Genomic DNA, 72,089 nt, shown 5'->3' with positions numbered 1-72,089 from the left:
AAATATTTTGATCGAAAGTGTCATTTTCAAACGAGTTATATATCCATCATAGAGTAAAACAGAAACTTTCCAATGATATCTTACTTTTTTTTGGGGGGGGGGTGGGATAACAAGGAACATTCTGAACTTTATGATTAAAAAGATCACTTGTTTTCTTTTGTCCTATTTTATTTTCACACTTTTAATCCCTAATTTCTTTACTTAACAACCATGTTTTATAGGTCAATTTAATAGACCAACAACGTGATAAATGGGAAAAAGAAAGTTCAAAACAATACTTTGACAAAAGGGCCTGTCTCTTTATTAAAGAAGAAGAGCTACAAATCTCTTTCAAGAGGTACAAGTTTATCAAATGCCAACATAGTCTATTTCATATACATTCGTCCATGATTGTGTTAAAAGTCGTAGAGACGTAACTTTTGTATTTTCTCTCGCAGTCCCTTGTCTCCTAGACCCGTGTACAGTGGTGATTTGCTCTTACTGAAGAGAAACGATAATTCTTCGGTTGTGATAACTTGATTTTGATGCTATTTCATCATTGAGATGACAATGTCGCTGAGTCCTAAGGTGCCAAGATGAAACAGACTATATATCATTAAAACTCTACCTCCATTTCCGATTTGAAGTCCGAAAGTAAGTTGATGCACGTCGGGATGGACGTAGATCAGTTCTGAGCTACTTTGGCTTATGATAGTTTTGCGTAAGAGTTCTCTTCCTTCAGACCAATAAAGGTACCTGCATTCATAGAAGAATATGAAAAGCGCGTGTGTGTCTGATTATTGTTATTCTCTGATCAGAAATCGGAACATTAAAGGGGTTGTTATTCCAAACGTTGTCTTCATTAGAAAAATATGAAATGCAGTTTGTCAGTTCGAAAAACAAGCGTACAAACATGACCTCGCAATAACGAAACTTTGGAATAACGAATATTCCTCTGCTTCGATTTCTTCTTCTTCTTTCTCTTTTTTTTTTCTTATTCAATGATTTATTCATTTGAATCTTTTGATTAACTATATTAAATGCTGTGTTAAGTGTTGTGAGTGGATGTAAATTTAACATTTTGACTAAGATAAGCGCGCTCCTTTATTACGTTAAAAGCTATTAACATGGTAAATAACGCAATTGCTGCTACGTCATATTTGTCAATTATGAATATCAATAAATTACCATCCAAATAAATAACGAAAGCAATTTACCCATCTCTATCATTTGCTTCCATGCACCGCACGTCAGATCCTACAGTGGCAAATTCTCCCAATGTTGTCATGGTGACAACATTTATTGAGGTGATACCCATCATGACGTCAGAAAAGCTAAACATGATTTGATTCTTCTCAGATAAGGCCAGGAAACGACTTCGCCCACCTGCCAGTGAAAAACGGAAAATACATGGATAGATGATAATAAATAAATAGACTGGCTTCGCTATGTACATTGAGACTTTATGCATGTTTTTTCACCACAGCTGCCCTTAACAACCACAAAGCTTGCTGGACCCTCCCTAGCAACAACCAAGTGAATATCTGCTTATGGAACTTTATGGTAGGGAACAGGTAGTTGCATTTTTTTTTTTTTTTAGGCAGTAGAAAAATGAATATTGAAACATTTCTGATACATTTCAGAAACGGTCTACGGATAGATAAGAACAGAAAAAAAAAGAGAGGGAACATTGAGAGATATCTTTACAAACGTATTCAACATCTTAGCCTTACGACGTATTATAATACACACAGATAACAAAGACACACAAACATGTATATGAAAAAGAAATGACAAAAATGACAAACGACTGTATTGAGTTTGTGACATGACAATGTAAAAAAATGAATAGTTGTTAACTTTTATCTGAAATCTGAAAAACAAAACTGGGAGAGAGTTGCAAATAAGGAAAAAATGTATTATAGTGAATAGCCAGTTTAAGTGAAAAAGTAATAATGGATAATATTTGAAGAAAGGCAATACACGACGTTAAATATTGATAATATTAATACTATTGATATTAATATTACTGTTAATATTGATATAAATATATTAATAATAAATATATATATGAAGGGTTTGTTTGCAAAAACCGATAAGTCCATATTTGCCAAATGGAGATATTTGCGATTAAAGGTCAAGAAAAATAAAGAGAATAATAAGAAAATTTTTGCTTCTTTTGACCATAACTTCAAAAATGTACCTTTATATGAAGTGAACAATATATCATTTAAAAGGTATTATTTTGTACTTTATGACAGAGACCGTACTTCAAAATCTTCAAAAATGGACTTATCGGTTTTTGCAAACAAACTCTTCATATATATATATATATATATATGAAGAGTTTGTTTGCAAAAAACGATAAGTCCATATTTGTCAAATGGAGATATTTGCGATTAAAGGTCAAGAAAAATAAAGGGAATAATAAGAAAATTTTTGCTTCTTTTGACCATAACTTTAGAAATATACCTTTATATGTAGTGACCAATATATCATTTAAAAGGTATTATTTTGTACTTTATGACAGAGACCGTACTTCAAAATCTTCAAAATGGACTTATCGGTTTTTGCAAACAAACTCTTCATATATATATATATATATTGATATATTAATATTAATAACAATACTGGTTACAGAGAGAAATAAGAAAGCTTACCATAAATTCCATTGGGTAAGAGAAGGCTTAACGGTGCACCACGTATGATTTATTATGTGATATGCACGCGCAAAAATATATCTCGTGGGTTGTTGGAACAAAGACATTTAGATAAAGCATGGGACTGACTCTTGACATAATAACATGCATAAGAATCGGTTGGGTAATCCCAGGCGCGGTGGAGCACCCCAATTATCTCGCAGAAATCCATCGGCAGCCGAGCCTCATTTGCATAAAGTAAACAACATGTACTCGCGTAGTTGAGCAAAAGTTAACAACTTCTCAAGCTAATAACAATTTCAGGAAACCTATTTTCGGATTAAAATTGAGTTAGTTTGAATTTGAAAACATGTCCGAATATGCACATATAACATATTAAAGGATTTGACAATGATAAAATGTGAAATTTTAGCGAAAACCTGGCGAGCAAAATTACCAAAAATATGCCTCGAAAATCATCCTAAAATTCACGAAGTGTGATTGCGGAACAAAAGCGCCATTCAAACAAAGTACACCGAAATTTATTTATCTGCTTGCATTTTAAATTTCATACCATAATATTCCCGGCCATGGTTGGGTCGGAAAAAACAGAAGGTGATGTCAAAAATGACACGAACGCAAAGCGTACAGGTCGGTCCCATGTATAATTAATCGCGTCACTGTGGCGTTGCATGTCACAGCACACACAACGCATTGCTGCATGCAGCGTGCGCGGCAGCAGCTCAGCAATCACCGCCGTGCGACACTCAGCAAAATTGACTGCGTCACATGCAAACCAACAATGAGCACGAAATCCTGAATCTCACGTACCACGCATGCCCAATATTACGGGAAAAGAAATGACGTCATTTTCAATTGTTTCGCCGACTACAATTTTCTATTCCAAACCCTGTAGAAACAAGTTGATTTCTCAAAAAGTACAGGTGGTACAAAGCGAAAACTTTCACCATATATGGATTGAGGCCTGATGAACGTATGTTGCCAGTTTCGGACACATTGGAGCCCGGCCATAGTCCAGTCGGAAAAAAACAGAGAGCATGTTTTGCGAGAGGTGATTTTCAAAACGCTTTAATATCTCAAGTTCTAGTGCAGCAAATTTCATAATTTTTTCATCAAAAGGAAGGTTTTTAAAAACTTAGATAGTGTGGGAAGTTTGAGTTTACTAGCGGCACGCATAGCGGCACAAGGAGAAGGTAAAGATTTGACTTTTTCATGCACACAGTTTCGGGCAGCCGTGGATGCCCGTTGGAAATTCAAATAGAACGGGGCGATAATGAGATGCAAATTGGGGTGCTCCACCGCGCCTGATCCATGTACCCCGAACGAAGCGACTATATTAGTATTGTTGTTGTTGATGATAATGGTTTTTTATTCATTTTTGTTGGTTCTGTTTCCATTTCGTGCAAACAAAATATCCTCCACCTTACGGTAGACAGTCTTGAAGACATTTTCGAAAATTCCAGCTTGAACAATCTCCAAATTCTCATTCGTCCAGTATAGCATGTGTTTTGTCTTGTCAACCACGATATCCCACACACGGGACGCGTAGTGGAGGAACCTTCTGAAGACGTATCCGTTTGTCGTACTCACAAGGAAGCTAGATTCACCGGCCACGATCAAAAGAGTATTGATCTCAGAATCTGTCACATATGAAAAGAAAGAGTTTTTTTTTTTTGTTTTTGTCTTTTTAGCTATTATCATATTTCATTTAGAGTACATTGACTGATATTTTCATTCTTTTTTATTACTCTTTATGATTTAATTCTACCATGATGTGCTACGGTGAAAGACCCGCTCACCAGTTACCGTGCATTACAAAACGAACAAAAAGTCGCACACATTGATTTTGTGTGAGGACTGAAAATAGGTGAAAAGGGCCAACCTAGCCAATCTTGACTTTTCAATATTTTCTGAAAGAGCAAGTCTTCTTCTACATTATGCTAAAATTTGGGATGATAAAACGGGCAGAAAATTGTGTTTTTAAGCAGTTTATCTCGACTATTTTTTTTTTCTGGTAGAATAGTGTGATTAGGTGCATGGGTCTTTGAAGTCTCCTTTTCATTTCTTAAAAACCTTGTACACACTCTTCACTTTCATTTCTAATAACTTTGAAAAAGATGATGCTACTGCTTTGAAAGTTGGCTTTAATTATGAAAAGAATATGTTTATGAGTCATGCTCAATTTCAATTTAATCTGATAATTCCTTCATTGTTGTTTCTCCGGTGGTTTACGATTTGTTTTTGTCCAAGTCATCGCACAGCCAGCACGGCTTGGTAAAGATATAGGCGCTTGAATAGACACTGCACTTCTGAGCCCTTTTCCTCAGTTCAATCTTTTCCTGAGTGTGTGCTTTCTTTCCAATATTTAGATTAGGTTGATTTAATTTAGGTTAGGATAATCCATTTGAATTGAGTTATACATCATTTTAAAGCTTAAAGTCTGCTCTTTCGGAATCGGCTCTTAACTAAAATTTCATACATGGCGACTTCCTGTCTGTTTTGTGATGCATGGTCACGATAGTCATCCGTAGCAGGTAATGCTGCACAAAACCGGTCTTTAGTTTCCCCAAGCCTTGTAGTCATATCGAATGCGTACCACACTCTGTAGGCCTATGATAACCTCCGCCATGAAGATTCTTTTTTTTTTTTTTGGTTAGTTCCTTTTTTTTTTTTTTTGGTATGCCTGTATTCAGTGTGCAAAATAACGCTACACGTTGTGAAAACTAACAGGAAATGGTGAAAACGACACAAAGAACATGTGATTTTGGTAGCGTTCTGGAAAACCAGAATGAATTGTATATATATATATATATATATATATATATATATATATAATTATATGAAGAGTTTGTTTGCAAAAACCGATAAGTCCATTTTTGAAGATTTTGAATTACGGTCTCTGTCATAAAGTACAAAATAATACCTTTTAAATGATATGAAGAGTTTGTTTGCAAAAACCGATAAGTCCATATTTGTCAAATGGAGATATTTGCGATTAAAGGTCGAGAAAAATAAAGAGAATAATAAGAAATTTTTTGCTTCTTTTGACCATAACTTCAAAAATGTACCTTTATATGTAGTGACCAATATATCATTTAAAAGGTATTATTTTGTACTTTGTGACAGAGACCGTACTTCAAAATCTTCAAAAATGGACTTATCGGTTTTTGCAAACAAACTCTTCATATATTGGTCACTACATATATAGGTATATTTTTGAAGTTATGGTCAAAAGAACCAAAGATTTTCTTATTATTCTTTTTATTTTTCTTGACCTTTAATCGCAAATATCTCCATTTGACAAATATGGACTTATCGGTTTTTGCAAACAAACTCTTCATATTATATTGTGACTCGCTACAACAGAATGGTCCTAAAGTCGCGCACGGTCGAAGCCGTGAAAATCGAGTTTGAAGTTAGAGCATCAAACTTGGTCAAAACTTACGATTTTCTGAATTTGACATATTATTAGAGTCTGATATGTCTTCTATCATCTGTCGAAATTTTGAAGCAAAATGATGAAAGGAAAGACCAAAAAATAGCGTTTTTCTGGGCCATGTTTTTTTGGCGTTTCAACGAAGCAGAAACTGGTTCGAACATTTGGATTGAGCGCCACACATAGGCTCCGCCCCTAACAACGACCAGAGTGATCTCATTGGTCAGTTTGCTGCTTGCCGCTAACCGAAGCGTGAAGCTCGCACACTGCCCAGTCGACTGGTGCGTGCGGGCGGGTTGCGCTATGCCTAGCCGCTTCTCCTGACATCCTGGTCACTGATTGGTCGGCGAGGAGACCGCCGTCGCTGTGTTTGAATGAGCATTACGGGGGTTGCTAGGGCTTAACTTCTATTGTCCGGAGGTGAATACTGACTTGCGTGTCTCTTGATTGTGATTGCGTCGCAAGGAGAAGTTTTAGGGCGCTTTTCTCGAAACAGTGATTTCCCAGACGTCTTCACATGCGCTCTTTTAAACATCGATATCTCCGCAGCCGATTATTTTTATAAGACATGTTATATGTCAATTTAAAGCAAAAAGATTAGGGAATTGTGTCATGCAATTTTCAAATAATCGACCTCGTCCGACTTTAGGATCATTTTGTTGTAGCGGGTCACATATATATATATATATATATATATATACATATATTTATCTGCATATAAGAATGACCTAAGTTCAAATTTGACTATCGCCTTAGGAAACCATTTATGAAGTCGTGCAAATACAGATACCCATCCAAGTGACTGTTTTATATTCAAATTTGTATGAATAACATCCCACTAACTGAAAACACTAAAAGCAGTAGGACGTTATTTATTCATTTCTATTTTTCCTAAGGAAGTTGATAAATTCTTTTAAGCCTCTCAGGAACATCATTTTACAATGCTACAAACACTCTGACAGGAATGACGCAGTAAATTACATCGGTAGGAATAATATAACAGAAACGAGGGAGGGGGGGGGGGGGGGGTAACGAGTGAATAAAGGCATGGCGAAATGAAGAGCGTAGACATCCAAGTCATTTACAATCTCCTGTATTTCCCATCCATGAACTGCAAAGATAACAACTACAGCAACAACAAAAACAACAACACAATCCTACATTGGATGAATTCATTAGCAGAAAACACGAGAGAGATCTAATTACCAGGTAAATTCCGGAAATATCCTTGTTCACAGTACACCAGGGAGCTACGGATGAAGCTAGGCATCTGCTTCTCAGCGAGCTCGAAGCTTCCATCGTCATCGCAAAGTATTGCCTGACACGATCGTGTACTCTTACTCGGATTAATCACGTCACCTGCCCTGGAATGTTCTACATGAGTTGTAACGGGATAAAACAAAGACTTAAGATCTTCACGTCAATGCCATCTCTCAGCTATTAAATTACCCGACCATACATTATGCCCAAGCCTACGTAAGTCAAGATATGATTATGAAATTTATATTACAACGGAAAAACGGATTTAACAAGTAAACCGAAATCTGTTTCCTACCTTAGCAATTGTGACCAAAGTTTAGGAGATATTTTATGAAAAATATTATGATTTATAACGTTCCCGATTGTATTATCCCCTACAACTTATCTGCATCGCATGCATTTGAATAACTCTAGAGAGACGGTCTTGAATGAGATTAATTCACAGTAACATAATTTAGATGATCAGAACATTTAACTTTCATGTATACAATAATTTCCTATGATTATTTCACTTGAGAGGTATTTACAAGTGACAAGGACGACTATGACAAAACCGCTATGCTATAACGCTCTTAATGCAACAAAACATGTGTAAGGTATAAAGTAGTTTTCGGTTATTAAATTTACACACTCACAGTTTACTACCCCCACATATTTACGCTCATGAACCCTTTACACTCACCTCACTGGCACGACACGCAGCAGGTATACCCCCAACGCCTTAAAATGTAACCAGTGTGTTTTATTATGGTTCTACCTATTTTTTTTTTTATGTATTTCGAATGATTTCACTGCAATCATTACCGCTGTTATTGCTTATTTAAACTATACTGGTACTATACTGTCCCATTATTTTCACTACCAATGTATGGTTTAAGTAAACATAGTGAACATTATACCGCAACGTCTGCGAGCAGTCATTCCTCCGTCACACCTATATATATATGAAGAGTTTGTTCGCAAAAAACGATACCTTTGAAGCACGGTCTCTGTCATAAAGTACGAAATAATACCTTTTAAATGATATATCGGTCACTACAAATAAAGGTACATTTTTAATGTAATGGTCAAAAGAAGCAAAATTTTTCTTATTATTCTCTTTATTTTTCTTGACCACTTATCCCAAATATCTCCATTTGGCAAATATGGACTTATCGGTTTTTGCAAACAAACTCTTCATATATATTTATATGAAGAGTTTGTTCGCAAAAAACCGATAAGTCCATTCTTGAAGATTTTGAAGTACGGTCTCTGTCATAAAGTACAAAATAATACCTTTTAAATGATATATTGGTCACTAGATAAAGGCGCATTTTTGAAGTCATGGTCCAAAGAAGCAAAAAAGAAAATCTTAATATCTCTTTATTTTTCTTGACCTTTAATCGCAAATATCTCCATTTGGCGACTATGGACTTATCGGTTTTTGCAAACAAACTCTTCATATATATATAATAACATGCAGTTGCTCATGTATATTTCATGATAGGCCGACACCCAAAAGCTCATTAAATTTACAATCACAATGCAGCGCCGTCCACGTACACGTACACGTAGCATGGATATAAAAAAAAAGTACCTGCTGCGAATACGATGATTACAAGATTCGCTATCGTCAACGTCATCATCCTGCAAATGGTGGTGCAATCTTTCGCTGAAGATGACTGGAATGAAATTGGAAGAACAAGAAAAGAGAATAAACGGCTAAGCACTCGGGTTTGTACGAGTTTTTACATACCTGTCTGCATAAAAAGTTTATATCCGATATTCCATAACATGTGCGTTTTCCTGGTCAATTTGATAATTTTGTCATCCAGGTTCATATTCAGAGCAATCATTTGCACGCATTTGACGCTTGCGGCAATGAATCAGCCATTCAAGACAAAGTTTGATCGTTCAAATTTACTGTCGAAGTGATCAATTTGTTCATTTGCGGCATTCAAATCTTAATATAAGACCATACATTCGAGCAATGTGCATCCACATACTATTTAAGCTGGAGACGAAGTCTCGTCGGTTTTGCAAAATTTAATTGATGTACGTGTCTAGTTTACTTAGGACAGTGTGGACATAATAACAATAATAATAATAATAATAATGATAATAATGATAATAACAATAATAATTTACTGTTCTTGATCTTCATTAACAACTTACCATACTGTATCAGGAAATCCAAAACCCATGCCTTTTCGCAGATGAATATGTATCATACAAGAGGATATCCTGTAAAGATGATGCTACACTACTACAGGGTGATCTGGATTCCTCACAAAAGTGGGACCGTCTCTGGCACATGTAATCCGGCAAAATGCCAGGTAATTATAGAGTCACCAAAAAGCGCAAACCCTTTTCCTTCCCATGCTACATCCATGAAACCCTCCTGAAGGAAGTTTCATCTGCCAGATACCTGTGCCTTTATGCTGACAACAAGCTCAGCTTCAACACACATGTTGCCATCACAAGCAAGAAAGCAAACTCCACCCGTGCTTTTCTCCAACGCAACTTCAATCATTGCTCCAGGAACATGAAGGAGACGACCTACATGACATATGTCAGGCCCATTGCAGAGTATATGCAGCTGCTTCATATTCAATAATACTTAACATTGATAATACTGCTTCAAATTCTTACATTGGTTGTTTTTCATCCCAAACTCACATTTTAGAACTATTTTGAAGGAGTAATTCTAGGTTTTTGTTTCATCTCCAAATCGTCAAATACGCCTTTAACACCTGGACAATGGTCCTGAACAATGGCCATGATTTGAATGCTTATTACATAGGCCCTATTTATAAGAAATTTTACCACCAGAGCTCTGTCTTTCTACATCATGAAATGTAGTGCATGGAAGCACATAGAAACATGTGCTTACTTTTTTCATGTGCATGCATTTTACCCTTTACAATGAATTCAGACCAGCAGTGCCCAGGGCAATCCATCGTGAATTACAAAGCATTCATGTGACTTGGAGCTAGAAACAAGGAGCCTGGTCAGCAGAGTTCTGAAAAGGTTGTATTCGTGATGGCATTCATGTCTGTTGTTCAGGGTCTTTGTAAGCACACACTCTCATACACATCATAGATTCACTGTGTAAAGTTTAATTATGTACAGAGAGTAAAAATTTGACCGAAATCTGGAATTTAACTGTTAATCAATGATTAATCAAAGATTTAATGAAACTAATTCATATTCAAATCACCTCCAACTAAATTGTACACTATTCAGTTATTATTCAAATCAATGACAATGTTATCTGATGTATAATTTTTAAACTACTAAGGATCAAAAGTGGGAATGGTTTTCTGTATAATATGATTCCAAGAACCGTGTACGACCCAAGTCCATCAAACAAAATCCTCCCTCCACAAGTGATGTAAACGTTAGTTGTGATAATGATATAGTTAATAATTGTTATTTACAATGCTGCATTGCAGTAATAGTTGAATGGAATATTAATTGACAAAATAATAATACTAATAATAATGATAATAATAATAATAATAATGATAATAATAATAATAATTATGATAATAAATCTAACTTTACTCGAAATGACACCTCCCCCCCCCCCCCCCCAACGGTCTTGGATCGTTTTTGTATTCAGATACTCAACGATATTATATACTTGCACTTACCAAATGTAGCAGCCGAAGCTTGTACTGTAAATTGCGACAAACAAGCCAATGCCTTATAGATGGTTTGGAATAAAGTAAAGTAAACCTACTTTTGTCAATTTGCTCCCAAACTGTACATGTCGTCGTCATGTAAACGACAATCAATAAAAACGGACAGGATTTGTTTGTTTTCTTGTTGTTCTTTTTTGTCCTTAAAAAAAAAAAAAAAACAAGGTCGTTTTTTATCTCTGGAAGGTTAGAATTTCTGTCGATTTCAATTTGCCCTTTTTTCCGTGTGAAAGACTGATAAGGCTTTATGCTCTTGGGGAGATGATAGTATTGTTTCTCTATATCAATTGAAAACAAACCACAAGAATAATGATTTCATTCTATTTTGTTTGATATCGGATTCAGAATATTTTTCCTCTCTGTTCCCCCTTTTTGATATTTTCGATCCCAAGTGTGGTTGAGACTTGGTTATTACTTCTTACTTGGTTCTTTTCTTTGAATGCCAAATCGCTTCGTCTCCCTATATAAGGTGGCCGCATTTACACAGGTTTAAGTATGTATTCTTATATAATTATTGAGTAGGTTGTCCACGTGTTGGCACGATAAGAAGATAACGACATAATAAGATGAAAACATTTTGAAGCGATTCGCTCTTTCTCAAGTGGTTATCATTTCTCAAGTGTTGATATCAACATTTGAGAAAGAGCAAATCGCTCGAAAAATTGTGTGCAGAAATAAACTGTTGGTGAAAACAGAATGAACTTTGTTCCAGTTCTGTTTTTTATCTTTTGGACCGGTTTGAATCATGTGATGTCAGTACTGAGTGTGTGGTGTGTGTGTGTGTGTGTGTGTGTGTGTGTGTGTGTTTAGGGGATACTATTTCTCGTATACCAATGGATACCATCTTAAGAAACACAAGGATGGTATTTCATCCATGATCGTTGTAGTTTTCGTTGAAAACCTGTGGAATCAAATTCATTTACCTGCCATTTTCTCAGGAATGATGAAATAAATCTACTCATCATTGCATTCAGTAATAACTATAAATATAGCGTGTTATATTTAAAACAATGGGTTGGCCCTTGATAAATCGACAATCTTACCCCCACCCCCACCCCCCAAAAAAATTATGTTTCATTAATTCTAATGTTATCTAAAGCAGATGAAATTCCGAGAGTAAATAATATTCATGTACAAATTTCATATCTAACTAATTCAATTTAAGGACGTTCCTCAGTTGAGTTTGTGGGCATCCTAGCTGCGCAGGTGTCAGTGACGTAACAAAGAGCGCAGAAGCGCACGCACGAGTGATGAGCTGAGCTAGCTGAGCTGAGCAGCTGCTAGTAGATCGAGCTAGAGTGTGGTACGTGCACGTATACGGATACCCGGCAGCTCCCCACCGCGGCCGCGCCGGGCAGCCGCGCTGGGCGGCCTCGCTCGGTTCGCGTGCCGACTGTACGCGTTACAATCTGTACATACTACGCAAAGTTCAGCGATCCGAGCCGCATAAAAATACATGGTCATTGTGGCACAACACCGATTGACGGAATCGCGAAGCTTGGAAGTGGAACAGAGCTGTTTCAATTTTCAGTCCATAGATCTGTTTTGTGACATGAAGTTCATTATGCGGTCATCAACATGGTAAAGTCGAGTGCTAAGGTACCAAGGGCCTATAGGCCCTAGTCGGGGTCTAAGGCTGACTACTCTATTGGACTAGGTGTTAAAAAACAACAACAACAACAATAACAGCAACAACAACAACAAAACAAGCATATGACACACATTTCATCTTTAGGTCTAGCAGCTAAAACAATCTGAGTATCTCTGTTAAAAATTAATCTAAATTAGATCTAAATTTGTCATTACTAGTAATACAAAATATTGTTGTTGTTTTTTTGGTTACAAAATACAAGGTCACGAAAGTGTTATCAAACAAGACTATTCATCACTTTCACCATTCGTATATTATTTTTTTTAATTACCAAATCTGGTGTAACAAAAGGAGAATCAAAGAATTATTATTATTGTCTTTTTTTTTTTTTGGGGGGGGGGGGGGGGCAAGGTACATCTCCATAGCTTACAACACGCACTTTACCAACCACTGCAACAACCAACACATGCAATCTACAATCAACGGCATTGTATTAAGATTTGTTTTTCCTTTGGAGGACCGTCAGACTAATGCCAAAAACTCCCATTTCCTTATATTTATTCTTCTTCCTCCATTATCACTTTCTGTTCATGGTTACAGCAAGTGGGTAAAACAAACAAGCGTGCATGTCAATAATATGGAGTTTTCCACGCTTGCATCCACATAATATCATTATGGCTGTGTAAGGGAAATATAACAAAAACGCACATGGTCCTTTCTTTCTGAATATTTTTTCACCATATCACTGCAATTGTGTGGTTTTTTGTTTTTTTTTTTGGTTTTTTTCTTTCTTTTTTTTTTTTAAGAAAATGGGGTTTCGAGTGAACCGCATGAGATTCATGCATCCTAGCAGGGTATATCCCTGCATTTGTTCCTGACCAGATTTGGGGGTCTTACGATGATTTCTGTCGCAAGGAGACTCTGCTAGCACTAAAACGAGCACATGAAACCCCATTTTTACAATTGTTCTGCATTAAGTAACCCTTCTTCTACAATTTGATAAAGTTTCGTAAAAATGACATGGGTTTTGAATGTACAGCATGACATTTACGAACCCCACCTATATCAGGACACCCACGAGAGGTTATAACCACATTCTGGGGTCCGATGAGGTGATTTCTATCATCTGGGGATGCTGCCAGCACAAAAATTAGGACATGTACCCCCACCTTTTATTGTTTTTCTGGAATTAGTAAGCCTTCTTCTATAATTTGGCAAAGTTTCGTGAAAATGACATGGGTTTTGAATGAACAGCTAGCATAAGTTTTATGAACCCACCTTTGTCAGGGTATCTTTGCATAGGTTCTTGACCAGATTTTGGGGACTTACGACGACATGTCGCATGGGGGCGCTGCTAGCACAAAAACGAGCACATGAACCCCAACTTTTAATTATTTTTCTGGAATTAGTAAGCCTTTTTCTATAATTTGGCTAAGTTTCGTGAAAATGACATGGGTTTTGAATGTACAGCATGAGATTTATGAACTCACCCTGTTAGGGCGACACTGGATAGGTTCCTAACCAGATTTTGGGGTCTTATTATACGATCGCGTGGGGTCGCTGCTAGCACAAAAACGAGCACATGAACCCTCACTTTTGATTGTTTTTCTGGTATTAGTAAGCCTTTTTCTACAATTTGGTCAATTTTCATGAATTTGACATGGGTTTTGAATGTACAGCATAAGTTTTATGAACCCACCCTGTCAGGGTATCTCTGCATAGGTTCCTGACCAGATTTTGGGGACTTACGATGATGTACATGTATGTCGCATAGGGGCGCTGCTAGCACAAAAACGAGCACATGAACCCCAACCTTTGATTGTTTTTTTTTTCTGGAATAAGTAAGCCTCTGTCTACAATTTGGTAAAGTTTCGTGAAATTGACATGGGTTTTGAATGTACAGCATAAGTTTTATGAACCTTGTCCTTTTGCTCACCCCTAACAGAAAACGTCGATGAGAAGGATTTGAGAGATATCGGTGTTTTCTGCCGCGTGAGGGCGCTGCTTGCTCAAGAATGAGAATGTAAGCCCTAACTTTAAAACCTTTTCCTCGTTTTGGGTACCCTTTCCTGCAATTATTGCAAATTTGGAGAAAATAACGTGAATTTTGAAAGAAATATGGGGATTTAAGTTTGTCATTGCAGATTTTGTTGCCAATCATGGTCTTGATCCTGTAACGCTATCATTTTGGTACAGGACGGCAGATAAGTCATATTCTTCAAAGTCCCGTAAAAGAAAAACAAGCACATGAACCTATGGTTTCATTTACATATTTGGGCTTCGGATGGGTCAAAGTTACGGTATGGAAAGTTTCAAGAAAATGACATGGATTTCACTTTAACTGAGGAACGTCCTTAATTCAATTCATTTTAATCATCCAATAAAAAAAAAAAAAAAACATTATAGGAAATTCAGTGCTGGATTTTTACATATGCATGACGAATCAAAACATACAGTTTATACATAGAGAGAGAACAACACGGAATAGTACATGATAGATAAATAACCGAACTACTGTGTGCAAAGTCACACTCAAAAGAACAATGACATAAAAGACGTGGCATAAAAACCGACTCCATTGGCATGATGTTAAAAACTCGAGAAACCTTCCCTGTTGCTACGTTCCCAGTCTCTATCCCCCCTCCTATGTCAGCCCGCGATAAAGTGAAACAACTCAAACCAACTCGCCCTAAAATACAACACATTAAACAGATTAAAACATACGAAAACAATATCAGTGATTATATCATCATATAAATTTCCTTCTAAATCCCACTAATATTACACATAATCACTTTACAAATTTGAGATATAATAATGATTACGAATATAATCACTGTAATTGTACGACAACATGCCAGAAAAAAAAAAAAATATATATATACATATAACGGGATGATTAGCGGTAAAGAGAAGAAAGAAAAAAGAAAGAAAGAAAGGAAAGGGAAGCAGAGGTATATGACAGCTTATGAATAACATATATCAAACATCATGAGCTATGACATCGTAAATCCAAAAACTGTAAAATCCCAAGATGAGGTGATGAGGATAATGACCAGTCAATGTCAATGACTATAAAAAAAGACAATGATTATGATGGTAAAGCTGATAATGAAGGAGGCGATAATGTTGTCGTGGAGATGACAATGATGATGATGATGATGATGAAGGTGATAATGATGATGGTAATGAAGGTGATCATAATAATGGTGATAAAAACATGGGATCTTTAAAACATTTTTACTGTTTACAATACCCAATCCCAACAACTTTCCAGTTTCTGCAGAATAAATCACCACACATTATCCCTATCACGATTCATCTATTTTAAAGTCCAAGACTTCAACAAAAGACCTGCTCATCACATAAACAATTCCGACGCAACGATTCCCTGCTGACCCTCAACTTTCATAATTTACTCAATCACATATTCCACGTGAAAACACAAAATTATCAAAAAGCGGACGGGTAGCCTCGGATTGTCCAGGGAGCAACCCCACGGGCGTCCTCTGGTAGTTCAGCTACTAATGAGTTAACGGGTACTATTGAAAAATCTACGTGAACACAATGAAAACAATTAAACACAAAATTATCAGAAAACGGACGGGCGGCCTCGGGTGGCCCAGGGGGCAACCTCAGGGGCGGCCTCAGGTAAGATGTTTATTACCTATCAAAAGTAAACATACATAAACAATAAACAATTTCGAGAGCATTTTCATCTACAGGGGGAAAAGTAGTACAACAAAACTTGCACTACAAAAGTAGCAGTACATGATCCCATTGTTAAAAATATTGATTATTTCAGAATACATGTACATTGAATTTCAGTCTATTTTACATATCACTGGTACAATAAATCTATTTATCTCTCTCTCTTTCCTTATATATAAATATACATATATATATATATATATATATATATATATATATATATATACATACTGTATATATTAACATGTGATTCTCAAGTTATGGGCTTTGTTAGCTATAAAAAAAAAGTTGTAGGCTATATGATAGAAGTTTATTTCTTTCCCCATACGCAGTCCGTTCAAATGTAGATGAAAAGAAATCTCCAACACTCAAACCCTGAAACCTTTCGGGCATAATCCATAATTCAATCTCTTTTGGCTCGAAGTCATTAAGCGTATGACGGCCCATTGAATTAAAAAAAAAAAAAACAGTCGGTTGGGAGGGAGGGGGAATAGGGAGGGTCTTCTTTCTTTGCGCCTGAATTACCACTTGTAAAAAGAAAATGGTATTATTGACACATGGCCATGGTAATTTTATAGGTGCTGGCGCTGTGGCATACAGGAAAAAACTCCCGATTCAAATTCAAATGACTCGAGTCCTAAGAATAATTATGTCCTGTGTTTACCAACCATGTCCCTCTCGATCCAGGCGTGTAAACAAGTACATGACGACGCCAGAGTAATAGCAGAGCCCTCGTGTACAAGAAAGCAGTTGGAACCCTGTTAAAGAGGCTATACCCTGGATAAAGAAGACCGTATCATTTTCATGGCACGTCTTGTAATTTTATTTTTTTTCCCACTTTTTTCCTCCCTCATTTGATTTCAAGTGAGTTGACATTGGTTTCTTTTATTTTCTTTTACATCTGTTTGTAGTTTCCTTAATTCATTATTCGTTTTATCGTAGAAACTTTGCTTTTTAGTGAGACCTTCCATTTCCGTTCCCATCCTTATCTGATTAATATCATGCATACGTATATATTTTGTGTTAAAAATACAATTGTTTTCTTCATCTTCTTTCTCTATATCATATGTATTTTGTTAATTTAAGGTTTTTCGCAGTTATTACAAATATACATTTTGTATAATCATTTCTGTTAATTTGATAGAAATGAAAATAAATTTAAATATATATTTAAATTTGAATATATATTATTCTTATATTAACAATGCTAATAATCATAATTATAATACAAATACTAGTTATAGTAGCAGTAGAGTTGTCGACAGAGCCGTGAGCGTCTCCTTTTAATGTTTTAAAGGAAACAAACACCCCAGAAGAAATGTGGATTGAGTGAAAGCAGCAACATTTATAGTAGAACTCATCGGTGACATTTTGAAGAAAATCGGACAATCTATACAAAAGTTACAATGTTTAAAGTTTTGGTGTTGGAGACTACTAGGCCCGAATTCACGAAGGTGGTACAAATGAAACCATGGTTTAAACCATGGACAAATACCATGGAGCGCCAACTGTCGCACGGAATATTTCGTTACGAAACTGGTCATTTCGTCGACAAAATTACCGTCTCGTTAACGAAATTATCATTTCGTGGACGAAATGTTCATTTCGTTACAAAATAATAATTTCATCGAAGAAATGACTGATTTCGTAACGACATATTCCATGCGACACTTGGCGCGCCATGGTTTTTGTCCATGGTTTAAACCATGGTTTCATTTGTACCACCTTCGTGAATTCAGGCCCTAGAGTTCATGACGTCATGTGTGGACAATAACGTAAAATATAAAGGGAATTCCACAAAAATTAATTTTTCATGAAAATTACATACTCTATCAACACTAACATTTGTAAAGGGTAGCAACTATTCCCCCTGCTCTCTGAAAGCGGTAATAGTCAAGTGCTCTTTCATTATGCTAGACAAGTGAAATCATATTTATTTTTCATTTTATTTTCTTTATAATTGATGTCCACACGTTATGTCATAAACTCAAGTACTCTCCTCCACCAGCGGTTCCAGCACACGAACTTTAAAAATTCATGAGTTTTGCATTGATTGTCCGATTTTTCTCAAACTTTCTCTTTTGTGTTCTACTAATGTTGCTGCTTTCACTCAACTCACATTAATCCTTTGGTTTTGGCGTCCTTCAATATGCAGGGGCCATATTTTGTGCAGTACATAATTGAAATGGTGACCTAGAAAAAGAGTGCTTGATCGTTTAGCTTCAGTATAGCTTCAGTTCCGTCCGGTGTCAAGTTGCATCACCATGTTCACGACCAAATCAGTGTGTTTTCACCTCCTTTCAAAACGGCAATGGCTTGCCACTCGTCTTCGTCTGGAAGAGGCACTTGGTAGAAGTTGTCAGATTCCGCGTAGTTTGGCAACAATCGGAGCACCACCTTGTCACCTTGGAGACCAATAGCGTAGAGCGTTTCATGAGATACGGCGAAGTCTACAAATCTCGTGGGAGAGAATGGTATATACTCAAGCTTCCGAATCAATGTTAGGTTGAAACCAGAAGCCCGCAAATTGAAGAGAGCCGGGTAGATGTAAAAATCCCAGGTAGTTCTATAGAGAAGGTGATGTCCTGAAAATTGAAAGAGAAGTCACAAAAGACGTGCTCAGTTCCACGAATCACATTCTTGAATATCCGTATAAATCCAAACGAGCACTAAAGGTATATTCACCACAACTCCCTTTCAAACTCTTCAATCAGATTACACCATGAACTCGAAGTTCATATATATATGTATATATATATATATATATATATATATATATATATATTGTTTATATATTCTTTTAGGTGTGAGTTTCTTCAGTTTGTCCCCCTCTACAAATTAAGTTTTGTAAAGATAATATTTACCTTTTTGTGCACTGAATTAAATGTTCAAGATATATGCATGCGTAGGTCTGCTGTACCACAAAACATCCTACCATATAGAAGTTGTGCAAAAAAGCCTAAAATATAAGGAGATATCATAATTTTTCTTAATAGATGACAACTGCAGACGGTTTAGTCTGGAAGAATATTATAATAATTGTTTACATGTTGTATATTAAATTATATCAATATTTAGCATCGATTTTATTGATTCGATTTTTTTTTTTTTTTTTTTTTTTTTTTTTGCAGTGGCTGTTTCTGCTCCCACTTCATAAAATATTTCAGAAGTCTTTAAAGCACTAATGCTGGAGATTTTCTTTCATCTGCAACCGGTAAATATCGCAACTTATGATCTATACATTAACAGACATGTCGGGAAAAGGAACCAGTGGGACTCGACCCTGTTATCTATTGCTTTCCGGGCAGCGACACTACCACCAGGCTATCCAGGCTATCGTTGCGACCTTTAAAATAGCAAATTTCATTTTCAAGATTGGAGAATATTGACCTGGTTCACCTATTTTGAGTCCTCACGTACAGCGTATAATAAGGGCGTGCGACTTTTTGTTGGTTCTGTCATCACACATAAATTATGATCACAAACACACACACACACACACACACATACACACACACACACACACACATATATATATATATATAATTATATATATATGAAGAGCTAATTTGCAAAAGGGGCTAGATCCATGTTTGATGAAAATTGAGTCACTACGATTATAAAGGTATAGTTTTGAAGTTATGGTCAAATGAAGCAAAAATTTTCTTATTATTCTCTTTATTTTTCTTGACCTTTAATCGCAAATATCTCCATTTGGCAAATATGGACTTATCGGTTTTTGCAAACAAACTCTTCATATATATATAAGACCGTGCATCACAAAACAAACAAGTCGCAACCCTTTGTTTTACGTGAGGACTCAAAATAGGTGAACATGGACACAATGGACAGAACTTGGAGAGAAGAGATTCCTGACATACTCTGCAAAAATCCTCATTTCTCTTTGACCACTGAAGCGAATCGGATGTATTTTTATTTTTATTTTTTGCAAGACGTGGGTAATAAGTTCTAGTTTCATGCCCTGCAATTATATTTGGATTGATTCACTATGTTACGTTTTCATTGCAGCTTGATTAAACCCTATATACTGTAGAGCCTCGGTCTTTCTCAGTTCACACTTTTCCAGGGTAGGTGTTTTCTTTGCAATATTTAGTTAGGTTTTGAGAGTCCATTTGGATTGTGTTATACATCATTTAGAGTCTGCTCTTTCAGAATCTGCTCTTAAGTAAAAATTCATCTATGGCGAAATTATGTTGCTTTTGTGATGCAGGGTCATATATATATATATATATATATATATATATATATATAATATGCGTATATAACCATCTTTATCGCCGTATGTTAATGATTGTGCATTTAAAAAAAAATAAATAATAACAACACCCCCTCCCCCGATAAAAAACAACAACAACAACAACAACTGCAAGTTCAGTTCAAAACTTTACCTTCTCCTCCGATTTGAAGGCCGAGTAAAGAGACAAACTCATAGGGATACGTGTAGATCTTTTCTGAGGTACCGTGTTCTGTCATACTTTTGCGGTAGAGTTCCGCTTTGTGTGTCCAATAAAGGTACCTGCATGTATAGGGGAATATCAGAAACACATTATGTTTGTCATGATTCATTCCACGACCTCGTTATTTACAAACCCAACTGAGTAAGATGGTGCCGTGCAGAAACGATTTATCCAGATGAGTGGAAATTGATTATCTGAATATAAGAACGACCCCAGTCCATAATGGGTCATTTCGAGTAAACTTTGAGAAAAAAAATATTTATATATAGTATATATATATATATATATATATATATATATATACATATATATATATATATAGATATATAGTATATATATAAATATATATATATATATATATATATATATATATATATATATATATTTTATTTGTCCAATAATATTCTATTCAACTGTGATGGGAAAGCAGCATTGTATATTTGCAAATCAGTACATATATTAATATCACTATTGAAGACCTGAAAATAAGAACGACCCAAGTCCAATTTTTGGCCAAATTTAATTCAGTTTGACATGGGAAATTGTAGCTTATGCCTGGACTCATCTTGTGTATAAATGATAAATCCTAATTACCCCCGGAAGTGCCTGAAATGAATGAGTTAAATCTTATATGAATGTAAGAATGAAGGACTTGGGTCATTCTTACTTTCATATTATAGCGCCCTCTCTCATCCTTCTCTCATCTCTATAGCAGAATATCATGTATATGTTTCAAAGAACGACCCAAGTCCATCACACAAGATGGCCTCTCCTCAATTATGTAACTGTTAATTGTCATTATAATATATGTTCTATTTTATATATACAATGTTGCCTTCCCATCACAGTTAAATGGAATATTACTGGACAAATAAAAAAGATATGAAATTTTTTAAAGTTTACTCGAAATGGTCTTCCATGGACTTGGGTCGTTCTTATATTCAGATACTCAATTAACATTTACATTAATTGTGGAGAGGTCTTTTTTGTGTGATGGACTTGGGTCGTTTTTTTAATCATATACAGGATAGGCTGCCACATTAAAGGTATGGTAAAAGCAATAAATAAGAGAGTTTTGTTACTTTTTTTTTCAGACTTTAGTATAATGTCCCTCATCACTATACTAATTTATAATGTGTGTGTGTCTGTGTATGTGCTCGTCTGTGTGAATACATGGAGCTAAAATGTGCATATTATGTGTATGTCTTAAATGCGTGGAAATGTCTTCATCTGTCTCTTATAAGCAATAATATGTGGACGATATAACTAAGGAACCGCTAGAGGTACCCAGCTGAAACTTTGCACATGCATACATACGTGAATAAAGCTGTCCCTGTCAACTCATGGTTGCATATACCTAAGGTCAATGGTCAAAGGTCGTATGTCAAGTTTAAATTGCAAAATGTCACAATTTTCCCCGTGTCTCTGCAGTGCGGGAAAGTATCTTCAAAAAAGTTATAATACACACGTATTATCAGACATCAATTTTCTCAATCTGTTTGGCCATTTGTTCAAAGGTTAGGTAAAAATGCTGTCATTTCACTAGTTTCTCCATCTTCTAAAATGGTTTGATTGCTACATTTCTAGTTACTCCTAAATTCAGAACTATTACTAACATGCGCACTGAATACATAAATTTCTCCATATGATTCCCCAATAATTTTGTGTTATTCAAATGGCAGGAACTTGTTTCTTTTGCGATTTTTACCTTTCCCCCACTGGTCTAAAGCATTTTGCTTATTTTGCTCCCATTCTAACTAATTCCTTTGTTTTTCCCAACCTCCCAAACTCCTCATCACTGTCCAGCAAGTCATGTTCATTTGTGACCGTGCATCATAAAACAAACAAAAAGTCGCACCCCTTGAATTTACGTGAGGACTCAAAAAAGATGAAATGGTTTAACCAAGTCAATCTTGAGTTTTACATATTTTCTGAAAGAGCTATCCTTCTTCTACATTATTCTTCAATTTGGTATCTTAACATGAATGGGAAAGTGTGTTTTTAGCAGTTTTTCTACAACCCTTCGGGGGGGGGGGAGTAGAATGATCAGGTATGTCTTAGAGGCCGCTTTTCAAGTCTTGAAATCTTATGCACAATCTTCACTTAGAAGTCTAATAACTCTTGAAAGGATGACGCTACTGCTTTGAAAGTTAGCATTAAACATAGGCAGAATGTGTTAATACAACATGCTCAACTTTTCAGCTTAATCTGATAATCCCTTCATTGTTATTGCTCTGGTGGTTTACACTGTACATCCTGTGTTTTGTTCCTTTCATGGCACAGGTAGCAGAGCTTGGTAAAGATTAAGTGCTTGAATAGACTGTGTACTTCAGAGCCTCTTTTCTCAGTTCACACTTTTCCAGTGTGTGCTTTCTGTCCAGTATTAGGTAGGTTAGGGGAGTCCATTAGAATTGAGTTATACATCATTTTTAAGCTAAGAGTCTGCTCTTTCAGAATCTACCCTTAACTAAAAATCCATGTCTGGCGACTTTTTGTTGGTTTTGTGGTGCAGGGTCACATTTTGTGTATACATGAATAGGCCTGGACAAGGAGTGATGAGAGAGGGCGCTATAATATGAATGTAAGAATGATCCAAGTCCTGGACTTGGGTCATTCTTACATTCATATAAGATTTCACTCATTCATTTTAGGCACTTCCGGGGGTAATTAGGGTTTATCATTATATACACAAGATGAGTTCATGCAAAAGCTACAATTTCCCATGTCAAACTGAATTTGGCCAAAAATTGGACTTGGGTCGTTTTATATTCGGGTCTATTCTGTGCATGGTTGTCACTCCCATTTTGTCCAATTTGGTACAGAAACATGTTCGCTTTGCGTGGGTTAATGTTCCCAATCAATAGCCTATCACCACATCGTATATTTTCGAATTAATTTGAACGTCACGATTGACTTTTCTTTGTTCAAAATAAACAACAAAGCAATTTACCCATCCTGGTCATTTGCTTCCATGGACAGAACGTCCGGTTCAACAGAAACGAAATTTCCCAATGTTTTCATGTTGACCAGAGATATTGAGCTGATGGCAGTCTTCATTGCTACAACAGAAAGTCGAAAGATGACTCGATTCTTGTCAGACAAGGCAAGGTGAAGGCTGGGCTCTCCTGACAATGTGAAAGTAAAACAAACAAACAAACAAGCAAGGAGTGAAACGCACCAAAATTGCTCGCCTTATGATTATGACGTGAAGCATAATATTACCCAAGCACACCTACACGCGCACATTGGCAAGCCTTTCTTACATTTAAAGTTAATTTCTGATATCACGAATTCCGTTTTGTGATATCAAAAAATCAAATTTCTGATATCAAGAATTCAATTTGTGATATCACAAATTCTCGTAAGTGTAGCACATGAACTTAATTTGTGATATCAAGAAATCGAACTTGTGATATCACAAATTAAATTTGTGATATCAGAAATTAGAATTCGTGATATCAAAAATTCAATGTGATATCACTAAATGAATTTGTGATATCAGAAATTCGAATTCTTGATATCAAAAATAGGTTTCACGTGAAAAACCAATGGTTATTCGTGATATCAAAAATTCGAATTTGTGATATCACGAAATACATTTGTGATATCACTAATTTAAATTTGTGATACCAAGAATTCTTATTTGTGATATCAAAAATGCGAATTTTTGATATCACAAATTCCATTTTGTGATATCACAAATTGAATTATTGATATCACAAATTCGAATATGTGATATCAGTAATTCACAGGGAATTCGAGCGTTAGTTATGCGCTGAAATTCAACTGTGAATTCGAGCGTTAGTTGAGCGCAGAAATACACAGGGAATTGGAGCATTAGTTTCGAGCTGATATTCAGATGGAATGTATGCTACTGCTAACTTTTGTAAAACAATGTTCAAAATACAAATAATTATAATAATGAGAGACTTACACATCCATCACTCCCTAAATGATCATCAAGGTATCAAACATTCGATGAATCATTGATACAAATCAATTGTTTTGCAACATATCATGAATTCAATTATACTATATTCACTTAGGGCCTACATTTTATTCATCGTTCTGGTCCTCAAATTGTCGTCTATTACTACAGCTGTACGTTATTGTTAATTATGATACATTTTTCATGTGTAGTCCCCCTTACAGTATGACTCTTTCATCAAATCGGTGATAATGTTTTGTTGTATGTGTATGTGTTTTGTAAAAGCATATACCACGCGTTTGTAATGCGGAGGACCGACCGAGGGCAATCACCCCCTGGTCTGTGTATGTGAGCAGCGGAGAATAAGATGGAGAGACTGTGACTCATGCAGGGTGCGGAGAGGGAGTCGCAAACCTGCCAAATGTCCACAACTGGTGTCGGCTGGTGGTCACATATCGCGACGTGTTTCTCCTAAAGACATTTTCTCACTCCTCAAAATTCACTCCTCCAGAACAATGGGGTGTATCCATTAAGACCAATAGTGTTGGGTATACAGTTTGCCTGCCCAAATATGTTTATGATTTTGTAAAATCATTTAAAGTGTAATCTGTTATAGGCAAGTTTATTCAAGAACCAAAACCGGGGAGAACAAAACTGGAATGCACAAGCCCAAAAGTCTTCAGACCATAGCAAGAAGAGTGAAGAAATCCAGATCTTCTGAGGAGTTTGGTGCAGCTATATGCATGGGAAACAAACAGTTAGAATTTGTAGTGAGAAGAAGTAGTGGTACAAAGACTTCAATTTTGTTAATCTATGTAATGATAAATTTCTGTTATTAACTTGGAGGAGTTACAGGGGGAGGCCGGGAGAGAGTATCTTTCACAGAGTTAAGAGAAACGCAAACAAAAGTTGTAAGTCAACCAGTCTCTGACAAATCAGTGGCGAGAAATGAGATGGGGGAAAAAAAGAGAATAATATGTGACTCTGAAGTAATTGACAACACATCACTAACGGAATTTGAGATATGTTGCTAAACGATTTATTTTCATATCGATTCTTTTAAAACTAATTCCAATCACGTTAAATGAAACACGGGTTACCAAAACTCTTCATTTAGTTTTATTTCTTTAACTATCGTTATATTCTATGTAAAGATAACACCTGAAATTCCATCGGAATTTCTGCGCTCAACTAACGCTCGAATTCACAGTTGAATTTCAGCGCAAAACTAATGCTCGAATTCCCTCTGTATTTTTGCGCTAAACTAACGCTTTAATTCACAGTTGAAATCTAGCGCAAAACTAACGCTCGAATTTCCTGTGTATTTCTGCGCTCAACTAACACTCGAATTCCCATTGGTTTTCTGCACTGAACGTAAGCTCGAACTCCCTGTGTATTTCTGCGCTCAACTAATGCTCGAAATCACAGTTACTATTCGGCACAAAACTAACGCTCGAATTCCCGAGTATTTCTGCGCTCAACTAACGCTCGAATTCACAGTGTTTTTCTGCGCAAAACTAATACTCGAAATAAAATGATTTTTTTTTTTTTTTTTTTGCGAAAGACAAATGCTGAAATTCCATGTAAATTAAATACATCACAAATTTTAATTAGTGATATCACAAAATGTATTTCTTGATATCAAGAATGTGAATTCATGATATCACGAATTGAATTTGTGATATCACGAATTCGATTTCGTGATATCAAAAATTGGTTTTACGTGACAAACCATTGGGTATTTGTAATATCAAAAATTGAATTTGTGATATCAGAAATTCGAATTTTTGATATCACGAAATGGAATTCGTGATATCAAAACATCTTTTTAAAAGTTAAATTGGCTTGCCATACGCACATCCGCACTCTCTCTCTCTCTCTCTTTCTTTTTTTTGGGGGGGGGGTGTGTGAATTACTCTCCCCCACCGCACGAGTTTTTATTATTTTATTCTTCTTGCCGCTCCGCTCGCTGACTTTTTACTTTTAGGCGTCGCACATCTTAATGACACCATTTTCGCGAAAAAAAGTGCATATACCTTTACCAACCTGCACGACCTTTTATGTATATTTATCAGACCGAAAATGGCTCAAAAACCTGATCTTGTGTACACAATCTATGAAAATGGATTTCCCCACCTTATGGAAGAAAGATATGATTTTTTTTTCATTATCTGAAATCTAAGATTTTAGCATAAAATACTTTAAATAATTTCTATGATAAATTTTGCCCCAAAACTGACAAAAAAAAGGCTGAAAAAATTATACAAGCATTTTATTAAACAATTTAATACACAAGATATTAAAGGTGATGTCATTTTCTTCAATTACACTGTTAAAGTGCTTTAAAGAATATTTACACCCCAAAAAGTAGGAAAGTAGGTTTTCTGATTTAGAGCAGAATATATGATACCATGCATAAATCATTATCATCAAGTAGTATAAAATGCACAAAAAATTCTTTTGGACCAGTTTGATAAATTCCGCCAGAGTAATGTGTGTGTCAATTATTTTCCTTGTGATTACGCGACCGACGGGTAAGATCCTCCCCCGCCCAAAGAACAACAAAAAAGCCCGGCCTGGTTAGGGTTATGTACTTGAATGTTAAATTCTGGTGGCTCGACATATTTTTTTTTATTTATAAAGAGTTATTCGCCAAAAGCCAATGAGTCCTTTTTTGGATCAATTTTTCTAAAACACGATTTCTTAAAACTCTGTTCGCGAAGAACGCGGATGATGTAGTGATCAGATTTGATTGTGGTTTTCATATTAAGATAATTAGTTTAATTTTCCAAAATCTTCACAAAAAGGAAAATATGAACTTTGTAATTCCAATGGGTGTTGGGGAAAAAATCAATATCAATATATCCACTTCTCGTTTTGTTGCAAAAGCCCATAAGTCTGCCGAGCGAGATAAATCTTTCGAATCCAAGTACCTCTCCAATCTTAGCAATACTCATAAAATAGCACACACACTTACACACACACACACGCGCGCACACACACATACACAGACACTGGCTTGGTGAGGAAAATGTGCAAGAACATTTTTGTTCATTATAATGTACTTTGTTATACACCATTTTAAAGCTTATTTATAAAAATCCATATTTTGCGACATTTTGCTGGCCTTGTGATGTACTGTCATATATATGTATACATATATACATGTATATTTCGTTTTTGTTAAATAAATATATTAACTCTTTAATATGTGCCATGGTGGAAACCCCGTGTGCCACATTATTCTGAGACACTAACGTGGTCATGCGTTGAGAACACATTCTGTTTTTTTTTTAATCTTTATAACTTTTATTGATTAATATTAGATTATAGACGAAGTGAGCAAAGTTGTAGAGAAATTGCTAAGCTTTGCATTGATATAAATTCTATGACAAATCTAAAATTGCTTTTCTTTCAAATGCCTAAATCCAGTATAAAAACTCTGTTTGTTAGTCAATCACCACATAAAATTAAAGCTATGGACGAGAGGTACGGAATCGCTATAATGTAAACGCTTTCATGTTCTGTAACATTTGGCGATTTATCGATCGGTTTGGGCGGGTTTGTGCGTTTGCGCGGAATATGCGAAGTTGGCACGCCATCGGCTGAGTCGTACGTGCGAACGTGGCACATATTTATTTCGTGTATGTTAAATAAAATTATTAAACATGACAAGCACGGTTGACGTGAACACATTATTGAAAATGAATTATTCTATTTTGTTTAAACAAACAAAGTAATCTGAAGAAGGATGTGTCTTAACTTGTATTTTTCTCTCAGCAGCAATATTCATTGTACAATATCTTCCATCTTACGGGACACTGTCTCAAAGACGTCATCGAAAATTCCAACTCGAACGATCTCGTATTTCTCATTTGTCCAGTACAACTGCCGCTCCCTCTGGTCGACTACGACGTCCCACACATGCGAGGTGGTGAACGGAATGATTCTGACAACGAAACCATCTGGTTTGCTCACAACAAATCCAGATTTACCGACCAGAATCACGAGATCATCGACCTCAGAATCGTCCACACCTGAAGAAAAAAAAGTCTTCTGCAATCATGATATTTCTACACAATCTTTAAAGGAAAACTAATGAAAGAAGACATTCTTGACTATGGCATGACCTAAAACTGTAAGACCGAAATCTTAAGCTGAGCAATATATCCATCCAAAGCACGGAACTCTTGCTACGACGGATATGTAGTTGCAACGACCATTGGATTTATTTACAATACGTATCTCCCTGTCTCTCTTCTTGTTCTGATTTCTTTTTTTATTATTATCATGACCAGATTAAAATGGTGCATTATCGACAAAATATCTATGCCCATCAAAATAGAAAACCAATTTCATAATTACAATTTTAGCATATCTTTTTATTGAACGCCATCTACAGACCTACCTGCCAGTCTATTTCTCTACCCTTACAGCTTGAAATGTCTATGCTGAATTGAACGGTATGTGTTTAAAAACGAACAAACCTCATTTTCACTCTTCACTCTAATTCCAATGTTATCATTTGCTATGTCTGTTTTTGAGCAGCTTCAACCCATTGAACACGAACAGATTTCGCTATAACACACGTAAGCATTGTTCCAAATTTCCAGTAAAATTACACCCTTGTAGTTTTTATTATTTACCATTTCTTTGAAAATAAGAATAGGTTAAAGGGTGTGTACAGTTCTGGTCGAGGTGAGGATTTACCTTTTAACGTTTTGCGAGATATTCAGAAACCACTCTATGAGCTGTCAAAGAGCGTGCAGTTCAAAGGGGTATCATAAGTTTATTTGGTGAAAATCGGTTTTGAAATGGCTAAGATATCCAAAAACATGGTGAAACAAAGAGATCCTAATAAAAGCGTGGCCAGTAGTCTTTTATTATTATTATTACTTTTTTTAGTGGATATCTCAGCCATTTGAAAACCAATTTTCATCAAATAAATGTTGAATCCTTCTTAAGAGGTTTCGCATTATCTCACTTAGGAATGTAAAAAACATGAATCCCCACCTTAACCAGTACTGTACAGCCCCTTTAACCCGTTGAGGACGACACAATGTAGAGGAGATCGAGTTCTACAACGTGATACTCCTAAAACCCAGTCCCTTCCCCCCCCCCCCCCCCCCCCCCCCCCCCCCCCGTGGAGCCGGGAAATGTGCAAACACCGGGAAATGTGCAAACGTCTCGTCGGGAATAGTACAAACGCCGGGAAATGTGCAAATGTCTCGCCGGGAAATGCGCAAATTTCATCGACGGGAAATGTGCAAACATGACGCCGGGAAATGTGCAAAAGTTCAATTTTGCCGGGAAATGGGCAAGCATCTCCGGGACATGTGCAAATCATTTACTTTAGCAACACTGTGTATAAAGATGGTAGATAAACGCCATGCCAAAACTGCGCATGAACCTCTACCATTAATATTTTCTTAATAAGATCCGTGACAGATTTTCAACAAAATTGGCAGATAGCACTATTATGGCAATGGGATCTCAAAGTCCCAGAACAACGGTTTTATCAAAATTCTTCTTATAGTCTATAACCAAATAAGATAGAGCTTGGTTGGTGCTATAAAGACATTGATGCCAGTAGTTCAAGTTCAATGGCAAATCCAGGGATGTAGGGAACGGGGCCATGGGGGGGGGGTTGGAGGAGGAGGCTTCAACTCCCCTCCCAAGCCCCCCCCCCCCCGCCCTTTCTTTTTTTTTTTTTTAGGGGGGGGGGTTACACTTAAGACTCCTAATCTCTGGAATTTTTAATCTTCTTTTGTCGAACTGAAAAAGATAGAACTACGTTAATGCTATGCAGGCACTATAGTTACTGAAATTTCAGGTTTGATGATGACCGATCCAGGGGTGCCCTGATAGGGGGTGTGAGGGGGAGGAGGGGGATTTTCCACATTTTCTGTATGTTCTTGAAAAATCTTAACGGATTTTCACCTATCTTGATTTAGATTTGTTAAAATGATGCCCCCCCCCCCTCCCCCGCCGAAGAGGAGGGGGTGGGGTGGGAGTTGAAGCCAAGAGTCCCTAAACTCTGAATTTTTGTTTTTAATCTCCTGTAGAACCGAAAAAGACAGAAGTAAGTTAGTGCTATGAAGGCATTAATGACTGAAATCTCATGTTTCATTATATTGCGGGTGCAGGGGTGCCCTGATCGGGGGTGGGTTGGGTGAGGGAGAGGAGGGAGATTTTCAAAATTTTCTCCATCTTCTTGAAAAAAAAAATCTATGACGAATTTACACAATTGGCAGATAGCATCGTTATGGTGATACCATCTGAATTTGTTAAAATGAGCCCCCCCCCCCCCCCCCCCCGCGCCGAAGATTGAGGCGGGGGGGGGGGGGGTTGAAGTCTCCCAGTCCCTAAACTGGGTTTTTCATTTTTACTCTTCTTAGATCTGTCGATCTGCCAAGTTTTGTAAAAATCCCTTGTAGATTTTTCAAGAAGATGCTAAAAATGTGAAAATCCCCCTCCTCCCCCCCCCCCCTTTTTGGCACCCCTGGATTCGCCATAATCAAACATGAAATTTCAGTCATTAATGTCTTCATTATCACTAACTTACCTCTATCTTTTCCGGTTTGACAGAAGAAAAAAATCCAGAGTTTAGGAACTCTGAGGCTTCAACCCCCTCCCCCCCCCCCCCCCCTCCTTTGGCGGGGAGGGGGCTCATTTTATCAATTAAGATCATACTACCATAAACATGCTATCTGCCAAGTTTGATGAAAATAGTCGTAGATTTTTTAAAGAAGATGCAGAAAATGTGGAAAATCCCCCTCCTTCCCCCCACCCCCAATCTGGGCACCCCTGGATCCGCCATAATCAGACATGAAATTTCAGACATTAATGCCTGCAAAGCACTAACTTAGCTCTATCTTATTCGGTTCGGCAGAAGAAGAGAGAGAAAAAAAAATCCATAGTTCAGGGACTCTGAGGCTTCAAACCCCCCTCCCCCTTCCCCCTTCCCCCTCACCCCTCCCCCCCCCCCACCTCCCACCTTCGGTCGTGGTGGTGGGGGGGGGGGGGGCTCATGTTAAGAAATTACGACCATAATATTATCACTATTGAGATGCTATCTGCCAAATCTCGTGAAAATCCGTTGTGGGGTTTACAAGAAAATGTTGAAAATGTTAACAAAAAAAGACAGGTGGTCGCTATAGACAGGTGGTGGCTAAGACATGGGGAAGAGGTAGTAATGATTCATCCGCAGGTTTGATTGAGAGTTTCTCTTCCATCTATACATAATATTACAGGTAAAATGAACGGTTTGCACATTTTCCGGCGGCTTTAGCACATTTCCCGACAAAATTGAACATTTTCCACATTTCCCGGCGTCACGTTTGCACATTTCCCGTTGATGAAATTTAGAGATTTGCACATTTCCCGGCAAGACGTTCGCACTTTTCCCGGCGAGACGTTTGCACATTTCCCGGCGTTTGCAAATTTCCCGGTGTTTGCACATTTCCCGGCTCCACACTCCCCCCCCCCCCAAAAAAAAAAAAAAAAAAAATGAAGAAAATTTGCCATGACGCTCCTCTGATTATCAACAGACGATAATAATGAGAAATGTATACAAAATAATGGATATATTTGAAGAGTTTGTTTGCAAAAACCGATAAGTACATATTTGTCAAATGGAGATATTTGCGATTAAAGGTCAAGAAAAATAAAGAGAATAATAAGAAAATTTTTGCTTCTTTTGACCATAACTTTAAAAATATACCTTTATATGTAGTGACCAATATATCATTTAAAAGGTATTATTTTGTACTTTATGACAGAGACCGTACTTCAAAATCTTCAAAAAGGGACTTATCGGTTTTTGCAAACAAACTCTTCATTTATTTGAACATTTACATATTTCAAATTCATCATTTCAACCATCTGTTTGCAGTTGGAACACCATGCGTTAGAGGATAGGTTGTCCATCGGTCATGGACCAGTTTTGAGTTTTGAGTGCGATTAATAAGTCTAATGTTCTGTGGGGGGAAAAAAGTGGAAATGAACGTGGAGTTAAACCATGAGGAATTAATTATTCTTTTTTTTTTTAATTTCCGAAATCTTCAGGCATCTGGAATATCCATGAGATATGCAAATGTATGTATTGATATGTAATATTATGACCACCCACGCGTGAGGGCGTGCTTATTCATCTTAAGGCAGAGAGCAGAAGAATCTTCATATCATCTATAAGATTACACTATCAAGTGAATTTATATAGTTAACCGACCTGCTGAAATTTCTGAAATACGGCAAATCATACATCAATGGAAAGCTACATGTAAGAGCATGAACAATGTCAATATGGCATTTTAGATACCCGAAGGCTGAATCAGACGGAACCAAAAAGGTGTATACTTTTTTGCTCTCCTAACCGAGAAACAGCTACGATTTTGGCTACCTTTTGAATGACGTCAGCCGATGAATGATTGCGACTGGCAGCCCAGCGGCAAACTGCAAAACAAAGATACTAGCGCACACGAAGCTCCGCTCTAAACCATCTTTGCTACGAAATACAGTATCTTGCACGGCGTGCGTGCATGTTGGTGTTTGCGCAGAGATCAACCCAAAGATCAGGCAGCCTTAAGAGGGCATTTTATCCTCACTGAATGAACTCTAGTGGAATGTCCAAGCCTAATTTATTCCTAATCTATGTTTACCTAACAGATCTTATGAATTAATCCCAAACAATATCATGTTTGCTTTCCTTGCACAGATCTCACATCTGCCTTCCAAAACACAGCGCTGTTCAAAACCCTTCGAATCGACTGCTGTGGTGTGGCCGCCGTGCATGGGCCTACTCATAACCTATGCCGCATACAGCGCAGTGACCGCTTCGTTAGCTTGTGTTGTAAGCATGGGAAGCAGTAACCGCAAACACGTTAATAACTGGTGGTGCCGGTTAGCGACAGCGCCCCCCGCGCGCCGGGGATTTTGAACGGCGCTGGCTGTGTTCGTGTTTTGAAAGGCAGCTGTGATACTGTGCAAGACAAAGACTTGAAATCGTGGAATAATTCATAAAATCGTTAAGTCAAAAATCAATTAGGTAGGCTTAGGTGATCAACTAGATCTGATTCAGTGAGGCTGAAATGCCCCTTTTAGGGCGTTTTGGCTAGTCAATTCTGCATGACAGTAAATGCGAGAAGATTGTTTCTATTGTTACTACCTACAGTGTATCTAGGCCTCTTCGCTCGGGAATTTCCATAACGTTACAGTTAGGCTAGCCCCGGAGACCGCGCCGCAAGGCTGCACGTTGGGGCTGGTCGCAGTTACTAACGTTAGATAAGAAGCCCAACGAGAAGAGACAGATCCGTCTAACGTTAAAACCCCATTTAAGAAAATGACAAATGAATTCTGTATTCCAACCAAGAGTGGTGGAATCACCATTTAGGCAAGGATCTTTGGTATCACTCACACCGTCAGTAGAACAGGTCTAACGTTAATGCTAACTTCAGTTCGCTCCGACCTGTCGCGAAGACAGAGTTTGTATTGAGCGGCGCTTTCCCTCAAACGATTTCGTTCAAGTTCATGTGAGTGATTAAAACTATTAAGTAATTAATTAATGCACAAGTAATTTAAGTATGACCAGTGATAATGATGTAATTTTGCTCTACGCCATTTGAAAGTAGGCCCTACATAATCGCCCGTTTGTCCAGCTGTCCCGTCTCGTCGGCCTCAACCCAGGCCTACATTTGTACGTACCGGGAGCAGGCTAGTGCTGATACCTTAGCCTAGCCGGGCTGCGGCACCACCGCTTACTTCTGCCACTGGCACACCGTCTTTCACATTCCCTAACTCCTCCAAATCTCCATCATATTTGTCGCTGTCATCACTCCTGGTTTCAAGATTACTCTTTTCATCTTCAGCGACTTCAAAACTGATGTCGAGATCGTCTAAGGCCATTTTGCTTCAAGAAAAGTATCAGATTGCTTGAACTTCATTCACCGTGACTGAAAATGCACGCAAGCTCATATGCAAACAGCCGGCGCGTTTACGCCAGGGGAATGTGTCATTCATCGCGTGACGTCATCAAGAAAGTGGCTAAATTCTAGACGAATTCCGAGGCCGTGAGTGAGGGGAAATCGATCCATTTTGCAGCCTTTTTAGAACAATTTTTGATTAATGTTAGACTAAAGAAATATAAAAACCCTATTCAGTATAACTTCTCGTCTTGGATTTATAACACAATTGCCCTGATAAAAAGTCAGCAGGTAGTGGGTTTCAATATTTCATTGGTCATAACGTAACTTTTTAGTAGGAAACTTTTAACAGAATATATGTCATTCTACTAGATTGGTGAGAAACTGGTCAAAGTGCAGGTTTATCCTCACAGAAACACAATATTAAAATCCTGCAAACATTTAGCTACTACAGTATATGCACCCTGCTGAATGCTCTGTTAGATTTATGAAGTGAACCTATTATGATATTGGGATTTTAGTAGCAAGGTAACATATTGATATGTGGCCGTGCATCACAAACCCCAAAACCCCTCCCCCTCCCTTGATTTTACATGAGGAATCCAAATAGGTGAAACTGGTCAGCCAATTCAGTCTTGAGCTTTTCATATTTTCTGATTAAGCTATTCCTTTTTTACATTATTCCTTAGTTTTATACAATGGGATTGAAACATGAAGTCCCTTAGTTTACAACGGGATTGTTAAATGAAGTAGAGGTCCCTTTTCATTTCTTGAAAATCCTTTGCACACTCTTCACGTTCAATTCTAATAACTTTTGAAGGGATAATACTTCTACTTTGAAAGTTATCATGAACAGAATGTGTGAACAGAGTCGAATAATCCCTTCATTATTGCTGCTCTTGTAGTTTATATCCTGTTTTGTCCCATTCATCGCGCAGCAAGCACTGTGTGGTAAAGATTAAGCGCTTGAATAGACCTAGTACTTCAGAGCCTCTTTTCTCAGTTCACACTTTTCCAGAGTGTGTGCTTTCTTTTCAACATTTAGATAGGTTAGGGGAGTCCATTTGAATTTTGTAATACATTATTTCAAAGCTTAGTGTCTGCTCTTTCAGAATCTACAATTAACCGAAAATCCATATCTGGTGACTTTGTTGTTTGTTTTGTGTGTTGGAGGGTCATATAATCACGCGGTAATGATAATTTTGGTAATAACACATCTCTAAACGACGTAGCAAAGTAGAGTGAGAAGAATTTTCCTTTTGCACCTACAAACACCAAGAACACTTAAAAAACCCCCAACATATTGGATGATTTCATGACCACAAGGCACATAGAAAGCTGCAAATACCACGCAAATGTCCAGGCTTTGTCTTTTCACAGTACACCAGTGAGCGACGGGGGAAGCCCTTCATCTGCTTCTCAACGAGTTGGAAGCTTCCATTGTCGTCACAGAGTATTGCCTGGCAAGATCTGAGATTTTTGATAGCCCCCGCTGCTGCAGAATGTTCTACACGATTGATAAAGAGATCAGCAAGAACAAACAAACGAAGCTAAACACAGAAGAAAAGTCAAAAGAAGAAAGCAGTGAAGTAAACTAAACTGAAAAAATCATAAAAGGCCTTGTTTTTTTTTATTTGAAGGCTTCCTCTGCCCTTGCTGATATTTCATATTAATGATCAGACATTTTGTGCATAAACAATCAAAACACACACAAAAGAACCCCCATCATTAACACCCCATACGCATATGAAAGAAATTAACCGTTCCTTGTTTACAAATGATTATTGTGTAGCTTTTTCTTTCCAACATGGTTCACGAAAGACAGAATTTAAATGTTTCCTAGAATATATTCCTTGCAACTTTTCCGCACTTTATAACCATTAGCAATTCCTAAGAGAGAAAGGCCTTGAATGGAAGAAAATCACAAAGGGAAAAGATTGACATCACCAGTCACGGTGGCTAATCCAGGGGGAGTGCACCGGGCGCCCCTTTATTTTATTTATTTATTTATTTATTTATGTATTCATTGTTTGTTTGTTTGTTTGTTTGGTTAAAACTGGATCTGCCCCTGATCCCCGCTATATGTTCATGAATTTATTTCCTCCAATAATCATTGCCACAAACCAGGAGTTACAAAAAAAAAAAACATCCCTCTTTTGATGCTTAATAGTTAAAAAACTATATATCAGATAAAACTGTTATTGACATGAGAAATAACTGAATAGTGTACATTTTATTTAGAGGTGATTTGAATGTGAAATACCATATCAGTTTCATGAAATCCATGATTAATTTAAAAGTTAGGTTCTAGATTTTGGTCAAATTTTAACCCTCTGTACAAAACCTGAACTTCACACCGGAACAAATGATGTGTATGTGAGTGTGTGCTTACAATTACCCTAAACAATGGATCTAGATATCACCTGTTCAGAGCTCTGCTCCAGGGCACATGAATGCTTTATCAATTATTCATGATGGATTGCCCCGGGCGCTGCTAGTCTGAATTTATGGCAAAGGGTGAAATGCATGCACTTGAAAAAAGTAAGCACATGTTTCCATGTGCTTGCATACACCACATTTCAGAATGAATAAAGACTACCTGTGATAGTGAAATTTCTTATGAATATATAGTAAACATTCCAATCCTGGCCATTGTTAGGACCATTGTCTGGGTGTCAACTACACACTCCCATACACACCAATTGACTTCTGTGCAAAATGAACGTTTTTTTTACAGAGGTTTAAAGATAGAGCAAAATCTGAAACCTAACTGAAGAATTTATTTTTAACTTGATGAAACTGAATTATACTGTCATTGTAAAATTGCCTCCAACAAAATTGTACACTATTCAGCTTTTACTCATATCAATGTCAGTGTTCTCTGATGTACTGAGTATAGTTTTTGAAATATTAAGGGTCAAAAGTGGGATTTTTTTTTTTGTAACACCCAATGCATGATATATGCGTGTGTTGTGCTTGCGAGTGTGTGCGTGTGTACGTACATGTACCATGAACAAAGTTTATATTATGGCAAAAATACCTGTCAGGAACACGATGATGACAAGTTTCACTATTGTTGACGTCATTCTGGAAATGTCGGTGCACCTTTTTGCAGAAAATGCATCAAAATTGAATAAAGGGAACAAGAAAGGTAATTAACCGCCCTTGGAAATGAGCTTCAAAGTGTTAACTATATATACATGTATTTTTTTAATTGATTAATCGTTTATGATATACTTATGTGACCCTGCATCACAAAACCAACAAAAAGTCGCCAGACATGGATTTTTAGTTTAGGGGCAGATTCTTAAAGAGCAGACTCTAAGCTTTAAAATGAGGTATAACTCAATTCAAATGGACTCCCCTAACATCCTAAACTATCTAAATATTAGAAAGAAAGTACACACTCTGGAAAAGTGTGAACTGAGAAAAGAGGCTCTGAAGTACAGGGTCTATTTAAGCGCTTAATCTTTCCCAAGCCGTGCTAGCTGTGCAATGAAGGGACAAAACACATTAAGTAAACCACCAGAGCAACAACAATGAAGGGATTATCAGATTAAGCTAAAATTGAGCATGTTCTATCAACACGTTCTGTCTATGACTAATGGCAATTTTCAAACCAGTAGAGTTAAATCCCAACAAAAGTTATTAGACTTGAAAGAGAAGAATATGTAAAGGATTTCAAGAAATGAAAAGGGGACTCTAAGACATACCTGATCATTCTATTCTCCCCCGAAATAGGTTGTAGAGAAAACTGCTGAAAAAACAAAAACACTTTCCCATTCATGTTATGATTCCAAACTTGAGGATGATGTAGGAGAAGGATAACTCTTGCAGAAAATATGAAAAACTCAGGATTGACTTGGTTGACCCATTACACCTTTTTGTGAGCCCTCACGTAAAATCAAGGGGTGCGACTTTTTGTTCGTTTTGTGATGCACGGTCACATATGATATAAGAAAACAGATGAAGGTGCTTTTGTGATCAAAGTAAAACAAAAATTAAAGGTGCCGAAATATGTCAATGTTATACTATTCATTATGCTGACTTAACTCAATGTGTTTTCGTTTCATTACCCATTCGTCTGATATATGAGACAGACATATAAAAAATGAGATGAAATATATGTATTTGACCATACATCACAAAACGAACAAAAAAATCGCACCCCTTAATATTAAGTGAGGACTCACAAAAGGTGAAACAGGTCAACCAAGTCAAAATAGGGTTTTTTCATATTTTCTGCAAGACCTATCCTTCTTCTACATTATTCTTAAGTTTGGGATCATAAAATCAATGGGAAGTGCATTTTTAGCAGTCATATAGATAAAATCACAAGATACGGCATTTTCAGTTCCACATGATTCAAACGAAAAGGATAGCCCCCACATCACAATGCAAAGTAAGCAAACAAAATAATGAAAAGTATGCAATAACGAAGAAATAAACCAAAGAATTTTTGTGAGAACTAGATTGTATGGGTCCATCTAGCCAATCTTGAGGGGTGTTTTTTGTTTTCTTTTACAGTTTAGTTTCTTCTACATTATGCTAAATTTTGCATCTTTAAAAGAACAGGAAACTGTGTCTTATAGAGTCCCTGTCATACTTGTTACAAACCCTGTTCACATTCTTCACTTTCAACTCTAGTTATTTTATAAAGGGTAATGCTACTGCTTTGACTGATAGCATTAAACACGGACAGACTGTGTTAATAGAGTATTTTCCATTTCAGCTCAGTCTGGTAATCCCTTCATTGTTGCTTATCCGGTAGTTTATATCCTTGTGTCCCAGTCATCGCAAAGCTAGCACGGCTTGATAAAGGCAAAACGCTTGGATGGACCCTATACATTAGCACCTTTTTCTCAGTTGCACACACTTTTCAGGAGTGTGTGCATCCTTTCAATTATTTAGATATGGAAAGAGAGTCCATATGGATTCAAAGATTTAAGTCTGTTCTTTTACAATCTGTTCTTCATAATGTATATATAATGTCTGGCGTTGTTTTGTTGGTTTTGTGATGCAGGATGAGATATTTGTCCAAGCATGACAAACCAGCAAAACGTCGCATAATGCGATTTTATGCAAGACTCAAAATAGGGAAAATATGTAATTCCTGGCAATGTTTATATATAAATATAAATATATATATATATATATATATATATATATATATATATATATTATATATATTATATATATATAGATGGATTCTCCTACGCTATTCCTAAGTTTTTGATCATGTAAAGAATTTGAGGTTGTGGTTTAAGCAGCTTTTGAAAACACATTTTCCCCGTATTAAGTGATCAGATCAATCCTAGAGTTCATTTTTTTTTTCATTTCACTAAAACCAAAACTGTTTATCTTCTTCACTTTCAACTCAAACAACTTTGAATGAATAATACTACTCCTTTGAAAGTTGGTATATGTCATTAATGGAATTTGATAAAAGAGAACAAATGACATCAGCTCCGAGTCAATCTGACAATCTGTTTGTTGTGGTTTCGTAGAGTTAGCATCTTCTTTCCTTTTATTCAATTCATTGCACGGAGCACAATTTGGTGAGATCAAGCACTAACGTCTTGAGTATACCTCAAACTCCGGAGACTAGCTTCTCGTTAAACCTTATCTAGAGTGTGTACTTTCTTTCCATAAATGAGATGGGTTACAAAATTCCATTTGTATTAAGCTATACTTCATTTTATAGTTTAGAATCTCCCCGAATTCCGCGTCTGGCGACTATTTGTTGGTTCTTTGATGCAAGGGCACATAATGTAATTGATATGCATGCATGATAATTAGGGATTCTAATTCATTATGTCTGTTCTAGTAGTACACTGTTCTAGTGCAAAAAAAAAAAAATCCATGAGGAAGTCAAAAGCGATGCATTAGTAAACAAAAAAAACATAGTTATTGATGCACCAATTACAACATGTTGGAAGTTGATAATGCTTGCTCAACATTTTCATTGCATACGTAAATAATACATGATCAATGGACATCCTGCGAGTTGAATGTTCTATACACACACACAGACACACAGACACATTTATAGGTTTAATGTATACAAAGCGGGCCGCTTTCTTGCATATATCATTTCTTCTGCCAAATTACCTTTTTGCTGATTGCAATAGCCGATTCCAATAAGAACATAAACATTGATTCGTACATTATTTTCAAAATCACCTATTTCTTTTTAACTCTTCTACCAGTATAAATCTGAATAAACAATCACGTTCACTTACCAGTTGCATGGGCCAAGGTTGAAATCTGCTTTAATGATGACAAAGTAGCCTTCGCTATGTATATATACTTGAAATGGGTAAATTACTACGGTCAATTTGCTCAGAGGTGAACATGCCGTTACCATGCTAACGACAATCAATAAAAATGGACACGGATTAATATATTATTATTGTATTTCAAGATTAATCAGGCTATTTGAAGGAGGGCAAGGTTTATTTTGTTCACTTTGAGTTTTCCTCCGAGAGAGAGAGAGAGAGAGAGAGAGAGAAAGAGCGAGAAAGGCGTCAAGCAACAGTCTCCATACAGTGGACAATATGGCATATGGTAGTACTTACGGACAATCCTTATATCGAATGAAAATATTATTGAAAAAAAAAAATGTCTCGATCCTTTAGGTTTGATTTTGGATGTGATGCCTTTAATATCCTACAATGTTAAAGCAACTACTTGTACAACATACATACATACTAGTCTTTTGTACACTTGTACATACACAAAGTATTTTAAAGCAATTGTATGTTATCAAAAGGCAAATGACAACAGTTATGCAAGGATTGAACTTGACAAACCAATACCAAATGTAAAAGGTCAATGGAGGGTCAAGTCATACTGCTCTGTAATTGGTATATTCCCTATGATTGCATTGCAATGGAATTACAGGGATGGTACAGTATTGGTGGAGATGAGAATTGGGATTGTAATTCTTTTTTACGAGATACAAAAAAAAAAAAAAAACAGTTATGAAATACTACAGAGCATACCATTTTAAGAGGATTTCAAAATTTCCTTGATTAAAATCGGGTTTGGAATGACTGAAACATCATACTTTATTTGTCACTAAGAATCGCTCTGTTTTGGATATCTCAGTCATTTCAAAACCAATTTTCATCAAATTAACGTTAAATTATTCATGGAATTACATGCTCTTTCATATTTAATAAGAGGTTTCTCATTATCTTACCAAGAAAAAAAAAGTTAGAAACCTGAAATTAGGTCTCAACAAAAACTATACGATCCCTTTAATACTATTTGGAACCAACTCAGATGGATGTAGTACCTTTTGGAAACGAACTGATTTTTAAATGCTTTCTTTTGATGTGTTCGAATTGAAAATTCAGCATTTCATTAGCAGTAGTGAAAGAGGCTACTGAAAATGAGTACGGTATTGAAAAAAAAAAAAGAAAAGATGTAGTCACTTTTCGAAACAAGTTTTTCGTATATGCTACATTATTTCTAGCGTAATTGGAGCTTTCAAAACTTCGCGTATGATATTTTTGCATCGAAAGTCAGCATATGAAATCTGCATCACCCAATGTTCATTGATAGATAACTTTATCATTGAGGCTTGAGGGACAAGTAACTTAAGTTTCATAAAATTGACAATTAACATATTATTATTTTTTTTTTTTTTTTGGAGAGAACTTGAACACAAGAGTTCTTGGCCTACAGAGAGAAAAAAAAAACAAACAAACAATGAATTCGTACATAACCAAAAGTGATCCGTGGTACAGATTACATTAAAAAATATATATCTACATGTATGTATATTAGGTGCGTATGTATGTGTGTGCATGCATATGCATATGCATATGCATGTAAGCTTCACAGTACATCACACAAACACACACACACACACACACACACACACACACACACATAAAATGCTATCTGCCCAGACTGTTGATGCCACATTGATTTATACCACAACAAAAACACTAACTACTGATGATATTGCATGAAATAGTAACACTCATTTTGAATAACACTCTTCTTGAAATTGCACAATCACTGACAAAGAGGAAATATAACAAGAGTCTTAGACATCTCGATTACCATTGCTTTTTTTTTCGTTTATTCCATCTACTAGATGTTAAAAAAAAAACAAACATTTATCACTTCCGATCCCTAGTTTTAGTCCGAAAACTATCAGATAACACTGTCATTGATATGAGTAAAAGCTGAATAGTGTACAATTTGGCTGAAGGTAGTTTGAATATGAAAGTATGAATCAGTTTCATTTAATTCATGATTAATTTCTAAGTCAGGTTACTGATTTTTGAAAAATTTGATCCATCTGCACAAAATTGAACTTTACACAGGAACTAATGGTGTGTATGAGAGTGTGTGCTTACAATAACCCTGAACAACAAACATGAATACCACGAACGCCACCTTTTCACAGCTCTGCTAACTAGGCTTCTGATCTCTTGCTCTGGCACATGAATACTTTATTCATGACTGACATCCCTTCGCCCGACTTGTCTGAATTTATGGTAAAGGGTTTAATGCATGCACATGGAAAGTAAGCGCATATTTCTATGTGCTTGCATATGCTAAATTTTAGGATGAATAAAGACTAGCTGTAAAAGCGGATTTTTTTTTTCACGAATATTTGATAGGGCACTCAAACCCTGGGCATTGTTTAGGACCGTTTTCTGGGTTTTAACCACACTTTCCCATACACACCAATTGACCCCTGAGCATATTACAAGTTTTGTACAGAGGGTTGAAAATGTAGCAAAATCTAAACCTTACCTTAAAAATAAACACTGAAATTCAATTCATTTTATAAATACCTCTAACAAAATTGTACACTACTCAGCTGTTGTTCATATCAATGCAAATTCTATCTGCTGTTATATAGTTTTTGAACTATTAACGACAAAAAGTCGACAATGTTGTTTTGTAACACCTACGAATAATTATGATTATCATAAATTGATTTAAAAAAAAGAATAGAAAATGATAGCGATGAATATAAAACCCGGAAAAGGCACACTACCTCATGTCAACTGAAAGGGATGCTTTTTCTTTTAAATTAAAATATTACTCTTCTTTGATTACTTCGTTTTCGGATATTGTTAACGCTGTGAAGCATGACGCTCTACTTTTGTTTTTCTGCTGTTTGTGGTTTTACTTCACAGGAGAACAGGCTAATTGAATTAATTAATAAACCTTCATACCGGAGAAACCAGTTCCCTTATAAAAAAAAAAGAAAAGAAATATATTGTATTTATCCTTGTCCATTTTTATTGAGTGTCGTTGACATGACAACAAGGTGTGCGCAAACTGACCTGGTTGATATACCCAATTCCCAAATATTATGGCAAAGGCTACTTGTCCGTTTTGAAACAGATATGAAGCTCACGACCGGTGTAGTTTAAAGTTAAATTTATAATATTCCCTGATCAATGTATACCACTACAGCAGCAGTACACAGTAACTGTGGTAAGAGAAAAGTGACTTTGAAATATACAAGAATAGAAATGGATATTCCGATGCCATGGGCTATAGATGTGCAGAATGACATTCGAAAGCCTAAATTCCAATAGCCTAAATGCGCATACAATAGCAAGGTAGATACTGGTCATTTGGAAGAAAAAACAATCCGAAATTTGTCTTACAATTTACAACAGGAAAGCTTGACATTTTCTCGTCAAATTTGCTCGCTAGGTATCCAGCTTAACATAAATCTATATAAGTTACGTAGCTTCAAAAACAGAGTGTTTTCTCAAAGCATGACTACGTTGGTGTCTCAGAATAATGTGACACACAGGGGATTCCACGATGGAACATAACGAGTTAAATCCCTGCTAACAATATTAAGCAATACCTATATAATTCATATGCATTTTTCTTACCTAATCTTACTTTTGGAAAGAAATCACACACTCTGTAAAAGTGTGTATTGAGAAAAGACTCCAGGCATAAAGTCTGTTTAAAAGCTTAATGTAATCAAACCGTGCTCTGTTCAGTGTATGAGACACACACATACACCAAAATGTAAAACAATATACATACATGTATTGGATTGAGTTTAAATTGAACACGTTTTAATAGCTCATTGTATCCATGAGTAAAACGAACTTTCAAAAAAGAAGCGCCATCCCTTCAAAGGTTATTTGACTTGAAAGTGAAGATTGTGATAAGATTCATACAAGGTATTCCAGGTTCCCAAAATGTACAGAAGACTGACTGCATTTGTGGCCGAAATTCGTGTTAACATGCTCCTCAGTCATCCACGGTGCAAAACGAAAATTACCCTAGGTGACCGTGCTTTTGTTAGTGCTGCACCAAAACTCTGGAATAACATCCCTCCCTCAATCAGACGTAAATTACATCATCGGTCAACAGGTTCAAAAATCTCCTTAAAACACATCTATTTCACGAAAATTTCCCATAGTCACAGTTTAGTACATTATCTACATGGTCTCCAGATATCGGATATTTTTATGAATCATGATTATGCAATTATCAGTCCTTTAATTGTATTTTTCTTTATATTGTATGATTTTCAGTTAAGAATTAGATCGTGTTACTTATGAATCTGATTTTTTTTTATTATATCTCATTGTTATGCGCAGTTGAGTATATGCTTCATAGAAACTGCACAATATAAATTCACAATTATCATTATTATTATTAACGTTTGTGTTATGCTTTCCAGAAAAAAATAGATTTGAGAGAAAAATTAGTGTTTCTTATATCAATATCAGTTTTTGGTTGTTGTTTTTTTGTATGAAAACTGCGATAATAACAGTATTATTTTTTTCCAATTAAGTGTGCGCTTATTTTCCTATAGAAAGGCAACTTGTCATTTTCAAAACAGATATGAATCTCTTCACAGGTGCAGTTTAAACTTAAAGTTATGATAGTCCCTGGCCAATGTATACTACTACCGCCACGTCGATAAGATTTCTTGCTTTGCTCTCAGTACGCCCGTGGGGTTCTCGCATGTGTCAAGCAAAATGGCCATGACGCAGTGCTGCGTCAAGGACATTATACTTGGACGCAGCGAGAACTCCATTGACGTAGCGCGGTGTAAAGTGGGTATTACAAGACGTTCACTGAAAGTGTTTGTAGCTTATAAAAAGAAGAGTATACAAATTCACGACTTTGTTGTGATCATTATTACATTGTGTGCGTGTGTGTTTGTGTGTTTATATTCCGATGGACTCCAAATCATGCTGTTAGCATGTTCACTCCTGCTCCTTTGCTATGTGGTCAGCGCCTTAGTTTCGTCACAATTAAACGTTTAATGATGTATTATAGTGTTGGTTATTAAAGGTACAATTTACCTTTCAATTTCAATTTCAATTTTATTTCCATTTCCATTGAATAAACAGGAAAAAATCATATACAATACATTTACAGAACATATTTGTAACAATTACAAAGAAAACGTACACGTGGTCACGAGTAACAACAGAAATTCCTTTCTAAGGTATATGGGTGAGAATTTTGAACGATGTACAATTGCCAATTTTCGCACCTTATGACATTCTTTACCTTAGAACACGCCAGGATGATCTAAGAAACCAGATTTTTTCATGTCATCTCAAAGATTGGTAAATTTCCTTTCAGGAAAAATATGGTTTGTATGACTTTTGCCTGATATTTTTCATTTGACAAGGACTTAAAGCGTAAAAATACGGTAAAAACGCTATTTTCACAATAATTTTTGTTTTTCAAACCAATGATGTGTATTTTTGATGGGACGTGGCATCTAATATCTGACCATGTTCTGGATCTGACATATCATGGGTATGTACCACAAAATTATAAGAACTTTATGAGCACGTATGAAATTACAGAGAACAATTGAAATATCAAAGTCCTAAACAGACGAACGTCCGTGATGCTTTTATTTTTATCGCTGCTGCAAATTCTACTTTGTTGTCCCAACTGTAACGTATACGAAAATTTGGTGTTCCACCTAATGAACATATCCTGCAAAAGTGGTACGTCTACCGGCTGTACATGGGACGTAATATTCTTTTATGCAAAATTATACTCAGTTTTTGTCACGGACGTGCTTCCGCTATTTTCTAATAAAGATCGTAGCCCATTAAACGTTATTGGCGATATTGTTCTGAGTCGTAATCAACTAAGATCTAGCCACACGATGATATGTTTGTTTTGAGTTTCTGTCCATCCTTTGTCAAATAGGAACCGAAATTATACTTTTAGACGAACCTCCGAGAAAAAAAGAACGTCCGTGATGATTAAAACGTTTTCGAGTGGGACACCATCTTGCTTTGATGGCGAAGGTGCATTTTATCTTTGGCTCTCTAGCCGAGGAGCTGCATGTCATTTTTGGAGCGGACTGAGGTTCGTCCGCAGTTTTTGGACCATGCAATTCACCGAAAACCAAGGAAATAATTAATATTTTCTCTGAAAATTCACCTCCTGATCCGCCTCTGAGCAATACATATGTTGCAAGGATGTCAAATTTCTTATAATTTGCATTGACAATACCTTTTCAAATTTTTGAAAGAGTTAGGAAGGCTAGGTACTCTCTGCCGATTAGTTATCCGTCCTGGAACATGACCCTAGTAGTAGAACGAACGTCCGTGACGTATGGAATCCGTCCGTGACGTATGGAATCCCTCCGATAGAGATAACTTGTCCCGAAAGTGTCCTGTGTTCTTTAAAACTTTTGGCTCCAATAGCGACAAATAAAGTTTTACAAAGTAAACAATGAGTTTAGAGCAGTAGTTTCAGAATTTTTAAGGCGTAATGTGATCATGATGAACAAACAGTTGAAAATTTGCTCACAATTTTACGCTTGTTTTCCCTCTACTTATACAAAAACAGCTAAACACTGAAAACAAAGTTATAGGAAAATGGAATTTTGCGTGATCTGTAATTTCTTTGCATTTAAATTTCTTTCTAATGAGGTTCTTGAGACAATTTGTACTGTTACAGGTTCTGAAAGTTTTGCTCACGGACGTTCTGTCCAAGAAAGGAAATTTCTGACAATTACAAATATATCACTGCACATAAAGTTAATGTTAGTTGAAAATATATTACCAAATCACCGAGCCGCTCATACCCGAAAGTGAATAGCGTTCAGCACTCAATATACCTGTTATAACAAACGGAAATCGTTTTGGTCACGGATGTTCGTTGGTAGAATAAGTCAATGGATTACATAGTAGGAGAAAGAGGATCAGTGCCACTTTTAAGTGACAGGTGCTCCAAGTGTTTATCTTTTGAGTATGGTAGCTGCCGTCTCAAACAGAACACATCCAGTTTTGGTCTCCATAACGGACGTTCGCTGTAATTGTCACGCTATTAAATGCCTTAATTCATTCTTACTTTTCTCTTCATGACGATTTTTCTCTCATTCCCTCAATAGCCTGAACATGCTGCGACCAAACAGAAAACAAATACAAAACAAAACAAACCAAAACAAATCCGAAAAGTGCTACGCAATCACATTCAGGATAATGAAATAATAAAGTCTGTAATGGGCATGGGTTGAATAAGAAACGGAAAAGTTTCAAAAGGACGGGGAAGCAGTTGAATAAAAATGACTGAAAAACAGAGAAGGGATCGAGCTCCAACACACAGAGAAAAGAATTGCCAGTGCACTCCCGTTATACCAAATTCCTCTGGAGAAGTTTTTGTTTGTGTGTTTATGTTTTTCATTCATCGAAATGCCGTCACAAGCGAACAAAAATAATGCAGTATACAATTATTATTGTCTGATGAAAACACACAAATCCTCCGCTTATAATCACATGGTGTTGTTTTATACTCATCACCGAAAAGCAATGTTCATTTGTAATTCTTTTTTTTTTCATTTTACATTTAAGAGACAGAGAGATCGTCAATTTGTGCTTTTGTGCTTACTTTGAAAACACATGTTAAAAAAGTAATGATTAAGAATAGGTTTACGGTTGCACTTTGATACGTTCGCTCTTCCAAAGATTCGTTACTCCGATGTCCAAAGGTTTGTTTTTCCGAAAATGGAAAAAAAAATGTTTGTAGTTAATTCAGGAGGTTTGTTATTAAAAATGTTCTTATTCCGAAAGTTTGGTAGTCCGAAAAATAGATATTAAGGATCATAGGTCCGTTCTTCTAAAAGTGGAAATGGGCCTGATATTAGTTTAGGTGAAAACGGTTATTATGAGGTTTTGAAATTTGGAGGATTTTAGTTGTTAACTTGTTTCTCCACATTTGGATAAGCGAACATGATTTTTCATGTTCCAATTAATAAACCTTTCGATTAACCTTCGGAGATTCCTATCATTTACCGAAAAAAAAAGCTTCATAATTATACGAACTCTATCAATTTTCGTATTGACAAACTGTATGAATAACGAGCCTCCGAAATGACGCGCTACAAAATGTGTCTTATAACAAACCATATTGTATAATATCGAAGTCACAAACATCCATCCAAGGACTTATTGTGTCTTGTTATGACGAAACTTCGCAGTATCGAACCTATTAGCATTTCTGACTAATATGATACGTGTAACACAAATTCTCCTCGCTAACAGTGTGTAACACAAGGAGCAAACACAGAGGGATTTCTTCCTAACGTATTCGTTTGCCCTCCCCAGCTAAACTTCGTATTTCTGTAACGGAGCACATTTCTGTTGTTTTTCTATGTTAATTCTTTGTCATAATTTTAGCTGTGACCATGTTCGTTATAAGCAAATTTTGCATTGTATACTTTATATAACAAGTTTAGGACCTGAATCTTTACTTCATGATAACGAAATTTTGACAAATATATTCGTTCTCAAGGATGGACTACGTCACTGAGATTACACGTACGTTTGTACGTTCATTTACGAGAGATGGACAAAATTGTTTTATTTGATTCCTCAGTATGAGAAGATAAACAAGCTTATATAATTGAGAATTGGTAATATCTTTTCAGGATTTTGCAGAGGAGTTTATTCTCGACATGAAATTGCTGTTTGTTGTGAGTAGAATGCGTTTCCAACTCAAGAGAGCTGCATTGTTCAATATCTTGTTTGTTCCGAACGTCCGTGAGCTACATGCGAACCTCCGTGATGAAAAATATGCTATGTTTGTTGGGTTATAGAGACTGCCTAGATCAGATACATCTTAAAAAGGTATGTTATTATTTGGGAGTGAGGATCAAAGTATGGGATAATGGAATAAGAGGTCAAAATAGTGAATTTCTGTAAAATGCGCGTAAAGTGGAGAAAGTGTTTAGCGGAAGAGCAATATTTCAACAGACATGACGAATTTAGTTAAATCATCAGTTGTCTACCATTACGTACAGGTTAAGAGTACAAGCTTAATATTCTGCAAGCACGTACACATGTCCCTTAAGATATTTCGTTACGATTTTGAACTGAATCAGATCTTTGCAAACTATGTTAAATGGTATTCAAATGTATGTGCAGTACTATTCCTCCCGGACGTTCGCTACTCTGGACATGATAAACTTCAGCGGTGAATAAAAACTTGTTCCTCTGGGAAAATCCTAGTATAATTGGGTTCATATTAAAGCTTGAGTTATACTCTTTCAGGTAAGATGAATGATTTGGAGAATTTCCAACTTTTTAAATTTTGCCTTGTTTTGGCTCAATTGTACATCGTTCAAAATTCTGACCCATATACATATACATAATACAAAGATTAGAATGGAAATGGAGGGTCCAACTAAAAAGCAAAGCTTGTAGGGTATGGGACCCTCGGAAATACGTACACAAAATCAAAGAAACCAATGTCAACTGACATGAAATCAACTTAGGAAGGAAGAAAGAAAGAAAAAAAAAGGAAAAAGAAGAAAAAAGGGGAAATGAGACTATGGTACAACACACGCCATCGTGGACACAAGCATACTGTACTTCATGATGTAAATGCAATGATATAACGATAAAACGCTCCCTGGTTTGATATTGCGATTGATTAGGTGCATATACCGGTATGAATGCATAGGAACGGATATAAAAAAGAGAAAGAGAATAGACTCACTGCTGTCTGGTACAATAAAAGAAAAATCTGTATAAAACTTATGTTAAACAGATTATTTTCTTAAAAGATGATTTCTGTGTGATATCTTAATACTTGTAAAAAAAGATGACTTGATTGAGACAATAAAACCGAACCTAATTTGGTTGTATATCATAAGATTTCAATAGAAAGAGTTTTAATTTGTTCTTAAAAGAATTCAAAGTTTGTGCTGTTACTATGTCGTTCGGAAGTGAGTTCCAATACTTTGGACCCTCATACATGAAGGTTTGCTGAGCCAGCAAAGTCCTAAAAAATGGCAAATGAAATTCATTGGATTGCCTTGTACGATAATTATGAACGGATCGATTTTTTGAAAACATTGATTCAAATATATATGGAAGATTATTTTCATTGTAATTATACATAAATTGTCCTAAATTAAACAAATACAAATCTTTAATTTTAAATATTTTATTTTCAAAAAATAAAGGATCAGTATGAGACAAATATGCAGTGTGACATATAATACGCAGTGACTTCTTTTGTAGCTGAAGTAATTTATCCAAAAAAGTTTGATATGTATTTCCCAACCTTTTGGAACAGTGATTTTAAAAATTTCCAAATAATCACATTTGATGCATATTATGTACGTCAGCTGTATCACAAAACATCCTATCATATAAAAAATTTGCAATAAAACCTAAAATATAGGGAGATATCCCTGTGTTTCTCATTAAACCATAACTGTAGTCGGTTTAGTCTAGAAACAATTTTATTATAACTATTGTTCACATTTCGTATATTTAACAATACTTAACACTGATTATACTGCTTCAAATTTTTACGTTGGTTGTTTCTATCCCTTAGGGACATTTAAGAACTAATTTGAAGCACTAAAGCTGGGTTTTTGTTTCATCTGCAAAAGGTAAATTATGCCTTTAAACAGAGGGGGATTCAGTTCTATCTTTTTGTTACATAATTAGAAAACGCCTATGAAATACTAATGAGTGTTTAGTTCTAGGAGGAATTCGTGATTGTTTGCTTGTTTGTTTGTTTATAAATAAAAATTGGGTTTGAAATGACTGGGATATAAACAACAAAGTAGAACAAAGCGATAAAAGGTGGGTTCCATCTTTAACCATGAACGCTCTGTTGTCAATATCTCAGCAATTCGATTATTCAATGATTATTCTCATAAAATTAACTTGCTCTTGCTCTATGGTCTTTCATGATTGTTAAAACATTTAAATTCCAATTCAAAGTTTAAAAAAAAAAATAAATTAATTTTTTTACATTTAAAGTATGATTTCAGCGCATTATACGGTGTAACGGCACATTTTGTTAAGTTGCACATTTTGGTAAATTTACCAAAATGTGCAGGACATTGACGGCACACTTTGGTAACTTTCTGCTCCTCCACAATCATCACAAAAACAAATTGTAAATGCAGTTGGTTTTTGTCCCCACCGAATGAGTTCGGCAGCCTAAAGACCGTGTCACACCTTTCCGGGCAAGCTACGCGGGCTTGTGGCGAGGAGGTATTTTCCAGCACGCAGGAGATTTTCCGCGGGCAAACAAGAATGTTTGCAAGTTTCGAACTTTTTTCTTACCTACTAGACGCGTGCTACTTAGCTTCTCCGTGTGACCTGCGTGAGAGCTTTGGAACCGATCCGTTTTCTGTAACGAGCGACTTATAGGTTCTGAGAAGTACCTGCATTGGAGTTTGTTTGATAGATACTTTATTTTCTGCAAATCAATATATACATAAATTACATAATCATGAACATGGGAAAATACAAAGTATATTTGAAACAGAGTCGTTTGACTTGCATAAACAACGATATAGAAGGAAATTAATGATATAATATTACAGTATGCATGTCTATGCAGCAGGGATTACAGTAACAATATCATATTCAAGAAGGGATAATGCAGAGGGCCGCCATTGTAAGCATTGCTTGAAAAGATGGCCGGCCCGAGGAAAAGGTAGGGACGTATTAAATTCGTAACAATACAAATTCTGCTGCGAAGATAGCAGGGGAAAATAAACTCTGATGTGTGATGGTGGTGAATGTGCGTGCAAGTGCTTGAAAGTGCACAGGGGCAGATAGGCTGGAATTTAGAATAATAAAATTGGTTTGCTGGAAGAGGGAACGACATACGATGTTGCTATCGGGAGACCAACATGAGTCATACAAATTATTCGTGTTTAATTCGTATTTGAAGTATACTGTAGTAAAATGATTTTTTTTTTATTAACATTTTGAATGAAAACAAGGAGGCAAACCGTTTCAACTCCTCAGGAAGAGTGTTCCATGTATCCGGACCGTGATGTCTAATCGACTTTTGAGCAAGTAAAAGCTTTGAATTACTTAAATGAAAATCATGGGAACGACGGGTAGGGTATGGGTGAATGTGGTCATTGGTTACTAGGGCATTATGGAAAAATGGTAATAAATTTCGAATGTGTTTATACATAAATATGGCAGTTAGGTATAAATGTATATCATGAGCTTTCAAAGTTTTTAGGCGATAAAATATGGGATCAGTTTGAGCCAAAAAATGTGAATGTGTGCATACACGAATTATATTGCTTTTCTATACATATCTATATATTTCTATACACATCTATATTGCTTTTCTGTTTAAAAAGTATTTGACATTTTCTTTTTTGGGCGAGTTACCTGCGAGGTGCTGCCAGTAAGGGTCTCCTACTGGTGTTCTGCGTGTACCTCTGCGACTCACTCGGAACAAGTTTTGCGCATGCTCAAGGCCTTGTCATACCGTATCTGGAGAACTTTTGCGGCTTGACTTGTGGGGAAACAAATTTGCTACCCGGAGCTCTCCGCAGTTGGTCCGCACCTGACGGTACCTAGCGCGTTTCTCGCATGTAGTTGCCCGGAGGTGCGCACGCAAGTCCGATTTAACTGCAACCAAGTTTTTAGCATGACCAAAACTTTTTCCGGGTGAGTCGTGGGAATTGCCCGCAGAGGTACACGCAGAACGCCAGTCGAAGGCCCTTAGCGGCAGCACCTCGCAGGCAACTCCCACGCATGTATTTCGCAGTCCCCGTATGCGGCCAAATTAATGACATTCTGTGGTATTTCTGCCATTCCTTCAGAGGAATTCCTTCGCTGAGTTGTCAGCCCCACGCACCTGGCAGCAGGTCCCACAGCATACTCGCACGAAAAGCAATCGCAATAGCCTACTCAAGCCTTCAGCTCGGGTGAGCTAAATAAGTGTCACCTTAACTCCTTGACCGTATTATACATCTCAAGCCCATCCATGGGTTTTTAGTTCAGTTACCAAAGTGTGCAGATTGTCAAAAAATGTGCAGGCAAATCCACTTTTAACTGCACATTTTGGTAATAGTTGATCCCGTCAGGTGTAGGTGCACCATCAGCACATTTTGTTAAATTACCAAAATGTGCAAGTTACCAAAATATTCCGATTTACCAAAATGTGCCGTAACAATGTGCCGTAATATACGGCAGCGTGAAATATGTTACGAAAAATATTGTTTCATGTAGATGAGATGTCTATTAATATGCTCATGACATTATGCTATTACTGACAGACAAAAAAACAACAACATTGTAATCATAATTATAGGGGTTATGATTTGGGTAATGCAACCGTAGGCCGGGGAAATGGAAAGTTCATGTAGGCTACAAACTCTTATTGTGCGTCCCAATCACCTAGGCCGAATCTATGATGATTTATGATAAAACACAAAGAACGCTAAAAATACCTGGTTGATTCTTCAATCCTTTCTGTTCACAGTACATCAGTGAGCGACGGCTAAAGCCATTCACGAATTTCTCAGCTAGTTCGAGTTCTCTGGTGATATTACACAGCATTGCCTGGCATGATCGTGCACATGGATTGAGATATTTGAGGTCACCTGCCCGGGATTTTTCTAAACAAAAGTTAACAAGATGGAGCCAAAAACTTAAATGTCTTCTTGTGTCTTTATTCCCGAAGATTTCGATGTATTCGGGGCATGATTTTCAAACTACTTGTAAACGTCTAGTGATTAAAAACTCAAAACCTTATCATAACCTTCAAACACCTCAAAAGCGCATGTGACATAATTACTATGTAATGTACAAAGCAGAATATCACATACATTTCTGTGGATGGGCAGTTTGTAAAAAAGAAAATTATAATGATAAATACGAAGTCAAGTCATATCAAATCATTCCAACAAAACAAAAGAACAAGAGAAACAATTTTCCTTTCTTACTTCAAAAATCAATGTTGTGGTTAATATTCATAAAATGCTTGACAGAAATATGATGTACAGCATTGTAAAGAATACACCAAGTATGCTTACGTAAGTAATTGCGTCTACTGGAAATGTGTTTTATAACGAAATCAACAACGGGTTTATTTCCACATGACAGGCAAAACTCATGAGATATTGTCTTGACGGATATGAGCTTACAATATTTCATATAAAGTTTATCATTACAAAGTATTATGTATTACGTAGAAGTAGCAAGAACTAGTAAACGACTACCTGTTATGAATACGATGATTACAAGTATCGCCGTCACCGTCATCCTGGGAATGTTGATTAGCTCTTTTGCCGAGAAACACCAGAACTGTATAGAAAGACAAAAAAAAAAATCATATATACACCATAACGAAGTAGAAGGACGTTAAATAGGTTAGAAAATACAATACTCCAAAGAATGAAGCCAAATTCAAAAAGGTCCAAAAACACAAACACACACACACACACGCACACACTCGCATAGTCTTAGGCGGACTTTCTTTTTCCTTTTTTTTTTTCCTTTTTTTTTTTTTTTGCCCTAGCTGGTTTTGCCTGTAATCAAGCTTCCCGCCTGTCATGGGATTCATCAGGATCTAGCAGAAGAATAAAAGTGACCGTGCATCACAAAACAAACAAAATAGCATGTACTAATTTTGTGTGAGGACTGAAAATATGTGAAATTGGTCAACCTACCCAAGCTTGACTTTTTCTCTTTTTTTTTTCTGAAAGAGCAATTCATTTCTACATTATGCTAAAATTTTAGAGCAGAAAACAAACAGGAAAATGTGTTTTTTAGAAGTATATCTGAAACACTTTTGTAGATTGGGTGCGTCTTCAGAGTCCCTTTTCTATTTTTTAGAACCCTTTACACACTCTTCCCTTTCAACTCTGATACCGTTAGAAAGCATGCCGCCACTGCTTTGAAAGTTGGCATCAATCATGGACGGAATGTGTTAATAAAGCATTTCAATTTCAGCTTTAATCTGATAATTCCTTAATTGTTTTTACTCCGGTGGTTTACACCCTGTTTTTGTCCCATTCATCGTACTGCTAGCACGACTTGGTAAATATTAAGCACTTGAATAGACTCTCTGCTTCAGAGCCTCTTTTCTCAGTTCACACTTTTCCCGAGTATGCGATTTCTTTCCAATATTTAGATAGGTTAGGGGAGTCTATTTGATTTGAGTTTAAGATGATACATCATTTTAAAGCTTAAAGTCTGCTCTTTCAGAATCTGCTCTTAACTAAAAATCCATGCCTGGCGACTTGTTGGTTTTGTGATACAGGGTCACATATGACAAGAACTGTTCAGACAGTAAAATGTACATGATGTAATAAGTACCACATAAATTATGTTTAACAGTACTACACCGTATGTACGTTTCGGTCAGAATCGATCTTTCGCATCATGTATATGGATATCATACTTGTATACGTACACAATGTACATAAACGGGTTAGTAGTAATTCATATCCTCTGAGGTTGATATAATCTTTGCAAGTAAACCTGGCTGAAATGCAAAGAATAATGAAAAAATGGATATCATTGATTATGACACTGATGATATCTGTTCTTTTGACCTTAGCTAAATACCACTAAAACGGATTCATTTTGCTCCATAACATGTTGGACTTTCTTTGAATCACAGTTGTACCACTATTGCAATTTGATCATGTTTGCGATGCAACCCGGAATACAATGAAATGAACGTGCTGCATATAGGAACAATTGGGCCTATATGACACTTAATCAATAAACTGTTCTCGCGGAGAAATGATCTTGAATATTTGTCTCAAAGAAATTAAGCAACAGAAGAGCTGCTGGCTGCCAAATGAAATACCGTCTGCAACAACAACAACAACAACAACAAAAAAGAAAAGAACATCGGGTCTTGACGATTTTATTATTAAATATCTAAGCAGTATGCTGGCAAGATGAAAACACTCAGAGCGAAAATTTCACATCAAATTGAACGCTTACTGTGGTATACGCTTTAGAAAAGAATGAATGAATGAAGGACGAATATTGGAAAGAAAACACACACTCTGGAATGTATGAACAGAGAAAAAAGGCTCTGAAGTAGAGGATATTTTTAAGGGCTAAATCTTTACCGAACTGTGCCAGCTGTGCGATGAATGGGACAAAAACCAGGATGCAATCCACTGGAGCAACAATAGTGATGCAATTATCAGATCAAGCTGAAATTGATCATGTTCTGTGAAACCATTCCCTTCATTGTCAATGCCAACTTTCAGAGCAGTAGCATTATCCCTTCAAAAGTTATTAGACTTAGTTTTATTGAACAGTTTGCAAAGCATTTTCAAGAAATGGAAAGTGGCCTCTAAGACATACCTTACCTTAGCTAAAAATAAAATGGTTAAATAAAAACTGCAGAAACATGGTTTCCCAATAATTTTATGATCTAAAACTCAGGAATGATGTAGAATAAGACCAGCTCTTTCAGAAAATATGAACGCCAAATGATTCACTTGGTCTACCCGTTGTTGCTTTTTTTTTTTTTGGGGGGGGGGGGGGGGGGTAATCATTACGTAAAATCAATGGTGCGACTTTTTATTGGTTTTGTAATGCACGGTTACACAATATAGCCTGTCAAATTCGGCGATGTGCTCTTAGAAGCCGTTCCTCTATTCGATGCATTAATCTCATTTTTCCCCCAATTGAATTCCATCCGAATAGTTTTGCTTTAGGGATCTGTAGCACCTTCGATTATTGATCACTGATTTTCGTTATCAAGTTTCAAAATCACCTCCAAACGTGTGTGAACATGTACCTAAGTTTACTTATCACATGCGTCACACTGTTGAAAGTGGAACTCTGTTTTACCAACGCTAAGACAGGGAATCTCGTGATACCTTAGAAATAGGTTAACTACCTTTGGGTCACTTTGCGTAAAAATGTGTTCGCACCGTTGCCACGTAAACATCACATAATATAGGTTGATATAAAAGCCCTTTCTTTTTTCTCTCTCTCTCTAAGAAAAATCAGGCTACTTGATAGCTGCGGTCGATAGGAGCGTCATCACGGTCCATTCTTTTTCCGGCTGTTGGGGAAAAAGAATCTAAATAATAAATAGTGATAAATTGTTAGGTCTTCAGTAGATTGCAATATCCTGATGCAATTGGTTCTGTTTTTTTTTAGCGCACAATATTTTGATTTAGACAATATAAAATCCATATTTCTGTTTGAAATTGGATTGACAGCTTTCTTCTTCTTCGTCTTCTTCCCCTCCTTAGCAGATAATTAAAGCCATACAGTGCGTATCCAAAACAAAAAGTAATCCAGCATTCAACTGCTGTTATTTCAAAATTCTCAGCTATAGAGAGCCCTATATTTGTTTGTGAAGGAAATGAATCTCTGCTTCTTTCCATTGACACCAGTCCTAATTATGTTGATAAAGTTCATGCATGACTGAGCACATGAACTTTAATAGACAATGATGACAAATTATACTTATTTCCAAGTTTGGGCGTTATCGTGAAGGAACAATGGATGGCTTCCTGATTGGATGAGATCTATTAATGAGAGTGGCCAAATAAACAGGCCATGCAGCCTGCACTACAGCAGGTTTGTGGTTAGGGATTCTCCTTACATTTTGTGGTCACTAACCTTCAACGTAGCTATAATAATAATAATAGTAATAATAGTAATAATGGTCTTATTTATCCAGGGTAACCTCTTCAGTGTTGCCACTGCTCTACCACAGGGCCCTGCCATTATTATTACCCTAGCGTTTGCCAGGTACCCATTTGTACACCTGGGTCGAGAGGTGGATAAAATATCTTGTCCAAGGATGTAAGCACTGGGCGGGATTCGAACTCCGGTCCTCCGATCGGGCGTCGGGAGTCTTATCCACTATGCCACAGCGCCCTTACGGCTAGGTTGTCGATAACTTGGTCACTCCCACAAAGGCTAACCCATTATCATTTTTTTTTTCTCTCTTTATGTTCAAGACATGGTTTGTGGCCATGTATTGAACATAAACAGAGAAATATGGATTGTGTGCGTTGGCCTTCTGGCTTTTGTGGGAGTGATCACAATACCAGATAGGATTGTGGCCATGTTATAGGGTATGGACTATAAAATCTTAGAAGAAAAAGCTAAACATAAGCCCTTTAATAGCACAAACTTGCATTTGTACAGGCTGGCCTATTCTCGTAAAATACTCTTCATAATTATGTAGTACAATGCTTAACAAGTATATTATCCTGAATATGGAAATTCATATTTTGGCATGATTTCCCATGCCTTGTTGCCTTGTTGACATGAAGTGGTAAAGAGATAATGAGGAGACAATATCAAAGTAATGCTCTCAGCTTGTATATTTTCGTTAAAGAAACGTTGGTATAATAAACATTGTTTTTTTATGTTTCAAGGAAGTTCAGCAATGCATATAAACATTTATATAGAACACCATAATTATGTTCATTACTCTTACTCTGTCCAAAACTATGAGGTGACAGGCACTAAAAGTGAGCATGAAATTGCTATATACACTTAGCAAAAAAAGAAAGTAAACGCTTTTTCAAGTTTAGATTTCTCATAGAATATTCGGTTAGCAGCTAACGTATTATATACAATATTGAAGGTAATTCAATTGGCTATCAACCTGGCAGGTCAACAAAAAAAGGAAACTTTACGCATGAGTGAACACCATTGTTTTTCTCTTCCAGGGCACAAAAGTAAAAATTGCAAAACTGAACAATTGTCATTGATGCGTATGTGCTCTTCCATAGAACAATAAGAACAAACAACAAATTTCACCCAAAAAGAAACATGAATTAAGTTGTAAAAATAAACCTTTGATCTCTATGATATCTTTAAAGCCCAAAAGATCAATGAAGGCTAAAAATAATGGAGGAAGATAAAACATTTTATGTCAAATCTAAATTCAAAAGAAATAGGAAAAGTAAGAATCAACAAAAAATGGTAGAAATTTGAGGGTTTTTTTTTTTAAATTGGGAAATTGTAAATGATGTTTGGTTCTTGAAATTGTCACATGGATTCTTAAATCATTAGATTAAAAGAAATAAAGAAATTCTGCTCATTTAATCATCTTTATGCTTATTCCCTATGTCACTTGAAGTTTGAATTGACAGTTAATTCTTTTTTTTTTCCCGTTTAGTTTCCCATTTGGTTTTTCTTACATGCTGAGGAGACATCGCGAAGACGTCCGTCGAGAGAGCGAAAGGGCGATCGGGACTCGCTGCGACGGACGAACAGGACTGTTTATACGAGTACCAGTGTAACGGAGCCCCGTCATCTTCATATGTTGTCATCTTTATACAACGTCATCTTCATACGTCATCACCACACAATGTACATCCTTCGACTGCCACGATCAAGATGAAAGAATTCCATTTTAAGTTAAACGTTATACTAGGAGCCGGAAAGCCACTGAGTAGGATAATTCATATTCGTTTCTATTAAGTGATTTGGTTATTTTTATATTTAATTGATGAAAGACCGCAAGTCATACTTATAGACAATAAGAGTATTTGAGTTCGGATAATACACATTCTTTCCTCCGTTCCGTTCTTGTGTGAATTACCAGCTGCCAACATTTCTCAGATTGTGTGTGTGTGTGTGTGTGTGTGTGTGTGCGTGTTCCGTTTATTTCCATTATAAATGATTGAAATAGAGAAAATTCTTCCCATAGTATAGAACTAGCCCTTAGAAAGCTCTCATCTCCTTCTTGGTTGTCGGTCGCGTTGTCGCCATCACCTTCTTAATCTATTCTGGAGTAGGTTTCATCCTTCCTTGTCCTACAAAATGTCCGAAGAACTCCATGGGCTTACAAGCGACGTGACACTTTGTCGGTCTCGCCGTAAGATGAGCCTGTCAAAGTCGGATGCAGACTTGTCGGATGTCGTTCAAGTGTTCCCCCCATGAGGAGCTGTAGATCAGAATGTCGTCGACGTAATGGACGACATGGAGCAGGCCTTCCAGCAGGGTTCTCATCATCTGGGTAAACAATGCTTGGGTATTTACTAGCCCGAATGGTAGTCCCTTGTACTCGTACTGGCCATCCGGCGTGACAAACGCCGTCTTCTTCCGGTCTTCTTCAACCACGTGTATCTGCAAATAGCCCTTGGCCAAATCGATCTTGGTGAAAATAGTGTCGACCTCTTCTCTGACAGTCTCCTTTAGCGACCGGGGGACTGCGTATGGGCGAGAACATATCCCTCATTCATTTTCAGTTCGATGGCGTGCTCAATGATGTCGGTCCGTCTCGGGACATCGGTCATGACGTCCGAGAACTCCTGAAAGAGGGATTTTACCTCCTTCATCTTCTCCTCGTCTAGCTCATCACTGCACTTCACGTCATGCACGTTTTCCAATGCTTCGATGGAGTGAAATGAGATTGGCACTGATCCGTCGTCACTTGCTTGGTCGTCCTCGACACTGACGTAGGTCACCTCCAGTTGTGGCTGGATTTCGTTCTCGATTGCGTTGACTTTCTCGTCTTCTCTCCTAATGCACCGTTTCATGAGATTGGCCTGGTAGGTCCTTCTTTGCTGTTCACTAGGATTCGGTATTGTCTCTGGCGATTAGCTGCACGACTTCGCATGGACCTCGCTATTGCATTTGTAGTTCATTCTTCGTCGTTGGTAACAGGATCAATAGCACTATGTCACCGCACTCGAAGCGATTCTCTTTATAGTCAGGTCGCTTAACGTCAAATTTTGAGATTACCGTTACACGGCGGATAAAAGCACCAAATTTGGAGAGATGACCCCTCAGGACCTACTCATTGACATTTGAGTAGGAGCCCTCTGCAAAATTTTTTATTTTCATGGTATATATGAAGAGTTTGTTTGCAAAAACCGATAAGTCCATATTTGCCAAATGGAGATATTTGCGATTAAAGGTCAAGAAAAATAAGGAGAATAATAAGAAAATGTTTGCTTCCTTTGACCATAACTTCAAAAATATACCTTTATATGTAGTGACCAATATATCATTTAAAAGGTATCATTTTGTACTTTATGACAGAGATCATACTTCAAAATCTTCAAAAATGGACTTATCGGTTTTTGCAAACAAACCCTTCATATGCTGAATTTCATTTTGCAGAAAATTTCGCGGAAATGAAACTTTCGCAAATTTCGCGAGGAGCTGATATCGCAAAATCAAAATGCGCGCGATTCTAAACAATGCATTTGATGCCAGTGGCAATTTGCGGAAGTTTCATGCTGCGAAAAAGACCGTCGGCTCCAAGTCACGAACATTTCATGTCGGGAAAATAACACCGTATTTATGTATCTGAGAGAGTAAAGTAACGAAAACGAGGTTCACATTTGTGGTATTTTTTCCATTTTTCATGAAGCTGGAAAACATGAACCAAATCTTGAATTCCATGATCAACAAAGCATTTGAAACATAGAGGTGGTTGAATTAATTACCGATTTATGAAGAGAATAATGCTGTTGAGGTGTCACAGTGTAATGTACATTTGCCAGTTCAGAGTTATGTACATAGGGCTGCAGATCGTTTTCTAATGTTTTTTTTTTTTTTTTTTTTTTTTGAGGGGGGGGGGAGGGAAGGAGGGGGCTGCGGACCGTTGACGGGAGTGTTCAAGGGTCAGTGATCTCCCCCTCCCCTTACCATTAGAAAACGTTCTAAGCCCCTTTTATAAAGTAACTAAACTGGGAATAGCAGGGACCTACACCACAATGTGACAACTCAACAGCATTTTCTCTTCATAAATCGGTAATTAATTCACCAACCTCCATGTTTCAAATGCTTTGTTGATCATGGAATTCAAGATAGGGTTCATGTTTTCCAGTTCAATGAAAATGAAAAAAGTACCATAAATGTGAACCTCGTTTTCGTTACTTTACTCTCTCAGATACATAAAAACGGTGTTATTTTCCTGACATGAAATGTTCGTGACTTGGAGCCGACGACCTTTTTTTCGCAGCATGAAACTTCCGCAAATTGCCACTGGCATCAGATGCATTGTTTAGAATCGCGCGCATTTTGATTTTGCGATATTAGCTCCTCTCGAAATTTACGACAGTTTCATTCCCGCGAAATTTTCTGCAAAATGAAATTCAGCATTTATACCATGAAAATAAAAATTTTGCAGAGGGCTTCTACTCAAATATCAATGAGTAGGTCCTGAGGGGTCATCTCTCCAAATTTGGTGCTTTTATCCGCCGTGTAACGGTAATTTCACTTAGCGACCTGACTATTAGTCTTCACGCCGAAATGCTTCTTGTACTTTCGCGAAGATTTCGAGAGCTCCCCTTTGGCTAGTTCACACGTCTGTTCGAGTCGGTTTTGGAAGTCGATGACGTACTGGTACGTAGTCTTCGTCTCCTCCTCGGGGATCTCCCTAGTCCACAGTTCTTTTAGTACATTCATGGGTCCTCTCACCACTCGGCCGTCAATGAGCTCGAAAGGAGAAAATGCATAACCTCGAGAATACTTCAACTAACGCCTCTGCTACGCGTTCTACCTCGATCCGTGGTAACGCTACCGCCTTTGGGCATGTAGTAGCAAAATCGATTATTGTCAAGAATATTATACCGATTTCCTCTCATTTATCGGTTAAAGTGGTCCGATCTAAGCTATCGCCACTCTACGAAAACATGTATCAATCAAAGGGAGGATGGTCAGGGGTACTATCCCTATCTATCCTTTGGCGTGGTGCGTCGACGTGAACTGCATGATGCACAGTAGCGCTTGACATCGGCTTGAATCCCTGACCAATAGAAGTGGGCGAGAATCCGGTCAGCCATCTTCTTCGTCTGCAGGTGAACTGCCAAAAGGGAAGTCATGAGCTAGTCGGAGTACTTCTCTGTGATACCACTGGGGCACTACTAGCAACGTGAATATCTTTCCTCTCTCGACGTAGGGGGACGTGTATTCACAGAAAGGAAGATAGTCACGATAAAAAATCTATGACCTCGCTTCTTTTCCCTACAGCATTAGCCTTATCTTTCTCCGCCAGCTTTCAAAGTTTCTCCAGAGTAGCATCTCTTGCCTGCTCTCTGATCATTTCCTCCCTGGTTGCAGTGATCGTCGGCTGGTCTGCCGGGCCTAGTCTCTTCCATGGCCGTTTTGATGCTGTTCTGCGTTGTTCCTTTCGAAGACTGCTTCCGCGGACTCTGCCTCTGACGTGGAGATCGTCATCTCGTCAGCTGATGGCTTCTCCCTACCATCCTCTTTGCTCCGCCCGTTGTCCTCGTCACCGGGCTGCCTAGCACCTGGTCAACTAACATTACCTATGACTAGATCGTACATAGGATTCGTCATACACAGAGCATGCGTGGTTCCAACAAAATATGGTGAATCGATTTCAACTTTTGTCCGTGGCACTTGTAATCTATGAACAGTTTAAACAACTTTTTATTTAGCTCGACGTGAGGTTATGAATATTTACCATAAAATAATGAGAGTGCAGATGCAAATGTTTGTTTAAATATACATTCTAAATGTGAAGGGATACAACAAAAGGATCCGAAAGACAGGGGAGGTCGATTTTCTGAAAATGACATAACATCACTTCCTTATTTTTCCGCTTTCAATTTTATATCGATTTTTTTTTTCTATGAGAGCATGTTGAGTGGCCTAGGAATTCAGCATTTCGATAAAACCACCTTTAAATATTCTCTTCCGACGCAATCGTAATTGATGGGGGTAAGACAGTTTTCACCTCTTGACAATAAAAATGTATGCTCCTAGCAACATCCGCGATGTTCATTCAAGCTTAACTCCATAAAAAGTGGTTTACGCACGACCAATCAGTAAGCAGAAAGCCACGCGCTGACCAATAAGACCACTCTCCCGTTGCCAGGGGCGGAGTCTTTCCGCGGCGCTTAATTCAAATCTTGCGGCACATTTCTGTTCCGTTGAAAGTCGTAATATCATGGCTCAGAAAAACGCTTATTTCTTGCCTTTTTTTATCATTTCGGTTCTAAATGTCAGTAGGTGATTGACGAAACACCAGAATACAAAATTATGTCAAAAACCCAAATTCGATGGATTTGACCGATTTTGATTATCTGCCTCCAAACTCGATTTTCTCGGCTCGGTGCCGGCGACTTTCGGATCCCTTTTGTTGTGGTAGGTCACAAATATTGAGCATAAGAGGTTTGGTTTAAAAGATCATTTCCATTTCCGTATGATTTATGTTAACACAAAGCCATGTTATCTGGAGTAAATGAGTGATTATACATAACTATAACTTTGATCTTGCGTTCACTTTTAGGCAAAATATCCGCAATACATGTGAGAAGAAACGGTAAATAAAGTGTTCTGACTAATTTGCACATGTATGAGCATGATAAGACAGTGAACTACACAAGCCAGAAGAGATATACAAATTCCATACCTTTCTTGCATAGCAGCAAGCTCTAAGCATTTGATTTTCCTGCTCAATTGAGATAATCATTACGAGATACTATAAGGGCAACAAAAGAGATACAATGACGGCACAAGTTATTTGATTTTAACCAATTGAGGACGGACTGATTTTGCTACAACCACGCATTTCCTATAGACACTTGCCCGAGTTATTTTACTCGTCCACAACGGCTGACATATGCAAGTCAGGAAATGCAAAGATGTATTCATACACGGCACGAATGAGTACTGCGTACATGTGATTCATAGCAATATGCCATTTACACTACTATGACCAACAAAGCGCTAAAAAATTTTGGTTTGTTTACTGTTCTATTTGTTTTATTCCGAGATCAAAATGAAATTTTGAAAATGAATTCAATTCTTCAAATATTCATTAAATGAATGCAATGTATTTAGGGAAAGGCGATTAACATAATGTATAGCACTATCAAATTGAATACGCCTTCAGAAAATATTCCGCAACTATACACTTTGCGATAATATAAGATTGAATTTCATCAGTTTCTTCCTGGTTAAAGTTTTGCCTTGTTAAAACCGGCAAATAATTAATTGTATGTATTTTCATATATTGTATAACAACGAACGATAGTAAGATTAAACCAAACCTAGGTTCTTGCTGCACGAATTGTTGCAAAGATGTACACGACCCACTATGTTTTTAACATACAGATACGAGTAAAGTTAATCTTTCTTCCTACTTTATAACAGTAAAAGTCATTCTGATGTATGTTAACAAAACAAGGTTGCGAGTAATAAGCTGAATTAAACATGTATGTTTAAAATCTTTTTGTTAATTGCGTACAACAATTATCTACAAGACAATTTCATTACAAGTCAGTGCAAAGATAGACATCATAATTATAAGCCGATCAGCGACAGTCTTAAACACTCAAATGAAAGAGAAAAACGCGTGTCGTGGGCAGAAATCCACGACTTTTTTTATTTGATTTGCTTTACATTTTTCTGAATTGTGATGTGTTTAAAACTATGCTGTTAACATGATTAATCCGGGTTCTTTCGCTATGTCGGCAGAGCTTCAATTTCGAAACGGTTAAAGGGATAGTACATTTTTGGCTATGATGGGGTTCATCTTAAACCTTTTGTGAGATAATCAGAAAGCGCGTATGGAATACGAAAGATCGTACATTCTTAGCGGGAACAGAAACTTTATTTAATGAAAATTGGTTTTAACGTGGCTGAAATATCGAAAAAAACAAAGCTACAGAAAGCGGTATCTATGAAGAATGGATCCTATACATTTCACTGTCATAGTTTTGTTATGATATCTCCGTAATTTCAAAACCAGTTTTCATCAGACAACTTTGAATTTTTTTTTTGGAAATGTCATGACTGAATGTTTTTCATGATTATTTCATAAGAAGTTTCTCATTATCTCGCCTAGAAGTTGAAGTTGAAAACGTTGGAGTTACATCTCAACCAAAACATCCCATGCCTCTCACCTGCCCCTCCCCCTATTTTCCATTAGAAAATTCGTGCGCGAACACGTCTTCGACAACGGCAATAGCTTGCCAGTTGTCTTCGCCCGGAAGTACAACATGGTAGTTGGTGTCATTTTCGGCGTAGTTTGGCATCTTTCGGAGTATCACTTTGCCATGTACGAAGCCAATTGCGTAAACTGTTTCGCGAGATACGACAATGTCCTCTATCCTGTCCATACGGAATACATATCCCAGCCTCTTGATATTTGCTTGATTGGAAGGATTCGTCAAACTGGAGAGAGCCGGGAACCAGTAGAATTCGGTGTTTGTACAGAATAGAAGATGATTTCCTGCAAAATTTAAACAAGAGGTTACACCATAAACTGAATTGCTATGCAATGCCATATACATTCCATTTAAAACAAGTTTACCGTTGCTACCTTCTTCTAATTTCTTAGGTCAGTTAGATGTCTGTAAAAATGAGCATAATATGTCCTTTTTTTCATTAGAGTTAAAATTGAGATATTCATTACAGAAAAAACCCATTGCAAATACTGTCTCAAAACATATCAGTATGTCAAGTGATTAACAAAGCTTGTTGCACATACATTAGTTGCATTATTAATTTAAAGCCACAAAGTCCTGACTTAAATGTTTGTTTTTGCTTTGTATCTCCAATCGCTGTTACTACCCACTATCGGTTGGTTCTAATCAAGACAAACGATATGTGACCGTATATCACAAAACCAACAGAAAGTCGCACCCCATGATTTTACCTGAGGACTCAAGAGAGGTGTAATGGGTCAACCGAGTCAATCTTGAGTTTTTCATATTTTCTGAAAGAGTTATTCTTCTACATTATTCTGTAATTTGGGATCATAACATCAATGGGAAAGAATGTTTTCAGCAGCTTTTCTACAACCCTTTTTGGAGGGAGAGTATATAGAATGATCATCGTGTGTTTAGAGGCCCCTTCTAATTTCTTGAAATCCTTTGTACACTCTTAACTTTCAAATCTAATAACTTTCGAAAGGATAACGCTACAGCTTTGAAAAGTGGCATTAATCATGGACAGAATATGTTAATAGAACATGATAAATTTCAGTTTACTCTGATAATCTCTTCATTGTTGTTGCCCCGGTGGTTAACATCCTGCGTTTTGTCCCTTTCATTGCATAGCTAGCACGGCTTGGTAAAGATTAAGCGCTTGAATAGATCCCGTACTTCACTGCCTCTTTTCTCAGTTCTCAGTCTATTTGAATTGAGTTTTCAAGCTTAAAGCCTAAATCTTAAAAGCTTACACTCTGCTCTTTCAAAATCTGCCCTTAACTGAAAATCAATGTCTGGCGACTTTTTGTTGGTTTTGTGATGCAGGGTCACATATGCCTTTGACTATGATTCGGTGACTTGAATTTCATTTTCTATGGTGTAAAATTAAAGTATGAAACAAAAATCTTCCCCTGAGGGTCCTCAGATGGTAAGATATATAAAGTAATAAATACATTTCTCTTTTCCTTAAGTGTAGGCCTATACCTGCGCTGCCGATTTGAAGCCCGGTAATGAGACCTGGACTAAAGGGATGTGTGGAGATCGTTTCTGAGCTGCCATGATCCTTGAAACTTCTGCGCGTAAGTGTCTGTCCGTGTGACCAATAAAGGTACCTGCATTGAAAGAGAAATTCTAGAATTGAAGTTTGTTTGTTTTTTTTTCTCATTATTTCATTTGTGGACTTCCATACTCTCACGCACACATTTTACACGCTGTCATAATTATGTAAATACGGACGAGAAACGAGGGGCGAGAAATATACAGTATCGTTCTTTAGTTTTTTATGTTTTTTTTTTTCTTGGTATTTTGTTTTATTAAAATCCAGCTTGTCGAAAGTTACGTCGATATCCGGCTAAAAAAAAAAAAAAAAAAAAAAAGATTGTTGCATAAATGTGAAGAAAATAACATATTGTGTTTGCTATGCGTGCCCCTGCAGTATCTTTATTCGAGGGGCATGCATCTTTTACATTAAACAATACTTATTTCGTTTTCCTAATTCACTGTGCTACAGAAATGCTACTCTCGTTCTATCCCTGAGCATCGTTCTCGCATTTTCTTGAAAGATGAATAGTTCAGAGACTCGTCATAGAGATTTCGTCATAGACCTGTTCTCGAGTAAAGAATGACAGGGTTTTTTTTTTCTTTTGCTTATAAACAAATGTGACCGTGCACCACAAAACGAACAAAAAGTCCTACCCCTTGATTTTAAATGAGGACTCAAAAGAGGTGAAACGGGTCAATATTAAGTCAATATGTGACCCTGCACCTCAAAACAAACAAAAAGTCGCCAGACATGAATTTGTAGTTAAGACCATATTCTGAAAGAGCAGACTTTAAGCTTTAAAATGATGTAAAACTCAAATCAAATGGACTCTCCTAACCTATCTAAATATTGGAAAGAAAACGCAAACTCAGGAAAAGTGTGAACTGAGAAAAGAGGCTCTGAAGTACAGTGTCTACTCAAGCGCTTAATCTTTACCAAACCGTGCTGGCTGTACGATGAATGGGACAAAAAACAGGAAGTAAACCACCAGAGTAGCAACAATGAAGGCATTATCAGATTAAACTGAAATTAAGCATGTTGTATTAACACATTCTGTCCATAATTAATGCCAAATTTCAAAGCAGTAGCCCTATCCTTTCAACAGTTATTAGAGTTGAAAGTGAAGAGTGTGGATAAGGTTTTTCAGAAATGAAAAAGGGATTCTAAAGACACACCTAAATCGCACTATTCTACCAAAAATGTTCGAGATAAACTGCTAAAAAAAACACACTTTCCTGTCCGTTTTATGATACCAAATTTTATCATAATGTGAAAGAAGACCCGCTCTTTCAGAAAATATCAAAAAGTCAAGGTCGGCTAGGTTGACCCATTTCGCTAATTTTCAGTACTCACGCAAAATCAGTGTGTGCGACTTTATGTTCGTTTTGAGGTGCACGGTCACATATGAAGTTGTTTTTTTTTTTCTGATAGAGGTACCCTTCTTCTATATTATTCCTAAGTTTGGAATTATAAAATGATTGGAAAGTGAATTTTCAGCAGTTTTTTTTTTTCTACAACCCTTTTTTGTAGAGTAGTGACATCAAGTATGTCTTAGAGGCCCCTTCTCATTTCTTGATAATCCTTTACACACTCTTCACTTTCAAGTCGGATAACTTTTGAAGGGATAACACTACTGCTACATACTGTTATATATTTTTTTTGTCCCATTCATCGCACAGCCTGCACAGTTTAGTAAGATTAAGCGCTTGAATAGACAGATAGACCCTGTATTTCAGACCCGTTTTTCTCGGTTCACAGAGTGTGTGCTTTCCAATATTTAGAGCTAGGAGAGTCCATTTCAATTGCACTATACATCATTGTAAAGCTTAGAATCTGCTCTTTCAGAATCTGTCCTTTACTAGAAATCCATGTCAGGCGACTTTTTGTTGGTTTTGTGATGCAGGGTAACAAATATAAAACAAATTTACTCATGTATATCGTCTGCCACCATGACCCTCACGGTATATTCCGTACTGACAAACTCTCCTAATGTTGTCATAGTGTCCAAAGATATTCGGGAGATAATCATCCTGATGTCGACAATGGAGGTAAAGATGATTCTGTTCTTCTCAGACAAGGCAAGACATCTAGCAGTCCCTAGGCGTCATGGTAGTTTGATTTTAAAATGTAGACAAGGAGAGATTTCCATTCAGACGTATCAGACAATCGTAGCTTATGTACACCGGCATTACCGGAGAGGGGTCGAATGAGGGCGTTCGCTCCCGCGTGTGAAGCTGCTCCCTTTAAACCTTTTCTAAAGAAAGATTATATTGTTGAGTGATATCACCCAAACTCTTCACTAGATCTGTGAGTTTCAAGTCTGAAAATGCAAAGTTTTCATGTTTAGGAAGGGGATACCCCCCACCCCCCCCCCCCCCACACACACACACAAACACTCTTACACCCTCTGCCTTCGCTCCATAACCCTAGTATATTTTCCAGATCGACACAAAATGCTAAATATTTCCTAGTGCAGATGACTTGTAGCTTCAATGAAAAAAAAAAATCTAAGTGGATTATCTCCATTGAATTGTCATTTTCCTCGTCCACTTTCCCTGCATTAGAGAGTACATACAATATTTGAATATTACTCAAATATTCCAAAATATGCATACATTAACTACACATTTAATTCAGAGTTTTGTATCAAAAATAAAATTTGACAAAGCACTGAAGTAATTCACAAGGAAAAATGACGAGTAACACATAACACGTGAAAATTTAGTTGCAAAGAGGGGAGACGCAATCAATCAATCAATCAATCAATCAATCAGTATACCAATAAATCAATCAATTAACAAATGAATGAATAAATACAAACATACATAAATACATCTACGGTAATGACGGAAACTAACGTTGATTCTCAACCGTGCCACCTCCCTAAAGTTCATCTAGGGGCATGACAATCACTCAAGAGACAAATAGCTTTATTCATCCCCTTGGAACAGATATTTGTCATTGCAGTGTCTCGAATTGGTCTTTCAGGTACACGTCAGGGCAGAGTGTAAGGTGACTATGGGGGAAACCATACTTGGAAAAGTACAATCTGAAAACTATGACAGATGTTGACACACACACACACACACACACACACACACACACACACTTTTATTTATATCGAGTAAATATGCACATTACTGTTAAGACATAACACGGAATCTTTATTATACATTGAACTTGACTTATTTATCTCTAGTTTGTTTGTTTGTTTTTGGTGTTTTTGGTGTGTGTTTTCGTACGAAGCAGGTGACCTATTACAAGTTTTTTTTTTGTTTTGTTTTGTTTTGTTTTTGTTTGTTTGTTTGTTTTTAACAGCTTTTGCCTTACTGAAAATAGTCTCGGAGATAGCACAGAATATTCCAAATCGGATAATCCAGCCTTTCTCATTTGTGTAGTACAGCTTGCGCTCTGTCTGGTCAACTGCGATATCCCACACTTCCTCATTGGATAACGGAAGCTCCTTGACGACAAATCCGTCTGGCCTACTCACGAGAAATCTTGATGTACTGCCCAGAATCACCAGATCAGTAATCTCAAGATCTGGCACACATAAAAAGAAACGGTAATTCATGATTATGTTGATCGAAAGCATATGACATTCTATGAGCATTCATCATTGTGTTATCGCATCAGGATGGAATTTGGCATGCAACAAATACCCCTCAGATCGAAACATTTTGATCATTATTTCACTTCATACTTTTTTTTTTTGTCGATAGAGATACATGATATCAATGTACTAATAAACACCCCGATTTAAGTTTGT

Source organism: Diadema setosum, chromosome 3 (assembly GCF_964275005.1).
Source record: "Diadema setosum chromosome 3, eeDiaSeto1, whole genome shotgun sequence".
In the NCBI taxonomy this organism is placed as follows: domain Eukaryota; kingdom Metazoa; phylum Echinodermata; class Echinoidea; order Diadematoida; family Diadematidae; genus Diadema; species Diadema setosum.
The sequence above is the reverse complement of the archived record's forward strand: the minus strand, read 5'-3'. Positions refer to the sequence as shown.